General features: G+C 32.2%; 8 protein-coding genes and 2 long non-coding RNA genes across 11 annotated transcripts in view; 4 read left to right on the forward strand and 6 right to left on the reverse strand.

Annotated features, from left to right (window-relative positions):
• Nucleotides 1-5,088: 5,088 nt before the first annotated feature.
• LOC149483044 (uncharacterized) lies at nt 5,089-6,744 on the reverse strand. The gene is made up of 3 exons (XM_089703200.1): nt 6,336-6,744; nt 5,860-6,058; nt 5,089-5,481 (listed from the first exon to the last, which is right to left on the reverse strand). Exons 1-3 carry the CDS (start codon nt 6,534-6,536, stop codon nt 5,111-5,113), a joined length of 771 nt encoding a protein of 256 aa, XP_089559326.1. The 5' UTR covers nt 6,537-6,744; the 3' UTR covers nt 5,089-5,110.
• Nucleotides 6,745-15,111: 8,367 nt separating this feature from the next.
• On the forward strand, nt 15,112-46,413 carry LOC149483045 (uncharacterized). 2 transcript variants are annotated; one of them, XM_089703224.1, is made up of 2 exons: nt 15,112-15,292; nt 46,336-46,413. In XM_089703224.1, exons 1-2 carry the CDS (start codon nt 15,176-15,178, stop codon nt 46,411-46,413), a joined length of 195 nt encoding a protein of 64 aa, XP_089559350.1. In that variant the 5' UTR covers nt 15,112-15,175. The 2 variants fall into 2 exon arrangements, with proteins under 2 accessions (XP_089559350.1, XP_089559349.1); XM_089703223.1 differs by lacking the exon at nt 46,336-46,413 and adding an exon at nt 15,912-16,054.
• Nucleotides 19,304-20,067, reverse strand: LOC149483046 (uncharacterized). The gene is made up of 2 exons (XR_016316580.1): nt 19,909-20,067; nt 19,304-19,439 (listed from the first exon to the last, which is right to left on the reverse strand). It is a non-coding gene; the product is annotated as an uncharacterized LOC149483046 (long non-coding RNA).
• Nucleotides 26,632-28,168, reverse strand: LOC149483047 (moricin-like). The gene is made up of 2 exons (XM_089703222.1): nt 27,993-28,168; nt 26,632-27,151 (listed from the first exon to the last, which is right to left on the reverse strand). The coding sequence occupies exons 1-2, from the start codon at nt 28,110-28,112 to the stop codon at nt 27,074-27,076; spliced, it is 198 nt and encodes a 65-aa protein (XP_089559348.1). The 5' UTR covers nt 28,113-28,168; the 3' UTR covers nt 26,632-27,073.
• Nucleotides 36,855-37,382, reverse strand: LOC149483048 (uncharacterized). Its single transcript, XR_016316570.1, has 2 exons — nt 37,225-37,382; nt 36,855-36,964 (listed from the first exon to the last, which is right to left on the reverse strand). It is a non-coding gene; the product is annotated as an uncharacterized LOC149483048 (long non-coding RNA).
• A 12,047-nt stretch (nt 46,414-58,460) lies between the features above and the next one.
• Nucleotides 58,461-60,736, forward strand: AsnS (asparagine synthetase). The gene is made up of 2 exons (XM_089703127.1): nt 58,461-58,570; nt 59,048-60,736. Exon 2 carries the CDS (start codon nt 59,052-59,054, stop codon nt 60,705-60,707), a length of 1,656 nt encoding a protein of 551 aa, XP_089559253.1. The 5' UTR covers nt 58,461-58,570; nt 59,048-59,051; the 3' UTR covers nt 60,708-60,736.
• Nucleotides 60,737-60,854: 118 nt separating this feature from the next.
• On the reverse strand, nt 60,855-61,403 carry LOC149483050 (uncharacterized). The gene has a single exon (XM_089703702.1). The coding sequence runs from the start codon at nt 61,401-61,403 to the stop codon at nt 60,855-60,857; it is 549 nt and encodes a 182-aa protein (XP_089559828.1).
• A 672-nt stretch (nt 61,404-62,075) lies between these two features.
• LOC149483051 (uncharacterized) lies at nt 62,076-65,316 on the forward strand. Its single transcript, XM_089703221.1, has 2 exons — nt 62,076-62,226; nt 64,916-65,316. The coding sequence occupies exons 1-2, from the start codon at nt 62,182-62,184 to the stop codon at nt 65,222-65,224; spliced, it is 354 nt and encodes a 117-aa protein (XP_089559347.1). The 5' UTR covers nt 62,076-62,181; the 3' UTR covers nt 65,225-65,316.
• Nucleotides 65,317-66,338: 1,022 nt separating this feature from the next.
• Fnta (farnesyl transferase alpha) overlaps nt 66,339-72,089 on the reverse strand; it is a 10,089-nt gene continuing 4,338 nt past the window's right edge. The window contains exons 4-6 of the mRNA XM_089703128.1: nt 68,226-68,316; nt 67,566-67,705; nt 66,339-67,090 (exon numbers count right to left, since the gene is read on the reverse strand). Coding sequence (XP_089559254.1) covers nt 66,580-67,090; nt 67,566-67,705; nt 68,226-68,316 — 742 coding nt within the window. The 3' untranslated portion in view covers nt 66,339-66,579. The remainder of the gene's footprint in view (nt 67,091-67,565; nt 67,706-68,225; nt 68,317-72,089) is intronic.
• LOC149483053 (uncharacterized) lies at nt 68,557-69,504 on the forward strand. The gene has a single exon (XM_089703129.1). The coding sequence runs from the start codon at nt 68,650-68,652 to the stop codon at nt 69,502-69,504; it is 855 nt and encodes a 284-aa protein (XP_089559255.1). The 5' UTR covers nt 68,557-68,649.

Consider the following 72,089-nt stretch of genomic DNA (forward strand, 5'->3'; position numbering starts at 1 on the left):
TCTGGAGTTGCAAATAGGAGTAGTTCTTTAATTATTAGGGTACCATGTGGGTAAAGACGCGGAAAGAAGCTAGTTATTAAAGTTAAAACGAATTTAAATTTATTGAGAAGTGACAACGTAAGTATATTAGTCACTCGCTCTGTCTCCGCTTTGGTTCTATGCAATACAAAAACATTGCATGAGCAGCTTTTCGATCAAAATTAATACAACTTTTTTTTATGACAGAGCAAGCAAAGGAGCAGGAGGGCCACCTGATGTTAAGTGGTCACCTTGAACACTAGTAACACTAGAAGTATTACAGGTGCTTTGCCGGTCTTTTATGGACAAATAAGCTCATTTCTTGAATGTCGTGCCCTAATGTCGTAGTTGTTCGGGAACACCGCAGGTGGCAAATCATTCCAAAGTTTCACCGTACGCGGAAGGAAGTTGCGGGTGAAGCGGACAGTTATAGTGGAGCGCCAACCATCTATGGTAACTGGATGGAACTCAATAACGAACAAAATATATCTTCTTTTCCATATTTGACTTATCTGTACACTGTAAGTCCATAAAACATAGGAAAATGTTTCCACTAACCACTCTGACTCGCCTATAACAAGAACTAAACCAATTTAGTTCAATCGTTGAGATATAGAATTGTAAATTGTATATTCTAAGAACGTTGAACGGTTTGAGTATGTCGTAGGTCGTACCTAGGTAGTCCATGAATATTTTTTTTTTGTATGTATAAATTGTCCATGAAATTAAATGAAAATTTATTTATCATTGTCATTGCGGTTTGCCTCTATAGTTATATTCGTAAAATAATGTTAAAAACTTTTAATAGCTCTTTTAGGTTTTACGATATTTCATTCTGAGAAAGGATCGAGGATGAATTTTTAAATAGATATATATTTTTTTGTCTCTACTAAAATAATACTTTCATTTTCTCTTTTATACGTTTTGAACGAATTGTCAAAATAAGTGCAGTAGTTTCGGTGCTTAATTGATATTTTGTGTATGAAAAAATATTTTCTTAACAATCCCTTCTAATATTATTATTATAAATGCGAAAGTAACTCTGTCTGTCTGTCTGTTACGCTTTCCCTCTCAACCGATTTTGATGAAAATTGGCACAGACAATCTTTAGACCCTGAGAAAGAACATAGGCTGCCTTTTATTGCGAAATATGTACCACGGGCGAAGCCGGGTCGGACCACTAGTATTGAAAATTAAAATATAAACATACATTTACTCAATTTCATTGATTTAGAAAGCCGACAATGAAGTAAAAATCTTCGTTCATCCAAAGCTTCTGACAAAAATCTATATATAAAGATACTTATTTAATATTCATATTCCCAGTACCTTCATAATATATTTCCAAGCACTCAAAGGAAGAATTCTTAAAAGGAACTGGATGCAATAACCCACAAGAGTTTTACAAACCAGTGTATTTCTGAGAAAATGTAGATATAGGCATCATTGATGGTTAATATGGCTTTGTTGTGATATTCAATTTCTCGTAACTATGGGCTATATAAACTTGTAGGTTAGCTTTACCTGGTATGCTTTTCAGTAGTGACCCATCAAAAACGTTAAATTGTTGTTTTTAGTGAATAGAACCTACATAGAGAAAGTAAGGTATTCTAACAATAGATACCCAAAAAGTCCCATTTATTCGAATATTTAGAAGCTGTCTTGTTAATTTATTTTTATTTACAATACATATTAATAACTAACAGTACCAAGACAGTGAAATTAAACAACTATAACCTTTTCATAAAAGTTATAGTAGACAAAGAAACTCTTTCGTACGATAATACGCGCAATGCGTACAAAAATGAACCCTAAAAACATAATATTATTTGAGTAGCCAATAAAATTATCATAACCACTGAATTGGTTCATAATTGAGTATGGCACCGATCCGAATTCATGACAAATATTGTTTACGAACAAACAATATATCGGATTACTAATGAAAATGCTTGTTTTCCTCAATTTCTAACAAATGAACGATTATTTCGTATACAGAAACAAAACAAATATAAAAACGTGTTTCTTAAACCCTTAAACCCCTGCCGAAGGGCATTTTATGATTTTAATGTGTTGGTTTTATCTCCACTTGATCGAACATACTTCAAAATTCAAGTCATTTATATGAAAAAAACACGTTTACGAAATAAAAACACACGTTCAACATTAAAAAGATATTCTATCACTCCCTCTTATGGTCGAAAAGAAGTTTTAAAAAGAAGGTATAATCATTTTAAAGTATGATGTTATGAATTTGTAAATAGAAATTACAAGTCACTGCGCTACCGGATACGTATCTAAAAATGCCTAAAACCCACGATAGAAATTATCAATGACAGAATTCACATTCTACAATCATCTCTACAATTATCGTCACAAAGTGTCCCTTCAAATAAATCTCAGAATGGTCAGTACGTTTCTAGATAATGAAATATATAGTCTTAAGAAAATGTTGTTTTTCGGAACTTATTGGACCCAGCTTACAGTATTATGCTTAAAGGAAATCCTTTGGCTTACGTATTGAAATTTAGAAAAATCAACCATGTTTTATATCTTTGAGGCAAAATATATTTTGTTACTGGCAAGTATAACACCGCCTTTTAGGGATATACCTAGGCTTTTACTCAAGCTCTTATATTATATGCAGATTAAATATCGAAAACCCTGTTCCAAATTCCTAAGATGTCGTATATTAAATCAATGTACTTAAAACTATAAATTTTCAATATTGTGTTTCAAAGACAAGCAGTGCAAATATTACATTAGGTTAACAGTTTGTGGCTCGTTGCCAAATTCATTCTACTGATGCTGCCAGAATATAAGATACACAGCCATTACTTTTAGGCCCAGATTCACAGTCGCGACTTTACTTTACCGCAAAAGAGTCTTCACAAAGTAAACTTTGTATGACCGAAGTTTACTTTCAACATATTTAATTTCAGAGACAATTGCTTGACTTTCCTTAGAAAAGTACGGCCCCAAAGTAAAGTACAGGGTAAAGACGTGTAACTGTTACGTTATACGCATAATTTATGTTTTTGAGAACATATTATTAAAAAAAGTTATATTTAAATAAAAAACATATATAATAATAACATTATTATTTTATATCAAAAATTAAATGTTTAGAAAAAAAAACATTATGTAGGTGGAATGAAACGAAACATCGTTGACGACTGACGTAATGACGTTCTTGTTTTTTCTCGACTTTGACGTTCTGTTTGCTGCTTGCACAATTAAGTTTATAATAATACTTACCTACATCTTTATTTTACTTTCGACCTACGCATTACTTTTGGACTCGATACCTGCTCACCTCTTGTTTACTTTCGACCTACGCATTAATTTTGGACTCCCGATATCGGCTCAACTTGTTGCTTTCTTGCTGCTCGATATGCATAACGTTGAAAGGATTGACCAACTTTTCGATCGAATTGAAAATATTGGAGCTGCGGTAGACGCTGCTGATAATCGTGCACGAAGACTCGCCAAACCCCGAGTGTATTTTAGAAATATGTACAATCAAGATCCCTTTGATTACTATGGAGCTGATGAGTTCAAGGGCAGATATAGGTTCACCAAGCACACCGTGGAAAATGTTATCTTACCTCAAATTGAAAGAGACATCCACACGTCTGTTGGCAACAGAGGACTTCCACTAACAGCTAGAATAAAATTATTGATAGCTTTACGATTTTATGCTACTGGGAGCTTCCAGGTACCTAATTGTTTTATTTTTTATAAAATCTTTTTTATCTATCTTTCATGAAATCCTCTATGATCTTTCCTATTTTACTTGTACCTACTTAGTTCACTGAAAGGATTATCTATTATGTAGGCAATACAAGTTCTTTTCTACCTGGCTTTTTGTCTAACATACAAATACCAAGAGATTTCTGTATAAACATTATATTACTGTAAAAATATAAATGTCTCTCTTTTTCTTGTTTTCAGACTGTGTGTGGAGATATTATAAGCATAAGCCAGCCTACGGTTTGTAGGGTTATAGCCCAAGTATCTTTGGCATTAGCTAAACAGTTACCAAGATACATACACTTCCCAAATAGAGAACAACAACAAATTATAAAAAATCAATTCGAACAACTAGGCAGAAGTCCTACCCGTCGTGGATTGAATAATATTATCGCGGCAATTGACTGCACCCATATTAAAATTAATAGACCTAGAAATGTCAATCACTCGGAGGCCTATAGAAACAGGAAAGGTATATTTTCTATTAACACTCAAGTGATAACAGGCCCAAATATGGAGATTTTTGATATTGTAGTACGATGGCCAGGGAGCTCCCATGACAGTAGAATTTTTAGAAATTCCCGTGCCTTCAGACAATTTTCCAGAGGTGAGATTAATGGCATTATTGTTGGTGATAGTGGATACCCTTCCTTGACATTTATGCTAACACCACTTCTGCAAGCAACTACTAGAGCAGAAATTAATTACAATTATGCTCAAGTAAGGACCAGAAACATAATTGAAAGGTTTTTTGGTGTATGGAAAAGGAAGTTTCCATGTCTACAACTGGGGCTCCGCACCAAGCTGAGGACTACAACAAATATAATAATAGCCTGCGCTGTTCTTCATAACATTGGTATTGCCTATGGGGACAATTATGAGGAAAATGAAAATCTGATTCCACCACAGCAAATGGAAATAAGACCAGTGATCCCTTCTTCTGCTCAAGGTCTCGCCATGAGACAAGCTGTTATAGCTCAATTTAATTAGTTTAAAAAACAAAGAGATTGTGTATTGATTGATAGTTTAAAAAACTAAAAGAGATTGTCTAGAATTGTAATTTTATTGAATAAAATATATTTTCTTGAACAATGTGATGTGTTTTGATTATTCTGTGCAGAATTTCATCTACTTTTTCTTTAAAATTTATGAATACTTTTGTTATATTATTATTTCATATTTTATTGTATTTCATGGGTTTGTAGAATTTTATAACAAAAAAAAAAGAATTCATGTATGTACATGTAAAGTTTACTTGAATGATAGTATCAGAATTTATAAGGTTTAGGTGGTCTATATAAAAAAAACCAAAATAACCATAATTATGAAGAAATAATAATTATTTATTTAATAAATTTAATTCCTTAAGTGCTATAAGCTTTTTTATTTCTAGGATTTCCATTTCCTTTTCATGTTTTTCTAGTAATAATTTTTTCTCCAACTCGAATCTTTCTTCCATATGCTGGAGTTCTCTCTTGTAAATTTTTTTTCTTACTCCATCGAGCGTTTCCACTTCCTCATTATGCTCTTTTCTTTTGCTTGACCCTCTTGTTGTAATAGTTGAAGAAGCAGGCTCTTGACTTGAGGCTGATGGCTGTTCTCCGTTGTCTTGGGACTGTGCTGGGATAACTTCCAGCTCTGTCACCCTGTTTTTAATGGGAAGCCAAGCAGAACTGTCATCATCTGCTTCGGTTTCGTGGTCTTCCACATCTATTAAGCAGAAGATTTGAAATGATTAGGTATTTTACTTTAAATAATAAATAAAGTGTTTCTTCAACCAAGTATGTGTCGAAATGGATTCAATAACTATGTAATTAGGTAGGTAATTGGGTATTAATGAAAAAAGTTTCTTTTAATATTATGTACAGCAAATATTTAATATGATCTGATTGAATGATATTGCTGTAGACTGATGCATTAGTAAGCCACAAACAGTGTGTATGACTGCTGTTCATGAGGTGTTGGGTTCAATTAGGTATTAGGTTTTCTCCAAAGAAATTATTTATCAATAACTCATTCTCTTCTTACAATAACTGTGAATCAATGCTATGAATTTCTAAATTTTTAACAATAACTAAATTTACTTACACATCATGTCGCTATCAATATCCACAGCGATTGTTGGCATCACATTTGGCATAACGGCCAAAACTTGACTTTCTAGTGCCCCTATTTGAGGTGGTTGTGGGCCTCCTCCAGTCTTTTTTGACTGGTTGGCAATTGTTTTTGCATCTCTGGCTTTTGATTTCAGATTTTGCCACATCTTCTTCAGTTGTTTTGAAGTAACCTAAAATAATGCAATTAAACATTTCAGTCATTTAAGTTCTTAGACAGTTTTATGTACAATATTCGAGAAAAATATTTATATATTTATTTATGAATTCCTTACAAAGCATATAGATATTATTTTACATGGCTTATTATTAAATACATGGTCTAATGTACCTTTAATAATAGGAATGTACAGTAGTACATTTAAATTACCTACATACAATATGTCAATTTGCTAAAATTTAAAAAACATACAATACGATAAATCTACATAAATATATTAAACTACTTACCGGATGGTTTATATTTCGAGAGCTATTGAATTCCACTGTTAGTTTCTCCCAAGCCTCATGCTTCTTCTTCACAGTAACGCCGTCAGTCTTTCTACAGTCAAGTGTTGTTACAAGTGGTTGCACCAACTCTATTAAGAGTTGCTTTTCGTATTCGGTGTGCGGAGGCTTTTTTTTTTCCATTCTAGCGTAGTCGGGGTCCATAAACAGGCAAGGGTCGAAAACAAAGGCAGGATCGGTAAACAGGTAGAATTTGCAAAAGGTAATTGTCAGTCAGGTAGCAGTATCAAGTCCGTTATAACAAGCCAGGGTCGGGAAGATTATTGTAGAAATATCAAAAACCGGTAGACACAGCAAATTTCGTCAGAAAAATATAATAATGATAAAAGCCAAACGAAACGATGCAACGATCAACACACAGATCAACACATCAACAAAAAAATGTCACTCAAATCGACATGACGTTTCAATCTATAACCCAACCATATTAAAATGTGTTTCTGTTCTAGGAAATTGGTTTAAAATGAAGGCCTACATGATTTATACGCATAGTCATGTAAAGTTTACTTTGAGACCAAAGTCATGATTATCGGCTCCTTAGCCTTTACTAAGTAAAGTATAGTTTTTGGAAAGTAAAGATGAGCTTGACACGACTAAGAAATATATTTTTGGGGGAAAGTAGATCTTTCCATCAAAGTAAAGATAAAGTGCGATCTATGAATCTCGGCCTTAAAATCGGATTAAGATATTTATTGAGAAATCCATTTAATCAAATTAATTAAGTAACAATAATTGTATGTTTGCAATAGTACTGAAGTAATTTCATTAAAAAATAAAATGGATATCTATAATTAATTATATTATACTTTGTATTGTTAAGGAACTGCATTTTTAGGTTAGATTCCAATTTATCAGCCGTACAAATAAAAACTTGCTTATTCAAACCTTATGCAATGAATAGATATGATTAGAATAAATAAAGAATAAGGATGTCATAATTTCTTACAAATAAATTTGGAATAACGTCGATGTAACTATGCTCACGCTATGCAATAGGCGCGAAGCGGCAACGTAGAAATTCATTCACAAAATTATGAAAAACATTGAAATTGTCTACGGTTATGCCTTGGTGCTGTCATTTTGACGCTCGTTTGACTTCGTCGAATTTGTTGTGAAGTTTCATCATACCATGTTCTGTTTATTTATTTTTTAAATATTTATTGGAAATCATTTAAGTAAAATATATCATTAAATATGCAAGCAAATGAAAGAGAACGCTATCCATTATCTGGAGAACAGAAGATAAACCCACCTTGAGATAGAGAGTTGCCAAATAACTGGTACTTAAAACATACAACTCCAGGCTTAGAAGATTTATATTTTCAACGAAAGTTTATATTATTATTGTGATAAGTTTAGAAATAAGTTTTATGTACCTATGTATGGTTTGGCGCATGCCGTAAATAAATAAATCATTATAAATATCAAAAGGGTTTTTCATAATTTCGTATGTTTTGACATTTCATACAAAATTTTCCATTTCAATATTATTTAGTGAAATTATTAATTTGGTCAACTTTTTCTACTTCTCGTATTACTCTCATTGCCATTATCTTAAATTTAGATTGAAAATTGCTTCTAAAACTTGTAAAACACAGCACAATGTACTAAAAGATAGCTTATTATTTGGTTATGTCAGACTTATACTAGGGTGGTAGCCGGAATAAGGACGAAATAGCATTAGTATGAATACTTATTACGACGTTATACTAGGTTTCATTTATTACGTGTTTATTTGTATGATTTTTCCTTATTCTTAGATTATTATTTTCATAAAATGTTATAACTCGTTTATTTGTACGGCTGATGTTTAGGTATTATAAAAACTATATAATATTTTATAATAAAATTTTTGTGGATAAGCGAATTGAGAGTTAAATCTTAACTATAAATAACGCGTAGTGACAAAATAATATTGAGAAATTGATGCGTTGTATTAAATGTGTAAACAATTATTTTAATTCAATGCTCATTTTAATATAATTTACATCATTATTGTAACTCGTATTTGTCTCAAAAATTAATGAGCGTTACGAAATTTCTAGCAATTAATGCAATTTACAATTATGAAAATATGTCATCCGATATTATTCAATATTATCAATATTCAATTCAACTATTGATCAATGGTCACAATTAATTAGATGTAATTAAATTTGGCTCTAAATAGATGCTTTGGTTTTGTTTATTAACTAGCTTTCTACCCGCGGTTCTACTCGCGAGCTTGGTTAGTATTAACTATAACTAGTCGGGAAATTTATGATCAGCCAAAGTCTAGAAAAAATATTTTCAATCATTTATGGGCACCAGTTGAATCTCTATATAATATAAAAATGAACCCCTATTTCCCTTGGTCACGGCATCACGCATGAACGGGTGGAGCGATTTCGATAAATATTTTTTTTATAATATTCCTTGAAGTACGAGGATGGTTCTTATGGAGAGAAAAAGGAAACATATACCACGGGTGAAGCCGGGGCGGCCGCTAGTATTCCATAAAAAAGTAAAACTTTATATCATAATTATCTTTCGTTTATCGCAAACTTTATCAGAGAAAAAGCTAATAAAGATATTTGGATTTGTGAATTATTAGATACTATAAAATTCTGCAAGTTTTTAAAGTGGCAATTCATACATTCCTTTGACATTTTTAATTCACAAATGACACGAGATTTCAAACAAAAGGTATTCGTCCAATTTATTTTCCATTTCCTTTCCCAAAGACATTTTTTACCAAATTCTAAACCGTATATGTAGTTGCGTATACACGTGAACTCGAATAAATGTGACGAAAACACGATTTTGGAAGTCTTCAGAGTTACAGTTTTTCTGGAAAAATCTGGACTGTATTTAGGTCATAGTAGAGTTTTTTGAAATTCGCTCTTAAGGCTAAAATTCATCTATAAGTATATATAATCATAACAACAAGAGTTTCTTGCCGGTTCTTCTACATATATATCTACTGTTTTCCATATCGGTGGTAAATGTTAAAAAATGTTATAACGATTCAAAAGTGCTTTGATAAGAAGTCTTATTGAATAAATAAATTTTTGAGTTTGTTTGTTGGAAACTATAATTTGATGTACAACAAATCCAATAATCTCTGTTACTGAGAAATCAAATGATCAATTTCAATTACCTTTTAATTGTACCCGTTTTATATATCTCTATATAGGATTATATTATTACTATCAAATTCAATTGGGTTTGCGAATATCAAACGATCTCATAATATGGATAAATAATGATACGCTTTGGCAATTATAAATCAATTTAGTTCAATTACGAACAATATTCGTACCTATAAATAAATTTGTTTATAATTATATTGAATAACATTTACGAGTATGACGATTTATTATTTTATTTTTGTAAACGTAATATTATTGGAAATGCAAATAGGTTATTTAAGATGGTTAGGTAATACATTTGTGAGATTTTTTTTGTACATTTACATTTTATTAAAGTTTAATACAGATATTATCAACAATAACGATCCGGATTTTAGGTACATATTTATAATATTTTCACCAAAATAAAAGGTAAGAAGAAAATCCAGCCAACTGAAAGATTCCAAATACCTATATATTTTTAATAAATATATTATATCCATAATACATACCTACATATACCTAAGTATTATAATATTCGAATACAGTCATTTATATATCGAAGCATTTATGTCAATAACATTCATTTGGAGTTGTAACTCCATTAAAAATCCTTTTAAACCCTGCCTTTACAATTTACCTATATCTCTTCACAGTGAAAATCAAATCTCAAAAGCTTCAATACCAATTCATATTAAAAGCCTCTTAATTAATGCGTAGATTTTATTTATTTCCTTCCTTGAGCTAGGTAAAAATATTTACAATTGAACGTAGGTAATAATTATATTCTAATAAGAAGGGAAAATCGTTTAATTGAGTCGCAATAGAATATTTCAAGGTTGTACTTAGAATAATCACACGTGTGCGATCTAAAATAAGTCACGCTGATTGCTAATATTGTTAATATTATAAATATGTAGTTAAATGTGTTTGGTTGTTTTTCTTTCTATCACTTCTTAACAGAATGATTTTTTAGTATCTAGATATTATTTTTTGTCTGGAGATAGTTAGGAGGCTAGAGAGTGATGTAGGCTACTTATTAAAAAGTGAAGTCCCGTGTCCTCTAGTGGGGTAAGGGGCAGATGATTCATACATCTTTTTCACTGATCGATTTTCTTACCGAACCCAGGACTCCTCGGTTCTGTGATCACGCGTCCACCACTGTACCAAGGAGGCGGTCGAATGCTACTTATTACCACAGTAATATTTCCCATGGAAATGTAAAGTATCATACATTTTCATTGACCACGTGGTCGAAGCATTTTTGTCATAAGCGCTGTAAGCCGCAGCGTTCACTAGTCACCACCACACCGTGTGGCAAATATAAAACAAAATGCTATCATAATGAAAATAACGAAAAATTGTTTTTTTATTTAAACTTTTTCAACTACTTATATTTTGTTTATAAATAACATTTCACAAAATAATTTTTTACTCCATATAAGCCGGTTCTGGAGTATTTGCGATAAATAACACCACGAGCCATCAAATTTTATCGTCTCTTCCGTTTTACTGCTCTCTGATAGAGTAGGTTTCTACAGCACTTAGGACAATGTCAACTGTCTTTGTATCGCTTGAGAAATGTATAAAAACTTATCATTTATAATATTACTAGCTTTCCGCCCGCGGCTTCGTCCGCTTTGTCTAAGACCTAATATATTATATACTAAAACCTTCCTCTTGAATCAATCTATTACAAAAAACCGAATCAAAATCCGTTGCGTTGTTTTAAAGATTTAAATGCTTAAATCTTTAAAACAACGTTTATGTATGCGCATAGGGACATATAGGGACAGAAAAAGCGACTTTGTTTTATACTATGTAGTGAAGTAGTGTTATTATAAACTGAATAGTTTTTTTTTAACAAGATTATCAAGAATTACTTAGAGGATAAAATAATAAATATTATTGTGTAATTTTGAAATAGTGTAGAGTATTACATCATGCTAGAACAAATAGGAGCACATTAATTAAAATCTTTGCATAGATAGACCTAGTTACTTGGAAAAAAATATTTCTTCTAAGAGCAAACGAAATGATATGTTAATAAATTTACTTATATATAAGAAATAAAATCATTAAATATAAAAAAGCTTATTACGAACAAAATGTAAAAAAACTTATAAATAAATGCAAAATTACTCACATGTAAATGAAGTTTTGTTGTCAATAATAGCTCGTATTTTTAAAACACTTTATTATTCTCTAAGTAAACATAACCAGTAGAATATTCTAACAAATAATTCAATTTCTTGCTAAAATTCACTTAACATCCTTGTAAGTTCACTACTTGAACCCGCTAACTTAATTCTTATTCGAATGGACTCGAAAATGTTCTTAAGTGTTACTTTGAAAAATTACTTAAAATGTAGGTCATTGGTACGAAATTTTGCCCTTGATATGACCTATATTATAAGGACTTTTTTTTGTCAATTTGTATTAATAAGTTTCGAAACTACTGGACCTGTTTTGAAAATTATTAATTCTATTACTCTACAAAAAAAAGTTAAAAGTTAATTAATATTTAAAGTAATTTAAAATCCTTGTAATGTTTTCAGCCAACTATTTATAAACCAATATTGTGTCTAATGCCTTAGTTTACCTGAAAATTTACTTTTTTGTAAGTAAGGGTCTGTATTATTTAACCAAGCATTTTGTTATTTTCATTTTTCTTCTATGTTTTTTATACTCTAAGCTAATAAATCGTAATATTAGTAAAAACTAAAAAGTATTGTAGAAATTAATAAATACCAACCAAACTACATTCAATGTAGCATTTTCAAACAAACCATTGAATACGAAAATTACAAAAGTAAGAACTTTTCGACTTAATTAAAATCACGCCTCTAGGAGTTACAAAAAACCAGATGTTACACAAAACGATTTCCATCATTAATAAATTCTCTCAAAGGCTTATCCCGTAGCAATAAAGTTGATATTTTACCTTCAAAAGACAATTTCATTGAATGAGGCTTTAACATCAAACGCGGCATTGTTATAACCAAGTTATAACTTTTTACCTTTGATACAACTTGACGTGATGTCAAGTGCACGGAATGAAATTGTTATCCGCACTTATTTAAATTCTAAAGATTTCGTGTTTATAATACCTCCCGATAGTAGCAATTTGCGGATTATTAGAATTGATTAGGGGTCGATTCAAATAATCGACGGAAGGAAGCTTCTCCATAATAGTAATATATCTGCTCTCCAATTTGTTACCACAAAACCAAATATAAATTACTTTTTATATCACGCTTGGGCTGAATTTGGATAATTGGGGATTCGGACTGACAATCATAAATCAAAATATTTTCTAATTTCTACAAAAAGAGGTCACCTTAATAGGATAATTTAAATATTGATTACAGAGGAAAAAGCATTCTCTTTCTGTATGAAGTCACGTCGATTGCATTCATCATTCAGAATTTTAATAGACTGTTCTAGCGCAAAATCCCTTTATTTAGTTTAGTTTATGTAGTATTTGAAATTTTAACACAGCGTTTTAGGACTTCAAATACCTTTTCATTAAATAATTATAATTTATTTTGCATCAGAAAACTGGTAATAAAATATCATTAAATGTATCCAAGATCGAAAAAGTACGAAATATTTATTATCTGTACTACATATTTTATCTTTCTTAAGAAACCGTTTAACTTACCTTGTTAAACAAAAAACATTCAAGTAATTCCAAGCAAGGAATCGTTAACAATATTCTTTCTACACAACAGCCTTCTGAAAATTAACTTTTAAAACCTACAAAAGGATGACAAGCAAGATTTCTATTCATTTGTATACTATTTTTCCTTCGAAATTATCCAAAGATTTAAGAAGATGACTTGTACTCTTGTATTCTGGCAAATTTCCAATAAATACTGAATAAAAACTGAGTTAACTGAAGCTTCATTTAATAAAATAGACCTAATGAATCTGAAAATTAAGGATATTTTCATAAACTAATTTTCTACTACTTTTTTCTTTACCTAGTTGATAAAATATAACTTAAGTGTAACTTCATGGTATGTAATACTGATATATAGATAATTAATATGAAAATAATAATATATTCTGTTCATTACATTTTTTCATCATCATACGTTTTATGAATTCTGTTCTATGTGAACTATATACGTATATATATCAGTGTTGTTCAAATAGTAGTATAGCTGAAATAATGTGCGCAAGTAGATTATCCATTAAAAGAGCATTAAATCTGCTGTTTTTGTAGTTGGGAAAATTTCGTTGAGAGATTTTGTTTTAAAAGTACATCAATGACACTAATGATGGCTTGATTTTTTTTTCTTCAATTTTTCCTATATCCTAAGGTTGCATGGAAGATATCGCTTCTTAACAATAAGGCCGCCTATTTGTTCCGCTTCATATTACTTTGTTTGTGTATTATTTTTGTTTGGTTTTGTTTTGTGTGTACAAAAAATTGTTTATTATTATTATGGCATAGGCTTAATTTATTTGAAGGTAAAGTAAAGTAGGTAAGTACGTTTTCCCAAAAATCCAATCATAATTTACATCAGCCATTTGAAAAATAAAGTAAAGAGAGCTTTTTCATAATATAGCCTCGAATGCCATAGTTTTCATTTTCATCGCAAACCGAAACCAATCTTGAAATGAACTTTGTAAAACGAACGAACGAAAATATTTTTCAACTTCAAAGAGCAATTTTTTTGAAAATTGAGGAAATTTTAAAATCATTTCCTATCCAATACAAATAACGGAAAACTTTATATAGCTTTACTTTCACTTTCTAAATTCTGTTTTTCTATTTTTCGTCATGTAAATATTGGTCATTATTTTACCAAGTCACTGTTTTTCAAATATGGCCGTCATGAATTCAATACAAGATCGATGAGCAAAATAAAACCCCATGACTTGGCTATTTAATTAAGATAGCTTATAACATAATATTGTTAACATGACCAGTATGCTTTATGGTATTTATGGGTAAAATATTTCGATACAATATTGAATATATGTAACATGTTTTAGTTACTATTTTATACACCTTTGCCGGTGATTCATGGAAAGTATTCCAGAATATAATCATCTTATTATTAAATAAATATATTTAAAAAGGTACAAATCTTAGTCGCACTGTGTCACTTTCAGGAATCTATTAGTGTGAATGAAAGTTCTTATAAATAAAATAGTTTCAAATAGTAGACTAGACTTGAAGTCCCATGTCCCCAAGTGGGGTAAGGGGCAGATGCATTATTTATACATCTGTTTCACTGATCGATTTTCTTTAGGGACAAGTATGTGATCAGCCTTCTGTGTCCTGGCAGACCAAGACATTTTTTTTTCTTCGTCTCCAACAGGAATCGAACCCAGGAACCCTCGGTTCTACGCTCACGCGTCAACCACTGTACCAAGGAGGCGGTCAGGCTCAAATCTGAATCTGAAGACTCAGCATTAGAATAGGTATAAACAAATTATACTTCGTATTATTAAACGCTTTTCCTCAATGCTTTAAATTTTTCTTGATATCAACAAATGATTATACATATGGAAAATCCACTAATAGGAAAATGCGTGGATTCTAACTATATAAATACGAGTTTTGATCTATTAAGACATCACTTAGATCTTAACCAAAGGTACAAGAAGTTTCTATTATAAGTGTATTATTTAAGTCATAACTTTATAAGCTTAATCATGAAACTGTCCGGTTTATTAGTTTTGATTATGGCCGTATTGGCTATTTTTGTAAGTCATGGTGCTGCAGACCCTAAAGTGAACACGGCAGCTTTAAAGAAGGGCGCTAAAATCGGCGTAAGTGATTATTATGTAAAAACTTTGACATATTTGCTATTGTTGTTTTTATATTAAATTGAGAAATCTATTCTTGATGTTGATATGTTATTAATTTATTGCTAGCGTTAAAAAAATACTTGAGTTTTTTTTTTGTTTAGGTAATTGTTTTCGTTTGATATTATTAAGATGCTATTGAATATAATATAAAGTAATTTTAATGAAGATATTAAATGAGTTATGTCTGCAATATTTTGGAATCTATTCAATGAGTGCCTTTAGTTCCACGTAATACAAATGTGCATTAGCTGGAAAAGCCGACAAAGTGGCTCCCACTGTACCACTGTATCCTAGATAGAGATATTGCTTATTTCACAGTAATTAAAACCAAAATTGTTTTTTTTTATTCAACTCCACTAATCTCTAGCATAAAGGTTTTGTCAAGTCCATTCAGTTGGTAATGATCTTTTTATTTTCTATTTTAAGTAAGATAATTATTGAGTAAGTTATGAACTAACTACTCAAATACTAAATATTTTATTTTAATATCACTGGCTCGATAAGTTCATTTAAAGTATATAAAATATATAGGTAACCAAAAATCGCAAAATAATAGATACATAATTTTTATTTCCTACAGGGCAAGCTACTTGGTGCAGCCGGAGCCGCGGGGACAGTCCACGACCTTTACAAGAACAGACATGGTGGAAGCGGTTAATTGAAGAATTAAGTAATGAAGTTATTAAAATTGTAAAAAATGTTAATTAAAGTACTTATGTTATACTTAAGCTTTATCAATTATTTCACCCTTATATAAGTTTACATGAGTCACACTTTGTATTAAAGATAAAAAAAATTATTTGAACAATTTAACTACCTACGTCGTAGTTAAAATACTTACTTAAAATTAAATTTAAAAAATGTTTAATTGCGTTAATACACATAAAAATACATATCACTTCTTACTGATTGAGTACGTGGGTAGTAGGTATTATAAATACCTAAACATATTATGCATAAATATTCATATAATTACAAATATTTATTTATTTATAAATCACATATTTAATATGATAATAATTACATATAACACTTTATCCAATTCAAATAAGACCAAGCAGTTAAATTTTCTTAGATAACAGTCAACTATTTGAGCAAAAATTGTTAATACATATAAATCGAAATTAATTTTTTACAAAACTAACCCAACCTATGACGGTTTTAAACAACATTGTCTTATTTTTGTTAACGACACTGTCAAAACAATGGAAGGCTTCCATAAGGCTTCCAAACGGATCAAAAGCTTACCTATAACTTTCGGAAGTTTATTCCAAAAATTTTAATTGTTTCTATTTCAAAAGCATGATGTTTGATAATATTATCTAATACTAATAGATAGGTACATAATATACTAAGATAAGGAGTACATATTATAGCTATGTCGAAAGCAGTGCTTTCACTTCACTTTCACAAAAACTCTACAAGTTATTTAATAAACTGAGCAAAATATTTGTGTTGCAGTTCCAATAAATTTACATTTATATTTTCGATAATCTCCCTACTTTAAAGCCGTTAATAATACTAATAATTATTATAAAGGAGTGCCAAGTTTTTTTTTTCATTAGGTATAATTAATTTTAAAACAAATTAAATCTGTAAAATCAATTTTTCACAAAAGTAATGTCTTCTTTTGAATTTAATAGACAATTTTATACGTACGATCACAGACATGTATCGTACGATACATAACATAGGTTTTAGTAATACAAACTGTAAAGTAAAACATACTAAAATATTTTAATTTTACATAATAAAACATAAACTTTCTGCCCGCTAAACGAATGTTTATCTATAAGGAGATAGATTAATCCTTGGAGAAGCAGATAGGCGATTTGTCGCAAAAATCACTTGGGATGAAAAAGGGAATTGAATTCGTATAAGAAAACCTTTTAGTCGACAATATTTTATGCAAACTTAGGCGAAATTCAGGAAAACTGCCGAAAGCTGTTTCCTTATTTATATTTTACTAGCTTTCCTCCCGCGGCTTCGCCCGCTTTGCTTAAAACATAATAAATTATACACAAAACCCTTCCTCTTGAATCACTCCATCTATTAAAAAAACCCGCTTCAAAATCCGTTCCGTAGTTATAATAGCGACAGCGACTTTGTTTTATACTATGTAGTGATTAGTCTCCATTTCTAATATGAAGCAGAAGAAGATATTTGTTTATAAACAAGCAAAGCTTGGGAACTATTGATGCGAATATTTTTTTTAAACAATATTCATAACTGTGAACTGAAAATGAATAAGATCAATAACGATTGAATGATCTTCTAATAATTCATATTAAAACTAGGCAGCATTTATTAAAACTAGATATGGTCGAAATTAGACATTCCAACAATTCTCTATTAACCTTTATTTTTTCTCTTATTTTACTTTAAACTTATTGCCATAAAACTATAAAATGTACGAACATAAACAATTATATTCACATGATTTCGACACGTGGGGAACCCTCTATAATACCTCTGAGAAAATATCCAACTGTGTATTAATATAATAATTAAGATTTTAAAATATCAGCAATTCTAATCAACAATAAATAGAACAACCAGGAAAATAATAAAAAATAAACACGTGCATGTAAAATAAAAACCGCATAATCGTGATTAAAATAAAACAATAATTTTCCTTAATAAATCGTCTGGAAAATATCAATTGGATAATCCCATAGAAAAGAATGCTATGAAATAGGTATATGTATATATTGAGAAAAACCTTTATATAAATGTCGTTATTAGAACACTAATAAGTTCATTCAATAGCTACGTTGAATCAGAAGTATCATTTCAACATATTTTCAGCTCTACTTTAAGTTTAATTAATTTAACTTTACTTAATTTATTTATTAATAAGGGAAAAGCTAACTGAGGATATTAAATATGAAGTTACTAAGTTTATTTTTTATGATTATGGCAACATTAGCTCTATTTTTGAGCCAAGGCGCTGCTTATCCTGGGGCAGGCAGTGCTATTAAAGCAGTTGTGAGTACATGATAATTATATCCATAACAAAAATATTTAAATTTTCAATTATTATTTTTTAATGTAGATTAGAATGTTTCTTTATTGTATGCAGTTCTGATGAATTCATATTTTTTAACTCGACATTTCGAAAATTAAGTTCGCGCGCTTTTCATGACGCACCAAAAAGATTTTTTTCATAACCTATTTACCATCTATTTACAATATGACTAATTATATATATAATAATAAAATTGTTCTAATTTATTATTTCAGGGCAAAGGGATTAAAGTACTTGACAGGGTTAGTACCGCACACGATTTGTACAAAAGAGCTAAAAATCATGGCTAAAAACAAAACTACGTAAAACACTAACAACCCTCGCATCTTATCATAGGTTTGAAAAAGAGAAAACAGAAAATATTTTTATTGTATAGGTATATTCAGACGTAATAAAAATGGTGTTATAATGTGCATTTTTGTCTGTTTCATTTCATTGTACTTGCAGCAATAGTAATAAAATTTTATTTAATAAACAAACTGTCTCAAATATTTAAATAGTATTTTTCCTATGTAGTCCTGAATTATTAAACAAAACAAATGCTCCTTGAAAAAAGTCTACTTAATCTAAATAGGTGCCTATCTTTTAAAAAAGCCTTTGAATTGAAAAAAAAAACATACACAGGTTATAGGATATTAGAATTATTTTTAATAATAACAAGCAAGAGACAGGACAGAAAAACAAAACCTCAATTATTAATATAAGAAAATTAATAAACAAGTTTATTTCAACACCGAAACATTTTTTCTTTCTTCAATATAATATGTAAACTCTTACAGCTCAATATTTGTGATATATGTATTTTTTTTTATTTGTCATTATGAAGTAGAAGCAAGTAGATTATTTAGAATTACAAAAATCATGATAATATTATAAAAGGGTATTTTTATATATATTTCTGTTTATTATTATCAAACATAAGTAACCAAAAATGTATAAAATAAAATACATTTTTAACTAAATTATTTATTAATCTTAAAATTAAGTAGGTTTTACAGCAGGGGCAGGGAGGGGTTTCCCTCTACCATGCAGAGATTGCTGTATGATGCTCGCTGCAGCAGCGCCTTGCAGGAATGTCTCCTGAAAATTAGTAATATGTTTCATAAGTTTATTTTAAATAAGATAATACAATATTATCTGTTCTACAATTCTACATATTTATACGTTTATGTTTGTAGTGACTAAATTACTGGTTCATAATGCATACGTGAAGCATTGTTTTAAAACAATGATTTTTTGTATAGTTCAGTTTGTCCCAGTACATCAAATAACATATTATGTATAAATTTATTTGATTTATAGATGGGTGAGCTTTTTCTTATTAAAAAACTGAACATATAATATTATGCTTGTGTGTTACTTTACAGTCTGGTCACGTTTGGTGCACATAAAAAAGTTTTGTTTTCATTTGAGTAGTACATAGTAGTAACACACTAACACAAACGTAGATACAATTTGAAAGTATATTTTTTTTACATGTAGGTATATTATTCAAATTTACACAGATTTTCTATAAAATCTCCTAATAAATAACCAAAAATATACTCACTATGCCATTCTTCACTTTCTTGGTCCACGGCTTACGCGTCGTTGTACTCGGCAGTATCCCGGGCACTAAAAGGGAATCTCCGAGCACATTTCCTATGCACAATACCACAACAATGAATAATATTAATTTCCTCATACTTTACACCTCTGATGCTGAATAGGGAATGACGGTATGCTACTTTGAACACGGCCTTATATGAACTTTTTTTGGAATGCACGGAGGTAATGGTTAGGCTAGTAGCAGACTTATTTTTTGGGTGATTTATGAATAGCTGGTTGAATATTTTCGGGTTATGATCATAGTTCATAATCCGAAATTTATTATGATCAATCGGCTCTATACCCATTTACCTTTTTAAGCTTTTTCTATACCTATTGCATTTGAAGCATTAAATCTACGGCTAAATTTCAAGCTCTTCCTCAAATTTTTATTCAGGTAGACCCTAGACGATTTTATTCTAATACTAGATTTCCGCCCGCGGCTCGCCCGCGTTTTCAAAGGAAAACCCGCATAGTTCCTGTTCCCGTGGGATTTCCGGGATAAAACCTATCCTATGTGTTAATCCAAGTTACCCTCTATATGTGTGCTAAATTTCATTGTAATCGGTTCAGTAGTTTTTACGTGAAAGAGTAACAAACATCCATACATCCATACATCCTTACAAACTTTCGCCTTTATAATATATATTAGATTAGATTCATCAACAACAAAATTTCAAGAGAAAGGCAACAATTAAACTCTTACTCAAAATTTTATTCAGGTAGGCACTACACGAATTTATTCCAATATTTTTATATAAATGTTATAAAAATACTAGTAAAATCATATTTTATTCGTAGACGAGGGTAAAAGCTTTGACCAATCCGTGCCTATTCCTATGTTGTTAACCTTTATTTACCCTTGCTTATAAAGTTCCGACTGAGGTTCCGATTTCAGATATTATTATATCAGTAACATTAAATTCTGCCGTAAAACGCCGCAGAATAAAAAAAATGTGTGCATTTACTAATTTACACACGTAAGAATTGAAACTTCTTTATGACCTTATTTTTCAAAAAATTATTTACTATAAGTACATATATGCAACTTGACAGAAATACATCGAATCACGCGTGATAGGGATAATAACAAGATGGCGCGTAACGGAAAAATGTCACGCGTAACGAAAAAATGTTACACTTCATTTTTTTCCAGCCCCGATAAAGAAGTTTCACTTCAAAAATAGTAATACTACTGAGTCATTTCACTTAAATCTTATTTTTATTCAGGCAAAGTCGGGATAAGCAGGTTGTTCTTATAAAATTACACCTGTATTAAGGAAAAATATTATAAACATCAGATATAAGGAAAGTGTTCTAGCTAAATGTATTTTCCCGCTCGTTTATTGTTTATAAATTATTCATTACACAACCTACAGTTTTTAGAAGCACGTGGCTTCGGTTGTTTTAATCATTTTTAATGACTCTGTTATATAATATCTACGATATTTAGCGCAATTATTATTATAGATAATAATTATTTGTTTGAGATCAAATGACTCACATGATAATATAAAATTATATGATACGGGTTTCGTGGTTCATTTAATATCAACAATGTTATATTATTTTATAATCGACACTAAAAATTAATTTAAGTAGGAATGTCAGTAGGTCATAGTTAATATGATTAAATTAATATCGTTTATCGAAAAAGAAACAAATGAAAACACAAAAACCCTATCATAATTAGTTGACAATTTACTTATTCCATGAACGGCTTTTAAACTTGCGTTCAAAAACTCTAATTACTTCGTTAAAAGATAACGATTAGTCAAATCTCTCAAGTTAAATTGTTGATTTATGTTTATTTTTTTAAATTTTCCCTTTTTTATTATGAAGTGACTTTTTGATTATGTACTTTTAAAGAATTACATACTTTAAACAAGCTATTTAGGAAGTATGACAAAAAAATGATTGAAAGTAAATTTACGCACTCCACGGCGCGGCTCTTTTGAAAATCGGCTCACGTATCAAGCACTGATGAGAATACAGTAATCATAGTAATTTAATTTAGGCTGTATATTAACAGGATAGTAATAAAAGTCATCTTTTTATTATTGAGGTGGCGACTATATTACTAAATATAGTTTAATAGCAATAACAACGAAAATGTGTAAGATAATTCTTATTATGTAGTGGTCTGCATTCGATTTAATTTGAATTAATGAATGAACGAACGAATGAATAATTCGGTTAGTAAGATAGGTAAATAATGAATGAATAATTTTTATGCGTTTTGTAATTTTTGTGTTTTAGTAGGTATAAGTAAAGCCCACTAAGGAAGGTATATATAAAACTAGAGGTCCACCCCGGCTTCGCCCGTGGTACATATTTCGCAATAAAAGGCAGCCTATGTCCTTTCTCGGGTATCAAAATATCTCCATACCAAATTTCATGCAAATTGGTTCAGTAGTTTAGGCGTGATTGAGTAACAGACAGACAGACAGAGTTACTTTCGCATTTATAATATCTATTAGTATGGATTAATATGAAGGTAGTTATTCTAACATCACATACATAATATTTTCAATGATGTAGAATTTAAAGAGGAAGCGACGAACGAAATTCGAAATTAGTCTCTACTCTCTACATGGCACAAGAAACCAAAGAAAGTAGGGATATTAGAAAAAATAGCACGGAATATACAATTCATTTAATGGCACATTAAACATTTATAAATGCAGCTTATAACTAGGGACCTTAATTAATATTATATTTGACTATTTTAATTCATAATTTATTTCAATAAGCAACCCTCTGTTTCTTCCTCTAATTACATAATTAACATGGCGGCTTAAATTTTTATCGATATATAGAAAGGAACAAAAGTGTTATTAAATCTTATATATAAAATTCTCGTGTCACAATGTTAGTCTGCATACTCCTCCGAAACGGGTGGACCGATTCTCATGAAATTTTCTGTGCATATCGGGTAAGTCTGAGAATCGGCCAACATCTATTTTTCATATGTACCACGGGCGAAGCCGGGGCGGACCGCTAGTATATCTATAACTTTCTAATTGAGCTAGGTTTGTTATATGTACTTATAAGAATTTCACTAATATCACTTTTTGTCAATGCTTCCTTCTTTTAGGTTTAAAAAATGTGTAGACATCATGCGCAGTGCTGGCTATGTTTATTGCTCGTAATCCTTTTCCCTGAAACAAACATTTCAAATGAAAAGAGTTATAATGTTAGCAAAATTCATGTGATCATTTCATTTTATTGGTTTTACTACATACAATTTTATAATATAGGTACTAGTAGTTTTACCACAGTTTTACTATGTTGTATAGAATACAATACAGACAAATTAGAGACGGTCCCTTTTTATTATTTCGCTCAAGCGATCAATATGTACATTAATTATGTATTCACACATAGAGAGCCCTTAACGATATAATATGTACCTATTCATATTTTATAAGCATGTCTATTCCGTCGTAACTTTTTAAATATTTCGACGGTTATTATTATCTTAGGGCCGATTTTTCAATGCCCAGATAAACAGCTAGATAGACTTTATTTGTCTGTTAACAAAATATTCAATTTTTCAACGACGAATAGGACTTATCTATCGAATAACTACGTTATTTGAGGAATAAATCTATTTGCCGCTCCAACGGCCAGATAGCGCGCTATTCGACGGTTAGGCGTTTGAGTTGACAACTGACGCGTCAAAGGAGAATGGGCAAATTGGGCCTGAAACTTGGGCTAAGACAAATACACACAAAATATTGTTTTTGTGATATATCATTACACATACCTTAAGAAAAAAATAAAATAAAAAAATAAATCAACCGGGTTCTTGTACAGTCAAGGCAAAAAGTTTTATTTATTTGGCTATTATTTTGCGCACAATAACGGTGTTTTTAATTCGAGTGAAGTAAATATAAATCTAAATGTCACTGGAGAGACTGAGTTTAACCACAAAGAACGTCTAACTACGTTGAATTATAATAAACACGGTACAGGTACCTGTTACAAAACATAATATTAGTGTATTTCGGTTATTAGAAGGCTTAAGATTAGAACGTATTTGTAAGTGAAAGTGAATTGGAGTAACATAAAGATATTGTTTATTGCAAAAAATATTATACACAAAGAAATAAAACTTGATGTGACTGTACAAAAACCCGGTTGATTATTTTTTTATATATATTTTTCCCGTTATGTATGTGTTATGATCTATTATAAAAACAATATCTCATGTGTATTGGTCCAACTCAAGGGTTCAGGCCCAACTTCCATAGTAAAATGCCCATTCTCCTTTGGGATATTTTCGTATGTCATAACATAGAGCGTAGAATTATTAACAATTAAACCTCTTTCTATATAATTATTATCAATTAAAATCATATTGAAATTGATGTTTTTGATAGTACTGATGACCATGCCATTGAAAATTTGCCGAACGCTGCCTTTAAGTATGTCGTTTCTATCGTAAAATATATAAATTGAAACACAAATTTAACCAAACTCTTTACTCGAATCAAAACAACAATCAACAATCATAGAAGACAAGAGCAATACAAGACAAACTAAAATGCACACTGACGTGAGTCATAATGACAGTTGTTGACAAATTGCAAGAGTTGACTCTATCCCGCTCTAACCTGACTAATTTAATATTTTTGTTTCGCCACTCCGAGAGCAGAGCTGCCAATATGGAAATATTTGGTCAGATAGTTATTCATCAAATAAATCACGATTGAAAAATAGGCGAGCCGTTATGAGTTAGATAAATAATTGAATAAATCTATTCGAGGGGTAGTTATTAGACTGTTTATCTCGCGATTGAAAAATCGGCCCTTAGTTGAAGAAATTATGTTAGTAAGTTGAAGATTAAAAGTCTAAAACAGTGTGCCATAAATTATATTTAAATTAGTTAATATTTACTTAAATATTATCAATAACAAGATTTTATCTTGTATGTTGTGTTATTGTTATTGTATTACCTATTTAGGTATATGTTTAGCTCTTACAATAATTTATAATTGGATATTTACGTTGGTAGAAAAATTTAAATTAACTTTATATTGTTTGAATAAATATTAAAATAAATATGTCGTCTATTAAACTTTTAAAAACAAATATTTAAAGTAACCTTACACTTATTATGTCATAATAACTAAGGTTACGGCAAATAAATTAAAAAGGTAATTCGTCAAACAAAGCAAAACAGAAAATTTTAATTATGTATTTTTATTAGTACTCACTACAACTTGCGCGCCTTTTTTGATAGCGTTTATCGGTATTTTCCCCGGCCTTGCTTCATTTGAACTTATTGTTAGGAACACACACAAAAACAAGAAAAAAATCTTCCCGAAATTCATTATTATGTTCTATACGTTTAAAATATGCGTGTAAATGAGATGAATTCATAATTCAGAGTTATTATATACATACTTGTTTTTATCATATTATCGTAATGGGTATTCACCGTGCCCGGAGATCCCGGTACTTCACAAAACTAAACAATGATAAAAATAAACTGGTTATTCATTATGTTTGCTTTTTGGTGAGTGCGTGCTTATTTATGTGTACGTAAAAGGAGTGTTCTAAAATATAATATGTAACTAATCACAATATCTAAGCTAACAAAGAGTTCTTATTTAAATGCAATTTTTAATATTGTTATTTTAAAATAATAGTAGATAATAATATTAAATAGTATGTTTTCAGGATTTATGGATACGGTGAATGATTTTTTATTATATTATCGGATACAAAAAACCTTGTTTCTATCATCGAGATAGTATGTACTATACTATCTCGATGGTTTCTATATTCAATTTTATTATTACTTTAATTTTAAAAAAAAGCTACTATAATCACATACACACACAGTTAACTAATATTGGAAAACAATGACAATATAGTTCTGAAAGTTTTTAAACTAAAATCCCCTACACCCGAGTTGTTACATTTCTCATTATCATGCTGTTGACGTCACAACTACGTGTCCTCACTAACGAGTGTTCACTATTTGTTTATTAATTCTTTATTAATTTATATAACAAACATTTTTATGCGCACTTACATTATAGATTATCTGAAGTATTAATAATAGTTTTGAAATGTAATTTTTAGTTTAGGATCAGTTAAATATAAACAATGTGGAATTTAGCTCGTTATCAAATTATTAGCCACTAGCAAACCGGGCGAACTCCGTTTCGACTTTCGCCACCAGAGACATATTTTCTTTGCTATATAAACCTCACGGAGCCCGAGACCTTTCCAACGAATGCAAAACCGTGGAAATCGGTTAGTGCATTCTGGAGTTATAGCGTCTTGAAGTAAAACCCGACTTATTTTTATAGTATAGTAGATTTATTAATAATCTGGATTTGTTTTATTACTCCCATAAAGTTGAGGCACTATGAATACAATTCATAAAATTACCTTACAATTTAATAACTTGATTAATAGCAAGTTGATTATAGTATTTTACGTTAGTCATTTGATAATATTATTATAAACATAAAACAGCATATTGTCGTTTAGTTAATTTATGAAAATTAACTACAATATATGCGTAGTTTCTATTACAACATTATTTAGGCAAAATAATAATTCATTTTTATTGCATTTTAATGATAGCGTGTTTTATTATATAATCAAATGGAGTCATTAGTTTTAGGTACATAATAATAGGCAGTATTACTAATTTGAAGAATTATGGCGCTTCCGTTAAATATTGATATAGTTAAATCTTGTTGATGTTATATATATTATCTTTCTATCTATACTAATATTATAAAGCTGAAGAGTTTGTTTGTTTGTTTGAACGCGCTAATCTCGGGAACTACTGGTCCGATTTGAAAAATTATTTCGGTGTTAGATAGCTAGTGTAAAATATTTTGCTAAGATTATGGCATAGAATCCAAAACTTACTTATGTTTCACCTCATTTATTATAAATAAAAGTATAAAATTTCAATGTTTTAAATTGTTTATTACATTATTTAATTACAAAATACTGGACGTTTATAATTGGTATAACAAATAACAATAAAGAATTAGGAAAATGAAATACTCGATTAATTTGACTACATACTAAAAATGTTGTACCTAATAATTATAATACTTAAATGGGTTTATTTACTAATTAGTTATTAGATTTTAATGTCTTCTATTTTTTATATGTTCGTATACTTCATGTGCCGTTCCTGCTGCGCCAAGAACACCAAATCCCTTTTTCTGAAAAAAAAAATATTATTAGCATAATTTACTGCATTAAGTATATAATAAGTCCTATTATCTATATCCCTATATCCCTATTCCCTATATCCCTATATCCCTATTCCTCTCCTCAAACTAACTTCCTTTCGTACGTCTGGTTGTCTGGAAGAAATCGCTATTTAGCGATAAGACCGCCATTTGTTTTAATTTATAATTAGATTAAGTTCCCAGTTAAGCTTTGTCAGAGCAATAAAGTATGAATAAATAAATAAATAAATAAATAAATGAGTTTTTTTTCTTCTTTATATCTAAATAATAATACAATAAGTAATATTACAATAGACTCATAATTCAAAAAAATTAAAAGATTCTTTGAAATAGCTAATAGAGTTTCATGGTTTCATGCTATCTCCTCAGAAGAAGCTGTTTTCAAAAATGTTAGGTATAGCTTTATATTAAACTAGCGGTCCGCCCCGGCTTCGCCCGTGGTACTTATTTACGTTTTCTCTACATAAAAACCATCCTCGTACTTCAAGGAATATAATAAAAAAAGAATTATCGAAATCGGTTCAGCCGTTCTCGAGTTATGCGCTTACCAACACATTTTGCGATTCATTTTTATATATAAGAAGAAGAAGATGAATAGATGTTCTATTCTATTAAAATCCCAGTTTCAACAACAAAAAGGCCTTACAACTCTACGCCAATACATAGCTCGCTAAAATATTTTAAGGACTGAAAACGATTCTTACTTTATAAAATAAATAAATGTAAATATATTAAATACATACTAACATATTAGATATAATATTAATTTTGAAAAATATCCTATAGGGATTTTACAAAAAAATATACTTACAAGAACATGGCCGCCTTTTCTAATAGCATTGACGTTAACTTTTGGCGCGCTTTCTGCAGAGCGCGCGAAAAGCGAGAGCACCGCCATTACGACCAACATAAACAGACCTGTCAGCTTCATGTTTACTTTTTAAACTTTTAAAATAGTAAATATACTAAAAGTAGTCGCTGTTCTGACTTACAAGAACTGAGTGACTTTAAAATTACAATGCTGGTTTATATATTGTAAAATTTACATTAGTTATGCATTACCAATACTAATAAGATGGGTTTCCCCACACTAGTTTACATTAGCACCATAATTTGGTTTTCTCCTTTTGAAACATTTGTACAGGATAATGTTTTTTTTTTTTTTTTCTTATTTGATGGGGTAAATTTGATAAGTAACAATTTCCTTAAATTTGGTAGCGATATCTGGAATAAGTATTGTGCTTGTTAAAGTTATGTATTATTTTTGTTGTGTCACTTTATACGAAAATGAGTTTTAGTACCTATATTGATGTAGCTTTTATCATTATATAACCTTAAGCATGGGCATGCAAGCTTTTAGTAGTCAGTAGATAAGGAATTATTTCAATAAAGTTCATGGACTTTGGCGTCGGAACTTATGCAACGAAAATATAGTAGTATAGTATATAGTTATCGAATTATGAACGAAAAACGAAGTGTCGTTTATCTTAATTTATTTAAAAACTGACAATATTTTTATGAACTTTATTTTTAGCAGTTTTTTCAATGTATTGCAATATATAATCTAGTATCATATTCAATTTTATCTTTGGTAATAGGTATATGATGACGATTACGGAATACAGACTAAAACATGCTAAATCCCCGAAACCAAAATATACAATTACTACGCATTATTTAAATGTATAACTATAACAGTTTTACTATCACATAAAAGTTAAAGATTAAATTTAATTTTACACGATAAAAGGTGCACTTTACTTGTCCTATAAAATTACGTTAAAATATCAAATGAAATAGTACCTACAATTGTAGGGCTTTTCGCGCCCTTGAATAGCGTTAGCTACTAGGTACCTATTAAGTATTCTGTGCTTGTATGCTAAAAGTACTTAATTATTTTATGATAGTGGTTCTTTGTATTTTTTAAGAGCTGTTTAATCCAACTTATCATCACTACATAATATAAAACAAAGTCGCTTTCTCTGTCCCTATGTATGCTTAAATCTTTAAAACTACGCAACGGATTTTGATGCGTTTTTTTTAATAGAAAGTGTGATTCAAGAGGAAGGTTTTAGTATATGATTTATTAGGTTTTAGACAAAGCGGGCGAAGCCGCGGGCGGTAAGCTAGTTATCAATAAAAGATAATTTTTTCGATTGTTTAAATTATTTTATTTGACTGCTCTACAATTACATACACAGTGACTCTGGTGTTCATTATACATATATTAAATCTTATAAGATAAACTTTTGTCTTATTATAGCCACACCGAGAGTTATATACTTAAGTTTAGTTTTTTGTTTACAAGTAGGTACTTACATAAATATTATGAAGCTGAATTCTGTTTGTTTATTTGAACGAGCTAATCTCAAGAATTACTGGTCCGATTTTAAAAATTATTTCGCTGTTGGATAGCCCTTTTATCAAGGAAGGCTATAGCCTATAGGCTATAATATTATCACGCTAAGGCCTAAGACTAACAAATGCGGAGCCACGCGGGTGAAACCGCGGAGCACAGCTAGTGTTTAATGTAATTAAAATACATTGGGTAATTTATGACGACAATTAGTAATTATTATTAGCTTTGGAGACACGTGTGCACTGATAACAATATTCTATTTTTGTGTAAGTTATATAACTTAATAAGCACCCATATTTTGTTTTAAGATAGAAAATAAATAAAATAACAATAAATATGGCTCATAAAGCTGTTACGTAGTAACTTACTTAATCTGTGATAAGGGGAGTTTAAAAAATTAAGACAACTTTTGTTAAAAAAATGTTAATAAATATGGTTGAAAATATGAAATAATGCGTAGCAGAATAAAATTATTGACTAAAAAAATTAAACGTGTCATAGTAGCACAAATTATACAATGAACATTATTGAATACGTTGAAAATAAAAGAAAAACATAGTTTTTATAACAAGTTTATTGAGGTAGAAAGAATTATCCAAAAATCTTATTGTGGTTGTTGATTTTACAATAAAACTAGACATTAATATTATCTATATACATTCTGATCATAATATAATTTTAATGATGTCTATTTTTAACATGTTGGTAGACCTCATGGGCTGTGCCGGCTGCGCTGAGTGCTCCGAAGCCTTTTCTCTGTAAGGGAATAAAAAAATATGTTAGCTTTTATCCAAAAACTTTGACAATGATGTTGTTTAAACGCTAAAGTATACACTTAGTAGGTATTGTGGGCTAATGAGTCCACCAGTTATGTAATAAATAAACAAAAAGACAAATTACACATGAATAAATGATTACAGAATTTTATTTTGAATCATCAATCGTAACTCTACTTTTTATTCCAAAAAAGTATACTTAATTCAATTAGGTACTGAAATAATACTCACAATAACATGGCCGCCCTTTTTAAAATAGCGTTGACGTTAAGGGCGCGTATAAAGTCAAATCACCAATCAACTTTTAGTTGATACGTGTAATATTCAAGACCAAATATAAAAAATAAAATATATGTAAAACTTGATGATATTTTCGATTATATTGTCAGATCAAAAACATAAAATATTGAAATTGACTCGATAGAAAAAATTCACGAAGTTACCTCTAAATTTCACACTTTTACGTTTTTTACTGGACATGGTAATACTTATTATGATTTTTTTTTCATAAACAATTATATTAAAACATTTGCAATATATTTGTCAGAGCATTTTGTGTAATTACTTTTAGTTTTGGTTTAATCACGATAAAACACTTTTGGCGCTTACTATATTTTTAATTACGCAAGAAATCATCTTCCATCGCACGTTCCGGGAGCTAAAAACATAATTCTATTTCATACATCAGACGCTATCGCTCCGTTGAGACGAGTAGACCACGCTAAAATTGCTGCGCCGTGTCTTATAATTACGCCGAATATTGATTTATTGAAAATGGTAAACAACAAAATGAAAAGACTTAAGAAACGAGAACTAAAGAAGATTCAAATTGAAAAGATAACTAAATGTCGAAGGTAATAATGTATATAATGTATAATATAATAGTATTGTTATAATATTAATAAATAATAATTATAATATAAAAAGATAAGTCTTGATTTACCTATTTGAGAAAGTTTAGTTTCTGTAAAATAATTTCCGCGGGCTGAGTATTGACGCGATAGCAGCAGCAACTATAGATAGGTAAATAAAATTCATAGTGGTACCTAATTCTTACAGTCGCGGTGCAATCAATCAAGTCAAGAAAGATTTATATTATTATTATTACTATAGGCAGATCCTATGTTCGCTCCAGTAAATAATAATATCAATAATATGTAAACCGGTTGTGAATAGTACATATGTATATATTACAGTGAAACTTGGTTAAGTGGGACCTGGATAAGTGAGAAACCCCCATAACTGGAACTCATGCTGAGGTCCCAACACTTTGGCACTGAATTACCTCTATTAGTGGGACGAGGTTAACCTCTATATCTGGGATTTGTTCTTTCGATTTATCATCATAGTTACCTCTATAACTGAGACAGCGAGTCAATTTTATATGCATAAACCTCTGTAACTGAGATTACATTGTTTTTTTACTCATTCTTATATACATAACACGTTATTTTATTTAATGATCGCACCTGTATAACTGAAATAACCTGTATTCTCACCTCTATTAATGGAACCCTCTGTAAATGAGACAGATATTTATGTATACCTGTATACCTGAGACACTGGGTAAGTGGAATACCTCTATAAGTGAAACGACATTGCAGGTCCCTTGATGTCTCACTTAACCAGGTTTCACTGTATATTTACAATCTGTATTAGATAATCATACATAACATCTATACATAGGTATAACAAATTCGTACGAAAGTCAAAATTGTACTTACATTGAATAGGTATTTTTTTATAATATACATATGTATATGTATATATATAATATATTCATAATCTGTATTACATAGTAATATGTAGTACATATCTATACATAAATATAGTTTTTAGAATTTTTGTATGTGTGTCTGTATGTAGGTATGTCTGGGCTCTAATTTTGGTGCAGATATAGCTTGAGACCTGAGAAAGGTCATAGGATGAGTTTTATCCCGTAAATAAAAAAAACTGTCTGTGTTTGTCTGTTTGTTTGTACACGCTAATCTCCGGAACTACTGGACGGATTTGAATGAAAGTTATTTTGTTGTGTAGGTACTATTATATTATCCGAGAAATATAAAATAATAATTTATTTTGAAAACTGAAACACCTGATGCAGAACCGCAACAGACCACCTAAACTATAGATTCATTTGAGAAAGTTTATCCAGGCGAGTTTGGATATTATTATTTGTGTAAATTCTGTAAATTCGTTTCCGCGAGTTGAGTATTCATGCGACGATATTTATAGATACCTACATTCATAGTGCAACACACTGCCTTGCCTACAATTTACAAAGACACTTTTTATACTTAGTTATGTAGGTACCTAATTCCTACGGTCGCCTTGCAAATGCAATCAATCAAATTGACCCTGTTTGAAAGTAATTTACTAATTTCACAGAACAATTTTAAATTTGGAAAATGTGGACCCTCACTCTCAACCTGTGTCTACTGACTATTGCCACGCAGAAAAAAATACTCCAGAAAGGTACCTGCTAAAGTTACCAGCTCTCGATAAAATAATACGTAAATTTCGAAGAACTTTGTAATATTTTATAAAGGATAATTTTTATTTTTATTTTTAGAATAATTGCTGAGTCGAAAAATGTCGTACAATCTAATAGTCCATTGAATAAAAAGTTCTAGAGTGCGTGAGTTAGTAACGTAAGATGTTTCTTCGGAAACATGTCAAGAGTCCCTAGGTAATAAACATACTAAAACCCCGGGCCACTAGGAGGAGCCCCGGAGTGGGGGGAGGGGGAAAATGGGTCCATTTTTTCATTTTTCGCTTAAATCTCAAAAACGGTACATGTTAGAGAAAAACTTTCAAGGAAAAGTTGAAAGGCCATAAAATTATCTACAAGTTGTACCTGAATCATTTTTTCCTATATCCTACCGTTTCTGAGTTATACGCAGTAAAACATGATTTTGGCTCAAACAATTTCCACATCAATCGATCAAAAAATATTTCTTTCTTCCAAAAAACTCAAAAGTGCTACTTGTGACCGGTACTGATAGATTGCTCTTAATTAGGTCTATAATTGGTAAAATAAACACATTCCTCCATGGAAGCCTTTAGGAGGAATCGATTGTCAAAATATTATATTATGGTAGTTTGAGTTACTGAACTTGATCTTTTTATTTTTTTCTTCCAAAAAACTCATAAGTGCAACTTGTGACCGGTACAGATAGATTGCTCATAATTGGGTCTATCATTGATAAAAATACCAGATTCCACCATGGAGGCCTTTAGGAGGTATTGAATTTTATTAGGGTAGTTACGATACATGAACTTTTTAACTAACTACCCTAATAAAATTCAATTCCCCGTAAACGCCTCCATGGTGGAATCTGGTATTTTTATCAATGATAGACCTAATTATGAGCAATCTATCTGTACCGGTCACAAGTTGCACTTTTGAGCTTTTTGGAAGAAAAAAAATAAAAAGTTCATGTATCGTAACTACCCTGATAAAATTCAATTCCCCGTAAACGCCTCCGTGGTGGAATCTGGTATTTTTAGCAATGATAGACCTAATTATGAGCAATCTATCTGTACCGGTCACAAGTTACACTTTTGAGTTTTTTGGAAGAAAAAAATAAAAAGATCAAGTTCAGTAACTCAAACTACCCTAATATAATATTTTGACAATCGATTCCTCCTAAAGGCTTCCATGGAGGAATGTGTTTATTTTACCAATTATAGACCTAATTAAGAGCAATCTATCAGTACTGGTCACAAGTTGCACATTTGAGTTTTTTGGAAGAAAGAAATATTTTTTGATCGATTGATGTTGAAATTGTTTGAGCCAAAATCATGTTTTACTGCGTATAACTCAGAAACGGTAGGATATAGGAAAAAATGATTCAGGTACAACTTGTAGATAATTTTATGGCCTTTCAATTTTTCCTTGAAAGTTTTTCTCTAACATGTACCGTTTTTGAGATTTAAGCGAAAAATGAAAAAAATGGACCCATTTCCCCCCTCCCCCCACTCCGGGGCTCCTCCTAGTGGCCCGGGGTTTTAGTATGTTTATTACCTAGGGACTCTTGACATGTTTCCGAAGAAACATCTTACGTTACTAACTCACGCACTCTAGACCCCCCTTGGAGGGACTCATTCAATGGACTATAACCAAATTAATCAAAATAAAGTTCTGGAGGAATGTGTGTCGTCGACTGCGTATGTTTATTTAAAAATAGTATCTATACTCGCTATTTCGACAGACTTTTTTTACGGATTCGTGCTCTATACTGTTTCCCTAATATTGTTTTTTTTTTATATATTACATACAGACAGTTTTTACTTTTTTTTATTGTTTTATAATATGTATAGATTATCATTAATAATTATAAACAAATAATAATAAAAAGACATATTACATAATTTGTGATGATTTCAACTTCACTGTTTTATACAATTATTTTAGACAACATACCTACTAACTACCGAAAATACGCGTTGAACGAGCGAAGAATATTGTGTATAATTTAGCGTGCGATGAACTTTACGTACGTTGGATGAGCCGGGTGTATGAGGGTATTGTGAGGGCGCGCGGCATGGCGCGTAATGTGCGGGGCTTAATCGTAGAATTATCTGGCTTTATACGCCCTCGCTTTCTGCAGAGCGCGCGAAAAGTGAGAGCACCGCCATAACGATCAACATAAACAGACCTGTCAGCTTCATGTTTAATAATTAATAATTATTTAGTGTATTGAATAACTTCGACTTCCAAACTGCGAATGATGTCTGCTTAGCTAGTTCGCAGTATATAAGTAGAAAATTTCTACGCATTGGCAATATTAATAAGTTGGGTTTTCCATTATATTGACGAATTGGTAAGTGGCTTCAATCCCTTTTGTAAACTAGAGGGAAAATCAAACATTATTTTTGTTAGTTAAAGAAAAATAGAAATATATGGTAAAACCGATAATCTATTAATGTATGGATAAAATATTTTGTCGTTGCAAGTAAACTGTGAAGAACGGGTTTGGCTGAAATTCAGTATGCAAACATTGAGATAATATTAATATATGGAGACGACACCGCCTACATCACTTATGTTCCACTCAACATACGTCATGTGACGTATGTTGAGCGGTATTTTTTAATGGTTTTAAAGTGAAACGCATCAAACATGCCTTCGTGTGTGTTACGATATTGCACAAATAATACAAATCATACGGAAAAGTGCAAAGGAATAACTTTCATCGGTAAGTACCTAACTAGATAATAATTTTTAAAACTTAGTTAGAGCAAAAAAATGGCGCACAGATTTTGTTCGTGGTGTCTCCTCCATACGTAGTAATATTATCTCAATGTATGCAAATCGATTATTATAATTTTTATGAAGCTCTTGCTAACATAATGAATGTTAAGTTAACACATGTTAAGTTTATGAATTATTGAGGCTTAATAGGCTATTCTTGTGTTACAACGTGTTTATTTTTATATTTTTATGAGATATGTTTGTTTTTCTTAATTTATAAAAGAACTCTGTCGAATTAGGTTAACCTGTAATGATAGTTAGTTCTATGGGTGTGTGTAAATAAATAAATAATGCCAGATACGATAAATAATTATTTAAATTAAGTACCTACATTATTATGTAGTTACTTACCTATCTCTACTACCTACTTTGAATTTTTTTGTCATTTTATTCTATTCAAATGGAAATCGATTCCTACTAATATTATAAATGCGAAAGTTTGTGAGGATGTGTGTGTGTGTGTGTGTTTGTCAAAAAATTCAAATCGTTGGAGTTGTATACGTAGTACATATATTATTATTAGTCTGTGGTTGGAGCTATGTTCGAGCTCTTGCATTTTCAATGTTCCAATTCAATGAAATAAAACCTTTCGGCTTTCTTAATCATTGTAATTTATTTATTTAACTTCACAGTTTACAGATTTATTGACTTAATGTATGTATTAACTATTAATGCTTAACAATACGCCAATTACGAGTTTTATAATTATTATCGTTTACATATTTTAACAGTAACTTAAAGAGTGGTGAGTTGTGTGTGTGTGTGGGTGAGTGCGTGTTCATGATTAAAATGTGTTAGGTACGTTTGATTATATTTTAATCACATTAATTTGAAAAGGAAGGTAAGTAAGTAATTATGATATAATATGTATGAGGTAAACGTTTAGTCTAAATCATCTTCGTAATTAAGTTCCCTCATATTCCCTGTGTGTGACCGCCTCCGTGGTACAGTGCGGTTAACGCGTGAGCGTAGTACCGAGGGGTCCTGGGTTCGATTCGGGTGGAGATGAAGAAAAAAAATGTCTCGGTCTGGCAGGACAAAGAAGGCTGATCACCTACTTGTCCAGAAAATCGATTAGTGAAACAGATGCATAATGCATCTGCCCCTTACCCCACTAGGGGACATGGGACTTCACATGTTCCCTATGAGTTGCGATATTACTACTTACTTAATCACTCATATTTAATTTTTTAAATTTTTATGTAGGTACATAGGTACAAGTACAACGATAAACAAACCACATTTTTTTCATTTTACTTATATTATTTATTTAGTCATGACTCATGACACAATAAATTAATAATTTTTTATATATATGTATTGTTATTATCCCATATCATCTATCCACTGAAAATGTCATGCAGAGCGTCGAAAACGCCGAGACCACGACTCTGTAACAAAAAAATCCATATTATATCAATAATTATTTATAATGGATAAGAGTTAATGAAAACGTTTTGGTGTATACAACAATGAAGAGACATAATTATATATCAACAAAAATTATAGTACAATGATAATGTACTCCAAAATATGAACTTAAGCTCGAGCATTACCTTCAAACACTTATCTGTCTAAAGATATAAATCGATTATTACTACAATGAAAATTAGATATTTTTCTATTTTATAAACTCCAAAAAGCTACTTACAACGCCCTTTGCGCCTTTTGCAATATGTCCCCATTTCAACTTTGGCGCCGCTTCGTTGGATCCCATAAGAGCTGTTAATACCACCACTATCATCACGAATAAAGCTGTCAGTTTCATGTTTATTTTTTAGTAAACTCAAATGTATACAAACTCAACTGTTTCGGATATCGAATGATGCTCTATAATAGTTGACGTGGTATTTAAATACTACGAGCTCATCTCAATTTTCAATTAGGCGTTTAATCAATCTTTTACAAATCTTCAGAGTCGTTAAAACTATATTATATAAGCGATTTAATTGTTTGTGTAGTTCTATTAATTCTAGAACTATACATATAACTAACAAGCAAACGCCTGGCCTTTTATTAAGTTCAGCTGGACTGGGTTGATTGTTTATTTAAGAAATATGACGAGAGCAAAACATCAAATACATATAATAAAAATGAAAAAAAAAACAAGTCAATTCTCAAAAGTTTATTTCAATATTTGTGAAATAAATTTATATTTTAAAACCATTAATGTGAACACAATGAAAATATGCTCAGCCGGGATTGCATTCGTGACTTCATTCATGTCTCATGAACTATTTCACAATTAATTGATTTATACAATTACTAACCACAACAAATAAAAAGTGTGTTATTTATTTACTTGGGTATTAACATGTAATTGGGAGTAAAAATTATTAACGGCTTTATAACGAGCGATGAGAATCCCAAATTCATTATACAGTTATTAATTAATATTATTAAATGACTTAAATACATATTTCATGTTATCAAATGTATCATTGTTTAAATAGTAATCACAGTGATATCACTGGTCATAGAGTTATTTAATTTCATATTGCATTCACAACTCTATATAAATATGAAAGTAATAAATTTATTTGCCGTATTGATGGTGGTGTTAACAGCTCTTATGGGATACAGTGAAGCGGCTCCAGGAATAAATTGGAAATCTATTAAAGAGGGCGGTAAAATTATTGTAAGTAGGTAGTTACCATATGCAATAACTTAATTGTTATTATCCTCATTGAAAAAGCACATTAAAGTGACATTTATTATTTATATGTGCTATTACGGACCCTTTCAATAATTTCATATTTTATCATACCTAATTAAATACTTTTTCATCACTATTATAACATTATGAGCCATTCAAAAGTTATTTATTTGACAATATCACTAACAAAGTCGCCTTCTCTATCCCTATATGCCTATGTATGTAACGAATTTTGTCGCGGTTTTTTTAATAGATACGAGTGATTCAAGAGGAAGGTTTTAGTATATAATTTGTTAGGTTTTTAGACAAAGCAGGCAAAGCCGCAGGCGGAAAGCTAGTTTATTGATAAAATAATACCTTTTTTTTCAGAAAACCGGGTTGGGCATCGCACGCGGAGTGGGATCTGCGCATAACATGTACGAGCAGCACAAACACAAACATAATTAATTCATTATTGTTAATCATGATTATAATTTTAATTCATTATTAATAAATAAATAAATATTTCAATATGTTTTTTTTCCCCTGATAACCAAGACATTGTCAAATATGGACACTTAGGTTTCTATTATTATACCAAGTAGCGATCAAATAGAAACATAATATTATTTTTTATTTTTATTTATATGCCTTCCACCTTCTTTTGAACTCTTCTTGCTAACTTCGATCCCATTTAATAGATACATATAAAGAAAAGACGGGTTGCACTCCGGGAGTGCCGGAAGAAGTGAAAACTTGATTATTTCAAATTCAAATTCAAATTCAAATATTTTTATTCATGAATATGGGTACAATTCAGATCTTATACAAACATAAGTCCCGCCATATCCTGCCTGTTAGGCATATGAAATTACAAATACATATTACAGCTAAACAAATAATAATTTTATCTTTAAAGTCCAAAATTATTTTAAATTTAAGTCAAATACATTAATAAAATAAATATACACTAATAAGTCAATAGTTATGTAACAATTATAAGCAAATCATTATTACACATCAGCAAGTGATTTATCATTAATATAGTCCTTAATACAGTAATAACATTTTTTTATTAAAAGGTCTTTTAATTTACATTTGAATTTAATTATACTTTCTATATCTATTATTGCCTTAGGTAGTCTATTATACAGTGTTGGACCTATACCAAAAATGCTTTTAGAAAAATGCCTAGATTTACTGGGTAACGTATTTAACGTTGAGCAATGAGCATGTTTGATATCCATCCGTCGAGCTAGCGCGCACTAGCAACTTTGTCTCCGCAACTTTTTTGTCTCCGCAACTATTTGTCTCTCCACCCATGGACTAGTATGAAAGTGCGCGCACGTAGCGACGCAACTCGGGCCATACAATTGATGGGAGAGACAAAATAGTTGCGGAGACAAAGTTGCTCGTGCGCGCTAGCTCGGATTTTATACCCAACGCCGCTAAAGAAGTTTTCACTTCAAAAATACTGTAATAATTTGAGTTTAAATAGGGTTTACGCTTTTCACGTCTAAAATCGGTGAAGGGCACAGATTGATTTATGAGTCAATTATTAGAGAAAGAAAACACATTATAGATATAGGTAATGTTCGACATTTCCCGAGTCGAACGTATAGTGATAAAATATAGCTAGGTAGTAAAAAGTATGTAAATCTTAAGAGGCATACTCTTTGTTAAAATTATTTTATATATCTATACTAATATTATAGAAGAAGAGTTTGTTTGTTTGTTTGTTTGAACGCGCTAATCTCGGGAACTACTGGTCCGATTTGAAAAATTATTTCGGTGTTAGATAGCTCATTTATCGAGGAAGGCTATAGGCTATAATATATCATCACGCTACGACCAACAGGAGAGGAGCCACGGGGGTGAAACCGCGCGGAGCGGCTAGTATTTAGATAAAATGAAGATAATACCTACTCACACTAGGTAAACTTTAATAAGTGTGTATATAAATTAAAAATACATAGGTATTTCATAAATAATAGCTCTCATCTGGTTATCAGATGGGTGAAGGTCGATTTACTACTGCCTCCTTTACTATAAATATTCTGAAATGCATCATTCTGAAAATACTTTCTACACTGATATCAACTGATATTTCATTATTTCTTTTATAAAGCATTTACAACTTTATATAAATATGAAAGTAATCAACTTATTCTTCGTACTGATCGTGGTATTATCAGCTCTTATGGGATACAGTGAAGCTGCGCCGGGAATAAAATGGAAAGATGTTAAAAAAGGGGGCAAAATTATTGTAAGTATATGCATTTAATGCATTTAATTGATTAACATAATATTTACCCAAACTTTATTTACTCAATTTCAAGTCACATTAATAAGATCGATCCAACTACCTAAAGGATCGGTTACCTGGAAGAGATGGCTCTGTAGGCATAAGTTGACCTATTGTGCAATTTGTTTGTATCTTATTTTTTGTTATTTCTTTCATTCAGTCACGTGTGTGCAATAAAGTGTTCATTCATTCATTCTAAAAAAACAAAGTCATTTATTAAAATAAAAATACCTAATCATTCCATTGAGATAATTTTACTACGTATGGAGGAGACACCACGAACAAAATCTGTGCGCCATTTTTTTGCTCTAACTAAGTTTTAAAAATTATTATCTAGTTAGTTAGGTATAGAGGTCCGCGCCACGCCGGCGTGCCGCCGCCGAGAGACCCCGGCGCGCCGCCGCCGCCGCCGGGTCACAGAAAAATTGGCGCCGAGTTCAAATTTTGCGCGCGAACCATGTGTCACGCACGCGTTGTTGTCTACAACACGGCTAAAAAGACCCCATTTGTCGTAGAACATCGGTTTAAAAGTACTCCCCTTAGTATATCGCTGAAAATCGGAATCCTCGGAGTTGAAATCTCGAGTGACGTTCAATTCCGTAGTCATTTGGAAGCGAAGGCTAAATTAGCCTCGAAAAAACTTTGTGTGCTCAGTAGATCGAGACAGTACTTCAAGCCGGCCCACCGACTTCAGCTGTACAAGGCTCAGGACCGCGACCGCATATGGAGTACGGTTCTGATCTCTGGGCCGGAGCCCCACAGTATCAACTCCTTCCTCTTGACCGCAGCCAACGTTGAGCAGCTCGAATTGTCGATGACCGTAGGCTTTCCGATAGGCTCGATCCACTGTCAGTGCGAAGAGACGTTGCGTCTCTCTGTATACTGTACAAAATCTACTATGGGGAGTGCTCTGAGGAATTATTCCACCTTTTACCAGCCGCACAGTTCCACCACCGGACCACACGCCGTAAAAACCAGTTCCATCCGCACCATCTGGATGGTTGGCGCTCCACCACTGTCCGCTTCACCCGCAACTTCCTTCCGCGTACGGTGAAACTATGGAACGATTTGCCACATGCGGTGTTTCCGAACAACTACGACATTGGGGCCTTCAAGAAAAGAGCTTATTTGTCCATAAAAGGCCGGCAAAGCACCTGTAACACTTCTAGTGTTACAAGTGTTTATGGGCGGTGGTGACCACTTAACCTCAGGTGGCCCACAACTACTTGATTTTAATAAAAATATTTTTTTATTAAACTTAAAGTGAGATTTTTCTACTGCCCGTCCACCCCCTAATAACTTTAAAAATAACTAGCCCACGCCGGCGACGCCGCGCCGCGCCGGGTGCCGCACCCGGCGCGCCGCCGCTGGGCTTTTGGACTGCGGCGCGGACCTCTAGTTAGGTACTTACCGATGAAAGTTATTCCTTTGCACTTTTCCGTATTATTTGTATTATTTGTGCAATATCGTAACACACACGAAGGCATATTTGATGCGTTTCACTTTAAAACCATTAAAAAAAACCGCTCAACATACCTACGCCATATGGCGTATGTTGAGCGGAACATAAGTGATGCAGGCGGTGTCGTCTCCATATGTATATCTCAATGAATCATTCATGAAATAATTTTAACATAGAGCTTTTTATAAGTATACCGCGTTCGTTCAGCCGTTTTTTGTTGTCTTAAGTTGGGTAACCTCTTCCTTTGCCATGCAATTTCATAACTCTAAACTTTTTACTTACTTTTCTTTATTTATAAGAATATTCCATAATTTGTATATAAAATTTTCAGAAAACTGGGATGGGCGTCGCAAGCGCAGTGGGAACCGCGCATAGCATGTGGCACGAGCATTCCAAACACAAACATGATTAATTATTATTTTTATAAAATATATTATGAATAATAAACGAATAATTATAGAAAAATCCCTTTTCTTTCCTTTCTTTTTCTTTAGACAAAGATATCCTTTTAAAATCTATAATATAAAAATGAATCCCAAAATGTGTTGGTAAGCGCGTAACTTGAGAACGGCTGAACCGATTTCGTTAATTTTTTTTATTATATTCCTTGAAGTACGAGGATGGTTATTACGTAGAGAAAACGTAAATATGTACCACGGGCGAAGCCGGGGCGGACTGCTAGTAACCCAATAAAAAGGGTGTTAATAGAACAGCGTCTCCATCTTTTTCAATTTTCTAGTTATTTATCAAAAAGAATGTTGGGCATTTTTGGAAATGAATAAAGAACAGTAAGTTTCAAAAATATATTTTAAAAACCTGAAATACATAAAGTAAATAAAAAGACAGATAATATTATAAACATTTGAAAATAAGAGGGAATATAATTGCTTTTGCAATTAAATGCTACGGAAATAATTTGGCTGAAATTAAATATAGTTTATAGCTTGCATTCTAGAATAACATAATATGATATCCTCATTAATATTAATAATTTTATCCGTTTTGCATTCAGTAGACCAAAATAAAACAGTGTATTTTTCAATTAATATAATATTTATTTACGTATAAAAAAAAGTATTTTTCAAATTTATTTATTTATAACAAAACTTATATAAGTCGTTATTATCCCTGATTAATTAAGTTGTTAGCAGCATCCCAGGCAGATAGCACTCCCAAACCGCGGCTCTGTAACAATAAAATGAATTAATTGAATGATAATAAACTTAAATTAATATATATAGACATTAAACACATGTGGATAGTTATAGTAACGTAGTTTTTGAAGGGAATAATCCTGTTACATCGCTGTTATTTGGAAGATGAAACGAAAAAGTGACAATAAAAAAAGAGTCGCATAAATTAAGATTATTGTCATATCTTAGAATTTGATATAATAAAATTAAAATCAAAGATAAACAGCTGAATAAAACGGTGTAATCATTAGTTGAAAAAATATATCGTAAGATGGGAAGCTTACAGTATTATAGCATACAATTATTGACATATCATTTTTTTATAAACTTGTAATATACTTACAATGCCTCTCCCGCCTTTTTTAACATGTCCCCAACGAAACTTAGGTGACGCTTCGTTGGATCCAATAAGAGCTGTTAACACCACCACTAACATTACGAATAAAGCTGTTAGTTTCATGATTATTTTTTTTCAATTTTTTTTTTTTTAGTAAACTCAACTACTGTTTCGGATGTCGAATGATGCTCAATAACACTTACTGTAGTATTTAAGCAACACTCTCATCTCAATTAGGCATTTTAGGTTTCTCCAGAGTCATTAAAATTATATTAGTTTTTTAGTTACTTATATTTATGCTATGTTTAATATTCAAATCTTTGGGCTTTTTTCTAAAAGCAGTTCTGGTAGAATATAGATTATTATTATAGGATACAGATTATCACAAATAAAACGGAAAAAAAACAAATTAACAAAATTAATACGAAAAGATTTCTTTAAAGAAAAAAGCCAATAAAATGAAACACTATGATTGGTGCGGAATGCAATATTCGGATCATTACATTTTTATGTGGATGGATTATGGATTCACAACAAAAAAATAAAATAAACGTAGGTACAATAAATTTTCGCATAAACTGTTAAAATAGTTTCATTCAATATGAACATATTAATAATAAATTCAGTTGAAAATGTATTGGAAACATAACAATAAAATCTGAAACAATTTAAAAACTCGTGCGTGTTTTCTGTTATTAAATACACTTCCTAGTATTTAAATTTAAAGAATTTCAGTTACACTTTATATCGAATATCTTTTGAACTTTTAATATTTAAAATATTAACTGATTGCTTTCCGATCATTGTCATTTAAAGCATTGTTTGTCGCTGAAATGATGAAAATACTGGGCACAAATTTTTACACAACCTAGCAGTGAATTTTATTTTTCAATTCGTTATTTGTATCTTTGTACTTGTACTTGTACACTGCTGATAAAAAATAAAACCCTTCACTACAATAGTTGCAAAGGCACGTGCCCTTATAATTTTAATCTATAAATTACTTCATATTCAGTCAGAACCATGACAATAGATTCAATAATATGTTTGGAGTGAGATGAATACGCGAAGTTTTTGAATTGAAACTTCTTTAGACGCGTTGAGAGTAAAATTTCGAGGTCGCGTCATGACAATACCGTCACGCCATAGAATAAGGCAACAATTTTGTGATCTTTGGATCTTGCCAAAGAAGTTTCACTCTTGACACTTGTGCTCGGCACACACGCTCTTTTTTTTCTATGGGTGTACTAATAAGTTCAAATGGTACTACCTAGATGCGAGAATCTTGAGATGGCTATTAAATTAATCTTGATTGAAGAGGGTTAGCGAAAAAATACGCTTAAAATACGTATCTCTATGCGCCTCACACTAATCTTTTAGCAATAACTTAGAATGACAAATACCAGAATCATCATTTAGAAGGCAAGAATGTAAGAATTAATTAAAAGAGCTTTTTTGTCAAACATCTAATTTTTATCATTAACTAGCGATCTGCCCCGGCTTCGCCCGTAGTACATATTATTTACGTTTTCTCTTCATAAGAACCATCCTACTTCAAGGAATATAATAAAAAAATATCGAAATCGATCCACCCGTTCACGCGTGATGCCGTTACCAAGGAAAACGGGTGTATTTTTAAAGTGAAACTTATTACATCGTCCCAAACTTTTTGGTCTGTGTAGCGCATGTCGCGTGACGGTCGGCTGCCGAGTAGGTATACCTACTCGGCAGCCGACCGTCAAGCGACATGCGCTACACAAAGCAGTGTTCGGAACCGTTCGAACAGTTTCACTTTTACCGTGGTTTCATAAAACCACACAACATTTTTTATAAACATATTACATATTATACCTATTATATAGACTATAATTATTAAATTATAAAAAGCATGTAAATAATAAATTATCAACATTACATTACATTACATGCAAAATAAATTAAATAAATAAATAATAAATAAATATTATAGGACATTATTACACAAATCAACCTAGTCCCACAGTAAGCTCAATTAAGGCTTGTGTTGTGGGTACTAGGCGACGATAAATATAATATTTAATAAATACATATATAGATAATAACACCCAGACCCAAGAACAAATAATTGAGTTCATCACACAAATATTTGCCCTGACCGGGAATCGAACCCGGGATCGTCGGCTCAGTAGGCAGTTACTTTACCACTGCGCCAACCGCGTCGTCAAATAAATACAAACAATTAATTAGCCATAATTGCATTGATTATAATTTGGGTATTTTCGAATATTTGAACAGTAAATTATTAACTGCTTTATAACGAGCGATGAGAATCCCAAACTCATTACACGAATATCAAATGCCTTTAAATACTTATTTTATCTTCTCAAATGTATCATTCTGAAAATAGTAATCACAGTGCAGTGATATCAACTTTTATTAAATTATTTATTTTATAAAGCATTAACAACTCTATATAAATATGAAAGTAATAAATTTATTTGCCGTATTGATGGTGGTGTTAACAGCTCTTATGGGATACAGTGAAGCGGCTCCAGGAATAAATTGGAAAGCTATTCAAAAAGGGGGCAAATATCTCGTAAGTAAAACTTTCAGTGCCTATTTTAACATACTAAGTTTTATCAAGATGGTTCCCGCCAAAATATTTTCAGGCACAAGTTCTTTTTCTTTAAAGTAGGTATATTATGTATGTATTGTTTATAAATACCTTTTATTGTCACTTCTAATTAGCATTTTATACTAGGTAATAAATTTCACAAATTAAGGTCTTATTTAATGTGTTTGTAAGGAAATTTATAATTTATGTGATTAATTTAATTTATTTATTTTTCAGAAAACTGGTTTCGGCATCGCAAGCGCAGTAGGAACCGCGCATAACATGTACGAGCATTCCAAACACAAAAATAATTAATTGATTATTATTTATTGTTATTAAATATTATTTATTAGAAATACTCATTTTATTTATAAGTTGGGCCTAGAGTTGTTTTTGCTATTCTTTAAATTTCTCTTTTTTATAAAGCATTGAAAAATTATATAAAAGATTATTATGTACTTTTTTTCTATTTATATTCAGTGCCTCCAATAATGCTTTGTAGCAAAAATCAAATTTTCAAATATTTTCAGGTAACCTTCCAAGAAGGTTATAAATGTTAAAGTATTCATATCTTAGCATTTTCTTCCCTTTTAGAGGTATATTGAATTTTTATTGATCTAGCTTACTCGTGGGTAAAGTAAAATCAATTTCGTTGATGCTTAAATAATTGCTGAGAGCCGAAAGGTAACTTTTAAAGCAAATAAGTATGTCGAAATCTTTGGATAATAAAGTATAGTTCGGATCTATGTTAATCAAACGTTAGATATTTAAAAAAAAAATATTTATATTACCTAAAGGGTAATTTATTTTCTACTTTTCCCCATCGGTCATCTTACTACAGTAGAATACCTACTTATCAGTTTATAATATAATATTATATTATGCACAATTCGGATAATTCGCGGCCAAAATCCCTTATCTCTTGGCTCTTGCAGTAATCGAATTTGTTCTACACTTGGTTTAGTTTGCACTCTACACGGCATAGTTACAGCACAGGTTACAGTATAGTAGAATGGAATCCTTTGTGTATGTTTGACTTGCTCTTGTTACTCAGACTCAAAAATTTACTGTTCAACTAGGCTTCTTTATATATTAATTATCTTATTCCATATAATTTTCATACAATCATGAATTATTTCATTCATCAGTTTTGGATTTTGAAACATATACTATGTACTTAAACTATGTACCTATAGGAAAAGATAGAAATATAAAAAAAAATGAACATTAAATATTAATAAAAATATTATATAATAATCAATTGCTATAAGATTATGTAAAACCGAAAGCGGTAGGTATACTTAAAGCTAATCAGCCTAATAGTAAATCTCTCATACGCATCTTTCGTACCGTTATTATTGGATCTAATACTAGGTACTGTTTAGTAATAATTCGATCTAATACATACTACTATTTATTACTATCTACAGAGGATACCTACATCAAACCAAAAAGAGGCGTACAAATATCTACCGAATGACATCTAGCAATTATTAGAAACGTGGACACGTGTATCACTAATTCACTTCGGTATCGAGGCTACAATACCCGGCTGTTGTTAATAAAGAACCATTGTGCAGAAAACTGCTGAATTTTCCCTGCCCGCATCGATTTGAAAGGCACTCAACTAGCAATTTCAAAGGGCATTCTTTGTAGCAGACTCTTTGACTTTTCAATACGTAACTTCTCGACTATTTTGTTTAATGGTTGATAAGTATTTTGATTGTGTTTCGTACCTAATAGGTAGTCAGTTAAGTAGGTATTGCAATTAGCAAACTGCGATAGAAGCCCAAAAGTAAAACAATTTTTTTATACCTAAGGTAGGTAGGTGTAGTAGCTCTATATCTCCGGAGAAATTCAGATCCTATTAAGTTTATCACTTTTATATTGGATAATGAGAATCCATAGAAATAATTTGGAAAATCCAAAAGTGCACGCCTCATAATTTTTTTTAAATAAATATTTATTAATTATTATTTTTGTTTATTTAATAACAATTAAACCACATCGAATCAGACCCTGAAAAATGAAAGGGTTCTATTCCTGAGCATACTCAAGCGTAAGAGAAAAAAAAAGACTCGATTAGTAAAGTATTTCGGTCGCTATCGTGTTAACAAGAAAAAGGATCCGCACATACAGACACACGGACGTCCAAGACAGAACTTTTTTAAACTGTTTTTTAACTAGTTTAAATAACAAAAATGACATCAAAAATATCATGAACGTTAAAAATAGTGTTTTTTCTTAATATGTGTGTGTATGTATTATCTTACAAGTGCAATGTATGATACATAAAGACATTTTAAGTTTGAAAAATCAGATGTTTTGCGCGAAGTGACAGTAGTACCCACCTCAACGCTTCGCTTATGAGGCGTGCAAAAATAAACAACTTTTAAGATGCTTTTAAGTGACTTTTTGAAACATCCAATTCCAAATACCTAAGCGCTTTATTGAAAACTGGCTTACTGAAACATGATAAAAAGATTTCTTTACTTTCCTCAATTATTATGAAAAGGATTATCCAAATGGGTTAGGTACTTTCAGTCCGATTCTAATATTCGCAATAAGTCAATTTATTTCGTTTCTCAGGTAAAAATTTAAATATTAAATTCCATCTTAAACTTTGAGATGTTTTATTTATACAAAAGCTCGCCCTAATTGAAATGCTTTCGTTATTACATTTAACGAGAAAACTTGTTAAAACCTCAGAAATCTTTAAAGTTCGGTTGATATTATAGGTACCTAATGATAAAAGTTTAGTGGTAAGTAATCTTTCGAATCATAAATCGTAATTTATTTATTTCTTAACGCGTAAACAATTTTGTCCCGAAAGTCGAAACCCATTGATTTTTACGGTTGAAGCCTTCATAAGCATCACCTATGAAAATATGTATAATAGGTATAACTAGATTTCCGCCCGCGGCTTCGCCCGCGTTTTCAACGATAAACCCGCATAGTTCCCGTTCCCGTGGGATTTTCGGGATAAGATCCTATGTGTTAATCCAAGTTACCCTCTATATTTGTGCTAAATTTCATTGTAATCGGTTCAGTAGTATTTACGTGAAAGAGTAACAAACACACACATCCTCACAAACTTACGCATTTATAATACTTTATAGTAGAATGTACCTAAATATATGTACTTATTAATTATTATCATCAACATCCATTGAAATATTCAGACACGAATTTCAAACAATATTTTACGCTATATATTTTTCGTCAATTGACATCATTGTGGTTTTTCCAAGGTTTTTCTAATGTTTTTCTACTCATTTTTTTCTGAACGTTGATTGAAAATTTAATTTTGATTTGCATGTTATAAGAATGGTGTCGGCGAGCTTTTTATATTAGTCCGTTCCGTAGGTACTTAGATATTATTATACTTACGTCATAATATTATATCTTATCTTATCTTATCTTAATATAATATATAAATCTCGTGTCACAATGTTTGTCCTCAATGGACTCCTAAACCACTTAACCGATTATAATAAAATTCGCACACCATGTGCAGTTCGATCCGATCGTTCTAACATGTAAGTACCACGGGCGAAGCCGGGGCGGACCGCTAGTCTTATCTTATATATAAAATTCTCGTGTCACAATGTTAGTCTGCATACTCCTCCGAAACGGGTGGACCGATTCTCATGAAATTTTCTGTGCATATCGGGTAAGTCTGAGAATCGGCCAACATCTATTTTTCATATGTACCACGGGCGAAGCCGGGGCGGACCGCTAGTAATATATAAAAGCCACATACTTCATAATTACCTAGTACGTATAATATTATGGTTGGTAGGTATGGTAAGTGTCAGGTTTAAAAAAATATTAATCAGACTTAACCACACATTATAATAAACAATACCTATACAAATTATAAAACAATTGAACACCTAATTGGTTTGAACTTTTAGTATTTTGGTCTAAATTTAAATGTCTAAAGTAGTTAACAATCCCTTGGTACCGAGTTTATTGTATTCAAAGGTGACATCTGATCGAGCTTGTGGTCAAACTATCAACAATTTACTAAATTCAGAAACAGTAAGTTACTAAATTAGTTTTGTGAATTTCATATTGTTTAATGAACACTGCGTTTTAATGTCTGTCTATTACACTTTTATAAGTGTAGGTATTTAAAAAGAATAATTAATATTATTTGAAATAAGAACTACTAAGCAGTACTTAGGTAAATCTATACATACCTATAATAAATCTGTAGAAGGGTCAATTCTGAACATTGAAAATATTGAAAAAATAAATAGCAGGGGGTGTTACTGGATCGATACCAAACCCAAATATGTGATTAAAAAATTTTTTGTCTGTCTGTCTGTATGTGAAGACATCACGTGAAAACTAACGGTTCGATTTCGATTAAACTCGGTATAATTGTACCTTATTATCCTAGGCGTAAAATAGGATACTTTTTATTCTGGAAAAATACGTAGAAAAAAAATTAATCTTAATTTTTCAGTTTTATTCATAGACGTTGTTCTGTAGAACAGCGAACACACGTTGCGTATTATTATAGGCCTAGCCGTATTTGGGTCCAATAGATATAATTATAAGATGTCATTGTCAGAGTTACTCAAAATGGAGACCATCCACGCGAAGACCGACATCCGCGCGGACGGAGTCGCGGGCGGAAGCTAGTATTCAATAATCTGTGCGTCTTTTTGTTTTCTGTTAGTTTTTTTTCGCTCTTATGATATTAATTAGATACTTTTTATTATATGTAAGTAGTTTTATTAACATTAGAATAAGTACACCTTACAAACAATATATGGGCAATGCTGCCTGACATACCTATATAAAAAAATAAATATATAAATAAAAATATATGAGTAATTAGGTGAAAATATAATGTCGTGATGCTTTTGCAATTATCTAACTGGGAGTCATTCTGGGTGTTTCTCTTTTTAAATTTAATGAATCTCCATGGAATCTCCAAATAATTTATGAATCTGGTTGAATGTTTGTAACGTAAACAACGAAATCTGACAATTTAAGGTCTACGAAAATTCCAAATAATTTAGGCAGTTTAATAAATTATTGATGGAAATAAAATAGCTGTGTTTTACCTGAAAATAAAACACATATTAAATACTTACCTATATTTGAAGCTTACTTCATTGAGAAGGTACCTAGCTTTTTCCGCCTATTTTGCCCTCTCTTTCCGTTGTATATATGCTATCTCTCTCGCACACCTCTCCACCAGGTGGCGGGGCGCACGATAATGTCGGGCGCTGGATGTTTTTTCATTGAGTCGAAATCCACAACAGGTGGACGTTAAGTGTAAGCTTCAAATATAGGTAAGTATTTAATATGTGTTTTATTTTCAGGTAAAACACAGCTATTAAACACTTGACCGTAATTTGAAGCTTACTTCATTGAGACCTGTTTGTTACCCACCTGGTGTACAATGTGACGCCAATGTGAATTTGAATACATAAGTAATTACTTATTTCTTTATTTGAAAGAGTAAGGTGTGCAGATAGTATACCTACTAATAAATCACACAAATTTTTATATTATATAATATATTAACAATCCCAGATGAAAAGTTAATCAAATAAGAACCAAAAAGTTAATCATAATGATTAAAAGTATTAGAACTTATGAGATTGGTTCAAGCGTACCTTAGTTAACCTTTTGGGCTTGAAAAGTTAAAGTTACTACAATTTTCACTATCTTTAGCGTAAATCTGCGAAAGCGCCAGTACCTAACGACTTTCAATTACGCATTTAGATTTTACTTACAAAATGAAGCAACAGCTGATCCCGACGAGGCAAAAATACCTCAAACTCAAACCTTTATTTATTCAATTAGAACTCTGCAGAAGCATCATTGAATCATCTTAACATAGAATTACCAAATGTCTCAACTCACACAGTTTTAACCCAACCTGCTACAAGCGGACAAGAAGAGACCTTGGTCCTTACTTTTGGGGTCAGAAGTAAATTTAAAAGGTCACCCCTTGAATAAGGCAATAAAATAACAAAACAGGTAAATGGTTTAAATTATAATACAGATTTTTAACATCCAACTAAACCGTGCGGTATCTTTTAATGTTTAGAGCCAACGTCGCAATCATAATCTAAACATGGCTGGTACTTTCAGTACAATGCATGAATTATTTATTTAAAACTGATAGGTCATAAACTCTGTACTGGAAACAAATATACTGAACTCAAGAGACTAAAATGATAAAGAGCTTATCTGTGTCCCAAAACTGCAATTACTACAGCTAAGTACGTTACTTTTAATCAATTCAGTTTTAAGATATAATTATGATTTACATCAGAACTTATATACCGAAAGTCTCGGGACTACATAACGTGACTTATTTATAATAGTGTTTGTGCATAACACTAGGCAGTCAACAGCTATACGAACGTCAGATAGGAAAAGAGCCATATTTATCCAGTCAGTAATAAAGGATTTTAACTATACTTATTATAATTCAACCAACTACTACTAGCTACTCCGTACGTCTTTTGGGTAGACGGAGGCAAATAGGATTTTTATTCCAACTATATCATTTGATATTTTGAAAATGTACTCCACATTTTCATACCGTCAGAGTCATTTTGCAGATTATAGTGGTGCAGCACTGAACACTGTCTATTAGGTGACTGGTGCTGCTGACCGGGCCTTCAGTTCCGCTTTCCAGAATACCTTCACCCTTCTAGGTGCTACTACTACTGAAATAGCGGTACTCTATCGCGTCGTTCAGGTCTCTAACTGACAGGATTTCTCATATTATCGTAACAACCTCGCTCGTTCTAATGCTGGGGCCACACTAACGGGAAATGCCATTAATTAACGCGATAATGGACGTTAACTTTAGGTGTAGCCAGTATTATTTAACAACGGCATTAACATTGCCGTTTGGCGAGGCGATAGCTTTATCGCGAGAATTAACGCAATGAAGCGGTCACACTACGTCCATCTTGCTAGAATTTTAGTAAAATTAACGCTGTTTTTATCGCCAACAATCGGCATTCACGTTGACCGTTCAAGTGTAGCCACTCACTTAACGCCTTAAAAATTATCGGAATAATTATCGCGATAAAGGGCATTAGACGTTAGACGTTAGTGTGGCCCCAGCATTACGAGAACAAATTATCGCCAAGGAATTCTGCTGCAGGATAATGGCAAGAGAGATTATAAGCTTAACTATGCATTATTATGCTCGGGAATATGGTGGATTTTGAATACTATCGTCGTCTGAAAGTATCTCCTTTCGATTAACTTCATTAAGGATGCAGATCTGATCCCATCTTTGTTCCGTAGGAATGCTACGACAGTCTAAACGTTACACTGGACAAAGAAAATTGCCCTAAATATAGTCGGTTGTTCCAACATCCGTAATATGGCTAGCCTACCTTGCTAGCCCTTGATTGTAACTGCTACCAATGCAGGCATTGCTCTCGTGTTGTCCACAGTTGTGCGAGTGCAAAAATGAAGAACAGAGCTCGTGGGGAGCTATGTCCAATGAATCTGTGTTAAGATTATGACAGTATAGGACAGTTAGCTGTGGATGCGAAGACAGGACATTACTTTATTCATCCGTAAACACGCGAGGCAGCCACGGACAGCGATATAGCAAGAACTAAACTAGCAAAGTTTAGTTCGCTTACCAGACTTATATTTTAAAAGCCGTATAGTCTGTACCTACTGCATTTCATTTATTGCCCCCCCCCCCCCCTCAAAGCAAAGAAATGAACAGTCATTTGGCAGAGCTTTCTCGTTAGGGTAGGGGTTCCAAGTAATATCTAATAATAAGAGGCTTTTGTTTAGATAGATTGACTTTCCGTTATTTATCCTCTATCCTATGTAACTCAACAGTCAGTATTCTCAGTATTCGTTGAGTACTTAAACGTTTTACGTAAATAGTTGTATATAACTTTATTATACAATAAAATAATCCTGGTGGGATGACAAGAAACTTGTCTAACAAACGATTATCCTAATCCCTCAGCGATTTATTGTTTGAGCCCTGAAGAAAAATCTCATGGGTGCAATAATGAGGTCAAATGGGTTGAAAAACGAGTCAAATAAATTGCCTACAAGACCGGGCAACTAAAATGGGCCTATGAGAGGTCAAATATACGTAATCAATCGTTTGAAATTTGAAATTTGATTTTGAATCAATCGTCATTTGTTACATTCAATCGCTTTGCGATTAAAAAATCTCTTCCGATGTTTTTATATGAAAATTGGTCGGCTAGTGCCATTGAATGACGATACCAAACATACCGTTGACACAAGGCTTGGTGACAATCCTCGAAACCACCGCCACAAATCATCTGCGAGATGATATTTGATCCGACTCGCCTTCCTTTGTTGTGAATAGGCTTTACATTGGTAAATACGATTTGTTCAATTCCAATTTCCATAATTGGTAAACCAATGGTGGTTTCCTGATTCCTGAAGCGTAAACTTTTAGGATACGAAGTATAAATTTCATGCGCCCATTATTTGACGTCTCTAACCTTTATTGTATTTATTAGGTCATATTACTATACTGCCCACTGTGAAGAAGATTTCAAAACCTTTTTCTACCTACCTTAGAAGAGTGAAGATCCGATACGGTCATATCCAAAACTTCTTTCGTGGGTCCTCGTTGACGAAAGCAAATATCTATGATCATTTTAATGATCAATCCTTTGTATATTTGCACCAATCGCCATCAAAGCCCCGCGAGGGCTGATATATATTTGCACCATGTCTCCGTGAGGTACTGTTGTAGTCAAAGCCCCGCGAGGGCTGATATATATTTGCACCATTTCTCCGTGAGGGACGGTTGTAATCAAAGCCCCGCGAGGGCTGATATATATAAAAGATGGTGCAAATGCACCATCTTTTCCGTGAAGGACGGTTGTAATCAAAGCCCCGCGAGGGCCGATATATATTTGCACCATTTCCCTGCGAGCGACAGCTGCGCGAGGGATGTTTGTAACTAGAAATAAGTACGGCCTGCCAAAAAATGCTTAAGAGACACCCTGCGAGGGTGGATTTGACCTGGCTAACCCCTGCGAGGAGTAGTGGCCACATTTATGTATTCTGCTTCGAGCAAGAATACACCTTAGTGCTAATATAAAATTAGCAGTAAATAATCATTTAAATAATATAGCAATTAACAAGGTCCTTTAACTTATTTTCCAATGTTAGCGACAACTGTCCAGGATGAATTAATAAGAATTGATTTGACAATGGTAATTAATTATTATGTTTATATAAAAAAGAACTAACTATTTAATAAATTCATAATTCAAATCAATTCACTAAATTTTAAAATGAACTTCGATTCATATTTATTTTTGTTCATGCAATCGATGTAACATTTAGTTGCTTTATATCCGTTAACATTCCTTACGAACGCAACCATACCGTCGTAGGACGTTATATTTAATTGAACAAAATATTCTCCACTCACCCGCAATTTTTTACTTTTTGTCAAGGTGTACAAGTTTATAATATTATTCTAAAACGTTAGAAGTGAATTGTAAATCCTTTGAAATAAATGTATCTAAATCTAATTTATATTAAGGTATCTCGATAATTATTATACGATAACCCTTTCAGCACAAGTTCAGTAAACCAAAGAATTTAATTGTAAAATTTTGGTACTTACTCGTTTAAACAAAAAAGTTGCATCATTTGAAACATAGGAAACGTAATTTTCAATCAAATTAGCCGTGTGTAATATGTCTATTTTCACATAAAAACGGATCAGAATAATACTCATAAAAGGACACGTATAGACTACGGATAGTTTTGAATGTGTGGTACATTCATGGTACGTATCTACTATACATGAGCGAATCCATCATTATTCAGTTGAGCGGTAACTCCCGTACGATTTATAAAATAATATCACAACATGTTCTGACATGTCGTGACTCGTGACTTCTTGGAGCTGACTCATCTCGTTCGATAATTTTTAGTAATAAACTATTATAGGAATTCCGAACCGTTCCTAGCGATAACGACAATGTAATAAAGTCGTAGCAATGGATTGTATGCCTGTAAAGCTTTGAGTTGGCTCATATCCATACTAAGTAGGTATTAATTGTAATTTTTCCAAGAAAAATTCACTTGTAACCTTGTAATAAAAACACATTATTAAAAATGACATAAATAATTAAAAATATCTATATACAAGAGAGGGTATTTGATATATCTAGTAATATCAAATAATCACAAAAGTAATATTAACGATTCGAGTAAAGCCGAACGGTAACACCGTTAAAATAGCTTTACTCACAGTATTAAAAATTCAAATATTAATTAGTACATATTGCATAATGAAATATTTCAAAAGAAAAGTTACTATTTCAAGTAAAATGTAACGGTTGTATCGTTAATTTTAAATATCTTTATTCATGCTATTAAGTATTTAAGCATATTGAAAAATAAACTATTGCTGAAGGATTCATTAAAAACCTCAGCATTTTAAATAAAGTCCAACGATTATACCGTTGACTTTAAAGATTTTTACTCATTTTTAAGTAAAATATTATTAGAATAGATGTAAAAATAACTCACTGTACCGATCCGACGGGATACACTTTTTAACACTTTTAGCACTTGCTTTAAGCAATACTTAATAGCACCAAGGTTGTAGTCTTGTAGACAACCTTCTCGCGGCGGAAGCTAGACGCCAATGAAAAAACATCCAGCGCCCGACATTATCGTGCGCCCCGCCACCTGGTGGAGAGGTGTGCGAGAGAGATAGCATATATACAACGGAAAGAGAGGGCAAAATAGGCGGAAAAAGCTAGGTACCTTCTCAATGAAGTAAGCTTCAAATTACGGTCAAGTGTTTAATAAAATAATTTGGAAAATCCAAAAGTGCACGCCTCATAATTTTTTTTTAATAAATATTTATTAATTATTATTTTTGTTTATTTAATAACAATTAAACCACATCGAATCAGACCCTGAAAAATGAAAGGGTTCTATTCCTGAGCATACTCAAGCGTAAGAAAAAAAAAAAAAGACTCGATTAGTAAAGTATTTCGGTCGCTATCGTGTTAACAAGAAAAAGGATCCGCACATACAGACACACGGACGTCCAAGACAGAACTTTTTTGAACTATTTTTTAACTAGTTTAAATAACAAAAATGACATCAAAAATATCATGAACGTTAAAAATAGTGTTTTTTCTTAATATGTGTGTGTATGTATTATCTTACAAGTGCAATGTATGATACATAAAGACATTTTAAGTTTGAAAAATCAGATGTTTTGCGCGAAGTGACAGTAGTACCCACCTCAACGCTTCGCTTATGAGGCGTGCAAAAACAGACTAGGTAATTTCTATTGGAATTTACTTACAAATTGCGGACAGAGCCATCTATTAGAAGAAACAATAACTACGTCAGAGCTCATAACACAGACTAATAATAATTATACTACGTATACAACTCATAATAATGTGGAAAATATTTATTGGCGCCTTACAAAATGTTCACACAAAGATTAGGTTGATCAAAATTGATATTTTTTCGAGAGAACTGTAAATATTGTGTATAGCGTTATAATGTACAATTAAAATAGGTACCTTTAAAACACCAAGGAAGTGAATTAAATCACAATATCATTATAAAAAATACAGTAAGCATGTATTCCATAACCTTGACATTTATATAAAACCACTTATTTGTATTAATTTAATAATCCCTAAAACACGAATATTATAATTTTAAAATCTACACAAAATAATGAAATAATTTGCATTTTGCGCCGTATTTTAATTCATAATAAATAAAATATATAATTTATAATAAAACGTAAAATAATTTTGATTGTCCCTATATCAGTTATCTTAATATTTATGCAAACTATAAAAATATTAACTGTACCTCAATGAATCCCGTAAAATGTCTGTATATCGAACTGACAACTACCTACCTACTAAAAAGTCCATCAATTAACCCTTGATGGACTTCAATATTGTGTATAGCTGCTTCTTGGTATAGCTTATCAAAACAAGAAATTTGATTTCATTGTGATTTGTGATTCCCGCTCAAACCGTATAGGTATGTGGTGAGATGATGCAATCTTTCTCAACTATGGCACTACCAATATAATACGCTGAAATAGCACTCTACAAAACAATATCTGTCTCCCTCTATCACCTGTTTAAACATTTTCCTTCTCTTTTTAATTCAGCTGCAAAATGTGTTCACGTGTTCAAAGTAAATAGTTCCTTATTACAAGACGATAGAGTTGAAATTACCGTGTATTTATGTTTAATTTCAGGCACGCGGCCGTATCATGATATTCGATTCATATACTTTGACATTGTAGGCTCATTTGCCGGCAAATCGCAATCTCAGATCTGTCACTCTGTCAGTAAAAACCGAAACGTGGTAGGCGTGTGTTGTGTGAAGCGTTTGTTTGATATAAATAAATAAAAACGTGTCACTAACATACGGTTTATAACAGAAAGTTGCTGAGGTAAGAAATTAATGATTTTTATAAAAAAATAGAGGTCGTTTAGTGTGATTATTACAATTTTTTTAGTTAATTGGTCGTTTATATAGGTGAAGTATTTTAAAAATCTTACTTTTATAAATTCTTTAATCACACCTATAGTGTTATTTGATACATGTTCTTTCTATTTAGATCGGATATGAATTAAATGAATTAAATTCTGTAGATCGTACCTACTGATGAATCTTATGTAGAGTATCAATTCCAAGAAACATATTTCTCAGTTTCTTTTAACCGATCGCGCTTCCAGTATAGGTAACTACAATATTTGTAAAAAAAATAAATTAAAAAATATTTTTATGTTACCTAAGATTAACACATTTCATTTTATGTTATGTTTAATAATTACTAAAAATTTACTAGACAGCGTTATACTTATATCCCTTCGTTGTCCAATAAAAAAAATATATTTTTCATTAATATAATTTTTTCTCATTACAGAAAAATGTGTGGAATCTGGGCTACGTTCGGCGTGGATGGTGGTCTGTCACCAACCTGCATCAAATGCTTCAGTGCAATCGTTCACCGAGGTCCAGACGCCTGGAGAATCGAACAGGACTCGAGAGAACAGCTGGCAATACTCGGCTTTCAGAGGCTGGCCATCGTCGACGGGCTCCATGGCATGCAACCGATGCGGCTCCATCGCTACCCAAGAGTAACTCTTATTTGCAACGGTGAGATATACAACTGCAACCGACTACGCGATGAATTCCAATTTCCGTACGAAACCAACTGCGACGTAGAAGCCATTATCCACTGCTATAAGAACTTTGGAATCGCTGAAACTGTCCGAAAGTTGGATGGCGTATTCTCCTTCTGCCTGGTCGACGGTGATGTTAGGAAAGTATTTATTGCCAGAGACCCATATGGTGTCCGTCCGCTGTATAAAATGAGCGACGAAGAGAACGGTGTGATGGCTATCTGCTCAGAAGCTAAAGGCCTTATCGGTTTGAAACAAAAAGCTTCAGAGAAATCCACTCTGGGACAATTCCCGCCTGGTCATTTCGAAGAATGGGATATCTGTGAGAACAACAAGGTGAAACTTAACTACGCTGAACAATACTTCCAACCAGGCACACCTCCTAGATTTACACCTTTCGTTGCTGAAAGTGATTTAGAGAAACTTAACATGTACGAAAAAACAGCTGCGTTACTGGAAGCGGCGTGTAAGAAGCGTCTGATGTCTGAGAGACGAATCGGTTGCTTGTTAAGTGGAGGTTTGGATTCGTCATTAATTACCGCTTTGGTAGTAAAACTTGCCAAAGAGCACAAGCTACCGTACAAAATACAAACATTTGCAATAGGCATGGGAGATTCGCCAGATCTAATCGCTGCCAGATCTGTTGCTGATTATCTCGGTACAGAGCATCATGAAGTTCTTTTTGACGAAAACGATGTCAGACAAGCATTGGATAACGTTATTTACCATTTAGAATCGTTTGATATAACTACCATTCGAGCTAGCTTACCTATGTATCTGTTATCAAAGTACATCAAAGAAAAAACTGACACTACAGTAATCTTTAGTGGAGAAGGTGCTGATGAACTTGCACAAGGTTACATTTACTTTAGAGATGCTCCCACCGAAAAGGATGGCCACGAAGAAAGTATACGACTATTGTCAGATATTTATTTATACGATGGGTTAAGAGCTGATCGGACAACTAGCGCCTTCAGTTTAGAACTACGTGTGCCATTTTTGGATATACAATTCACTAGTCATTATTTAAGTATAGACCCAAAGTTGAGACAACCACAAGATGGCGTGGAAAAGCATCTTCTAAGGAGCAGTTTTGCTGCAAGTGGTCTCTTACCAGACTCAATATTATGGAGACATAAAGAGGCATTCAGCGATGGTGTCGCATCAGTTAAAAAGTCTTTGTTTACGACAATATCGGAAATCGTAGCAGAGAGGCAGCCTGCAGATGATCAGAAATACGCAGGTGTTCAACCCATAACAGACGAGTCAAAGTACTATAGGTACATCTTTGAAAAATCATTTCCTGGACAACACAACTTCACGCCGTACTATTGGATGCCTAAATGGGTAAAAGTTTCAGATCCCTCAGCGAGATTTATCAAACATTATGCTGCAAAATAATTATTGCATTTATAAATAATAAAAGTTTATGTTATTATACATTTTGTTTCATTTATAAAATAAGACAAGTTATAAAACCAGGGTATTCAAATGAAATATGGAGATAAAATATGATGCATCTAAGTAACTATATTTAAAAAAAACAGGTCAATAATTTAATGGTGGTCTTATAGAATCAATAAAGTTTTCTAAGCAGAGGCAGTTGGCATATGCTACTGGATCATAGATTTTCGGCTTATCATTGCTGAAAGTAACTTTTTCAACATTCCGCTTACAAATCTTTCGTTCCTGAGATGATATATCAGACTCTGAATTCATATTCAAAGTCATTAACGACATCGATGTGGTCTTTTGGATCCCTTTCATAGATTTCTGTACACACTTTTCGGAAGAAAACATCATTGCATTGGTTTCTGTATCTTGATCTTTAAACGTTTTATTATTATTCCGTAACAAGTTATAAGCTACAAAACACCCAGGGCATGTTTCTTTACGATATGACTCTACAATTTTATTGTCTTCAATTTTCACGTTTTCTTCTGCTTTATTTTCTTTATTCTCAACAAAATTGTCTTCTTGAGCTGTCGTCGAGTTGTATTTATCACATATTTTACATTTACAAGATAAATTGGCTAGTTGTCTCTTCAGTTTTGTTAATATTATTTCATCGCCAGTGGCATACGATGTCTTCAACATTTTCAAGTAGTTTCGTAATTACCTAGTTCTAGGATTACGGTGTGTGGTAAGACGGATCCATTACTGGACTTTTGATTATATTATTTTACCATTATTTACCTGGGTATTTCATTAGCCCTTCGTGGCCTGCCGTGCCTTGGTGGAGCCTGGTTCTTGGAATTTTTAATATAAGCACCTACTTAAAATTCTTGAAAATTTTGACTGAAAAATGACAATCCAGAATACAGGCTAAAACACGGCTAAAACCTGAGGCTAAAACATTTCATAAACTTACTTACTTAATAAATTACGTTTGATTATTCCTTGATTTTTCCGTGTTTATAATCCTTTTTCCGTTTTTCTTGTTTAACTGCAGATTCATAATAAATTCTAAAAAAATGATAAATCCCTGAATTCCTTGAAAACTGAAATATGTACTACGTTTCCAAATATCGTATTCTTAAATAAATAAATACACATGTAGTGACATAACAAAAAAAAAATTGTTATTAGGATAATTAATTTATTAATAACTACTAAAACCTACATTATTTATATTATCTGTCGGAATTTATCTCCTGTGTAATTATTTTTTAATTTCGTTATATTATGACATGACGATGACGGCCTCCCGCCACATTTAAAAATAAAAAAAAAATAATGTAGTTTAAAAATAAAGATGTCTAATTTTCTTAAATAAATATCGGATAAAATGAAATTACAATAGTTAGGTTTCACATCTGAAAATGGAAAACAAATTACGATTTTCAAAAGCATCTGTTCATATAAACAAACAGTTATGAAAAAAGCCAAGGGAAAAGCGGCCGTTGGTACCGCATCCAAGGTTAGACTACAAGCCCGCATAGGACAAAAATATGGGTCAAATGAACCACCAGGGGACATATCTAGAACGATAGCAGAGCAAAAAATAATAAGATTCATCACTATGCCGTCACTTGTAAGCTGTCCAACTGAGTGCAGATGAGAATTGAAAAGTACAGGTAGACTCGGTAAATTTTGGTCATATATTTTTGTACGGCATTCTTAACCATCGATAGATCCATTAAAAATAATAAGAAACCGCTCAGTGCCGTACAAAAATGGTGGTCCACCAAGTCGGAATTTTAATTTAATTTCCGAGAGTTACCGGGGGTAAATTTGGTCATTTGACCATATACGGCATCTGTGTCATACTATTGCTATACTGCTTTTAATCCATTATTCCGCAACGCCGTACAAAAATCATGGGGACAAGGGGAAAAAATCGAGAGATGCAATCCCCTCTCTTTCCCCACTCCAGGGGGTCATTTGACTAAGTACGGCTTCGGTTCCAAAACATTATCTAGCACTCAAAAGTACTATTAAAAGCAATGCCGTCAAAAAATAATTGTTCTTTTAAATGTATACCAATAATCATCTTAATTTCATCGAATTCTTGATATAAAGAGCTGTAAGGTCATTTGACCCTGTACGGGAACTTTTTTTTTAACATGATATTGTAAAATTCAATTGTTGTATAGTATTGCCGTTCAAAAGAAACCGTTCTAAAAAAAGTTATAGAGAAATGCAAAACCAGAAATTTTGTTAAAGTTTAAACATCGTAGATTAATGAAATATAATAGTTTTCTACACTTTATCCGTTGTTTTAAATAGTATTAACATAGATAAATTAGGAAAAAACGATGCCGTACATTTTTGTGCAGACCACATCTTTTAGGCTGATGAAAGCTACGAAAGCTACAATTTTAAGAGTGCTTTATGGCCATTTGATACAGTACGGCATTAACATATTTTTACCCAACTACGGCAAAGCAAAAGGAGGGTTATGGTTGTTTACAGGTCATGTATGTATGTTCATCTATTCCCTCGTAACTTCTAAACTACTTATCAGAATTCGACAAATGACATATCATTAGAGGCGTCTGAATTGTTCACTGGATAACCAACGACCAGCTAGCTAAAGGCTATATGGGGTTTCACAAAATCTAATGTGGCGCCCTCTAGCGGACAAAACATACAGAGTAAAAAAATAAAGTTAAGATAAATATGCAGTGTTTGGTATCATTTGAAAGCGCTTTACTTGTACATTTTGAATATGTATATATTACTAGCATTTGCTTGTGACTTTACCTGTATTCATGGACTGATTGCATATAATTCACATCTTTTCGTTCATAGCTTTTTTATTAGTTCATCAATTAAACGGAGTCCATTCCACCTGACTCCGACTTTCCAAGGTGATAATTAACCACCTCGAGCTTCTTAATATTAATGTATATTTATATTTTATTATAAAAATATAAAGCAAACATTTCGTTATATGGATTTTTTTCTTTTTCAGATTTTTCCCCTTTGAACCAACGAAAATGTACGGCACATGAAAAAATATTATCTATGCATAAAATACTTTAAAAATAAATTTATTTCGTGTTGTATCAAATGACCCCCTGGAGTGGGGAAAGAGAGGGGATTACAACTCTCGATTTTTTCCCCTTGTCCCCATGATTTTTGTACGGCGTTGCGGAATAATGGATTAAAAGCAGTATAGCAATAGTATGACGCAGATGCCGTACATGGTCAAATGACCAAATTTACCCCCGGTAACTCTCGGAAATTAAATAAAAATTCCGACTTGGTGGACCACCATTTTTGTACGGCACTGAGCGGTTTCTTATTATTTTTAATGGATCTATCGATGGTTAAGAATGCCGTACAAAAATATATGACCAAAATTTACCGAGTCTACCTGTACTTTTCAATTCTCATCTGCACTCAGTTGGACAGCTTACAAGTGACGGCATAGTGATGAATCTTATTATTTTTTGCTCTGCTATCGTTCTAGATATGTCCCCTGGTGGTTCATTTGACCCATATTTTTGTCCTATGCGGGCTTGTAGTCTAGGTGAATAATGACGTGATTATAGTTATCCAAATATAAGCCAAACATGTATAGGTACAAATTAGTATTATGGTACCTATTACACAGAACTTTGTACTTAATACTTAAGTATCTATATATTTTATAGAGCAATACAATAGGTAGGTTCGTAACTATATAACATACTTAACACAATTATTGAAATTTGAAATCGTCTCATCGTCTGCCTGTCTTAAATTATTGTGGCAGACATACTTACGATTTACAATGAACTCTTTTTGCCTATAAAAAACTATCCCTTATTAGGTGTAACATTAGATATCACAATTTAAAGTTCCTTCAATATTGCTTCAACCGTTGCAAATATTACCCAGATTTAACACTCAAAACAAATGTAGTTAGGTTTTAGTGACCAATTTCAATGAATAAAGCAATTAGTAAAAGAGTCTTGCTAATATTATTACACTCTATATTAACTACCAACACATTTTTAATTATTATTTCTCATATTTATTTATTTATTTATTTATGATGCACCAACAGTAACTCAATTTGTAACATTAAATAAATAATCGTACATTAAGTCTTAATCTAAATTGGCTACTAATTATATGGCTACTAATTATTATATAACAAAGTTTCTCATTTCTTATAGCCTCTATGCGACTGCCCAACATGCAAATGCAAAAAATGTCCAGACGTTGTGAAGCTCCTATCATCATCCCTAACCGATAGCAAGCCTAATGTGTCAAAACTAAAGAAAGGCAAGGAAAAGAAATGCAAACTCAAAATAACAGAGTCAAAACCATCAAATTCTAGTTTATTGGGCATTTTAAAGGATAGAAATGATTGTAACTGCGAAGTCGTTGCTAAAGCTGTACAAGATGATGTGCATATGAACCTTGGAATGTCAAATAAAAGAAAAGAAGTTAACAGGGCAGATAATATTGAGGATACAGATTAAAATAAACTATTAGTAATTAAATTTGAACACTACTTGAATACTCTTTTGGATTGATTTATGAACCTAGTATCTAATTTTCTATTTAAAATACAACTTAACCCATTGAGCCCCGAACGGCCCGATCGGGCCACGACACAATAGATTTTCTATTGTGTCTGTGATTCCGGGGCCTGAGTTAATAATATATCTGACTTCTTAACATTAAAAGCATTTTATTAAATATAAATAAAACTGCAATCTTTATATTACTAAACATTTCTGCCAAGATAATTTGAAATGAAATATATCCTTTAATTTAATATAATACTTCTACAAAAAGCTATTTTTATAAAATCAAAGATCCCAAATATAATTAAAAAGATTTATTTCCATGGTCTGTGTTCGATTTTTACATGTAAATGTATAAAAATGATGCAAGGTGCAAAGACAGGATAATAACTATATTTGTACGCAATTGGACAACAATCCGATACTGTTTATTATAAATAGAGGAAACTATAGAAAAATCTTAGTGTGTTTATAATAGTCACAATTATAAATATTAAACAGATAGGAATAATTTAATGTATAGATTGATGCTACTTATAATTTGAAAAGTTAATTTTTCCATTAGCCTCTTGACTAGATTTCCACAGATAAGTTTAAAGAAAATTTAGGTATTGTTACTTAGGTAGAGTCCGTAATACTGTATTTTTATTTCTATGTTTTACATCATAATAAAAATGTATAGTTAAAAAAATCCAATCGAAACGAACTTGTAGCAAAGTACACACACCAAAACATTTCTATAATTTTCACTATCTATATTTAAAAGGTAAGCCACAAAATTCGCATATTGAGTACCGTTATCTCTTTCCATCACGCAGGCATATCCATAGAGTGAAAAGGATACCAAATCACTTTGAAAAATTGGTTGTCTGTAAAGTCGGTTTAGAGCTAGCGCGCACGAGCAACTTTGTCTCCGCAACTATTTTGTCTCCGCAACTATTTTGTCTCTCCACCCATGGGCTAGTATGAAAGTGCGCGCACGTAGAGACGCAACTCCCCATACAATTGATGGGAGCGACAAAATAGTTGCGGAGACAAAGTTGCTCGTGCGCGCTAGCTCTTACTGACGATAGTTGAACGTGACAACGTCCGATTGTGCTTCTTTGTCGCTCGTTCCGCGCTCTCGCTTGCACTTCAAACCTAACGGAACGCCTCAGAGCGAGGTAACGCCGCATGAGTCATGTTTTTTCGTGCGTGCAGCCGGCTCTATCGAATTATAAGACGTTGTCACGACAAAAAAGAACAGGCAATATATTTCACTCTAGCAAACACAATTTCTTCACAATAGAAAGAGACAGCTTTATAATTTAATGCTCCACATTATTCGCACCGTTAGCCTCCACTTTCTGTTCCTTATACTTATGGAACTTATCACTCAAATAATTCCAATATTTCGACCGTATTTTATCATATTTATTCGCTAGCGCATCACACATTTCTATAGCCCTTTCTGCATTATGAAAACAATTAGTTTCTTGTTTCTTAATGGCTTCTTCACTTGCATCTATGATAAATGCCAATAAATATGGCGACCTGCATCTATTCTTGTATAATTCCTCACAGAATGACGTCACAACCGCGTTTCCATTAATTCCTCTTTTATCATGTAATAGTACTCCTCGGAGATAATTCCAGGCGCTTTCGTTGTTTTTGACAAATTTAATTTTTTCCAATGTATAGCATATTTCTCTTTGAACGTTGAGATCGGACCAGCCTTGGTGGTTATTCATGACAAAGTAACGTTGATTCCATGCTGAGTTATTACGGACATCGTCTGTTATAAGTTTGTCTACAAACGCCATTTCTGTGTCGAACAATCTGCAATGTAGATTTATTGAGATTAAATATAAGTGAGAGAAAAATGAAAAATGGAGAACCTATTGAAACATAAAAAAATACATAGTTTTTAAGCCATTATAAAATTAAGTCAGGTAACCCATTGAAACGTAAATTCGTAGAATTTATGACTATCTGACTTACTATTTTAACAAACCATTACTGTTTGCTACTGTCAAGTGTAATAATATCCTGTGATCAAAAAAAGTGCAAAAAAAGCTTGCTTGAAAAGTATGCAAAATGTCAGGTTGCAATGTAAGCATTTAAATTTATTAAAATACTAGCGGTCCGCCCCGGCTTCGCCCGTGGTACATGTTTACGTTTTCTCTCCATAAGAACCATCCTCGTACTTCAAGGAATATAATAAAAAAAGAATTATCGAAATCGGTTCAGCCGTTCTCGAGTTATGCGCTTACCAACACATTTTGGGATTCATTTTTATACTATAGAAGATTACCCAAAAGTCTTCATAGCCCATTGCCTGTGTTGCCACGCGTGATAATTCTTCGGGTCCTGCGCAAGCGCATCGCCGGTTAGATCTAATTCCATCGATGGATCTTGTAACCATTCCACTAGGACTCGCCTGTGATGCCATACCTGAAAAATTAAAAAATATTTTTGAAGTGAAAACTTCTTTAGCGGCGTTGGGTATAAAATCTTAAACTCGCGTCAGGACACGTGACCTGATCGAAAAAGTGTAAGACGGATGGATATCAAACATGCTCAACGTTAATAATCAAGTTTTCACTTCTGCTGGCACTCCCGGAGTGCAACCCGTCTTTTTTTTTGGTTGCCTGGGAGAGATTGCACTTAAATGATAAGACCGCCTTGTGCTGGTTTACATTTCAATTATCTTTTGTTAGTTTTTTGTATGCAAACACAATTAATAAATGAAATAGATAACGATATAAAAATGTATAAAAACTATATTATGACCTTAAATATTGAGAAATATTTAGCAGTATAGCGAGGTTATATTTTTTTAGTTGAAGTACATTTGATACAATGAAAAGATGTAATTAAATTTTAATGAAGAAATAGCATCTTTTGTAATTATTTTTAAACATGGATTAAACTTCACTAGTATTCCAACAAAATAAATAAATAATCAACTTACTTGATAATTCTTAGGCGAATGTTTGATCACATACTCAACATAGTCCAATTCTGATCTAAGATCTGTTCCCAGCGCTTTTAATAGATCTCGCCTGAAAAATTTAAAAACCTTATATGGTGTAGGGACACACATATGCAATTCGCTGACCGAGCTTTTGTATATGTGTGCGTCCACATTGTTTCCCCGACGCTTTCTACATTTTATTAGATTTATTAGTTAGTAGTGCTTGACGGCTAGTTCTAACAACACATATATTGTGAAGAGTAATAAAGTGATTAAAGGAAAGGCATTATTATTTTGGCAACCTTGGGTACAGAAGCACTACTCAACATTGGTGACCCCGACAAAGAACAACAAGAAATTATAATAAAATAAAATATTATTTTGAAGACGAAGATTTATTAGAAGAATTTAAATTTTAAATATGACGATGCCTACATCAAACCTTGGAGCGATGCCGTCGTCGGAAGTTTTCGCCGTTACAGTTTCGTCCCGGATACCAGATTTTTGGGTGGACCAGCCGCGTGTGTGGTTTTATCGTGTGGAAGCAATTTTGGCCCCGCAGAAATTAGGTGACGAAAGCAAATTCGACTTAGTCATATCTAAGTTACCGAAAGACGTAATAGTTCAAATCACAGATTTTTTAGAAAAACCGCCGGACACAGACAAATTCCAAAAATTAAAAAATAAACTTTTAACATTATTCGAGGATTCCAAAAACCGTCAAATAGAAAAACTAATTGGAGAAATGGAATTGGGAGACCAGAAACCCTCCCAACTATTGCACCGGATGCGTGACCTGGCCAGGGACAAAATTCCAGATGATACACTTCGAGTTTTGTGGCAGGGTCATCTGCCACCTACAATTAAGGCCGTCCTAGTGGTCGCTGAAACGAAAGACCTTAACAGCCTAGCAGTGATCGCCGATAACGTCGCAGAAGCCACACGTTCCAATCAGGTGGCGGAAGTGAGACACAGGAGTTCCAGTCACGAAGACGTTGAAGTAGCCACCCTTTCAGCGGAATTGGCAAAAATAAACGTGCGCCTTGCTAACATCGAGCGCTCACGATCACGAGCAATACATCGGCGACCCAGAACACCGTCACGCAATCTTCGAGAGTCGTCAAGGTCATCTTCGAAGCGACGTCGTCCCGGCGGACCCGACTGGTTGTGCAGCTACCACTTCAGGTTCCGGCAGCGCGCTCACAGGTGCATCCAGCCGTGCGCGTGGAAGAGGAGCCACAGCCCCAGCGCAGCAGCCGCCCAGCCGGAAAACTAGACAGGCAGGTGCAGACTACGGCGGAGGTCTGTACCATCACGCCGTGCAGCCGTCTCATGGTAATAGATTTAAACACTAATTTAAAATTTTTAGTAGATACCGGTGCCAATGTTTCCGTTTTGCCCGTATCTAAAAATCCATTTAAATATCATAAATTATGTCGATCAGATCTTAAATTATACGCTGCTAACGGTACAGAAATTGCAACTTATGGCATTAAATCAATTGTTTTAAACCTTAATTTAAGAAGACCGTACCGTTGGGATTTCATTTTAGCAGACGTCAAACAGCCAATATTGGGAGCTGATTTTTTAACACATCATAAATTATTAGTTGATTTGTATCGAAAAAAGTTAATTGATCAAACTACCGATTTACATGTATTAGCCTCCTTAGTTTCGTGTACGCAACAATCGCTAAATTCTGTGTGCAAAAGTCATCCGTATTACGATTTATTAAATATGTTTCCTGACATTACTAAACCGATGTCGTTTAAAGAAACTACATCGCATAACGTTTTACATTATATAGAGACGAGCGGCCCACCTATTCATGCTAGAGCTAGACCGTTACCCCCGGATAGATACAAAAAGGTGAAGGAAGAGTTCAGGGTTATGCAAGAATTAGGTATCTGTAGGCCTTCTAAAAGTGCTTGGGCTAGTCCGCTTCATATTGTAGTTAAAAAGAATGGCGAGTTAAGGCCGTGCGGAGATTATCGACAGCTCAACGCAATAACAAAGCCCGACAGATATCCAGTTCCGCGATTACACGACTTTACTTTTATATTGGCTAATAAGAAAATATATTCAAAAGTGGACATAAATAGAGCCTATCACTGCATAAAAGTTGCCCCATGCGATATAGAAAAAACTGCTATTATTACTCCTTTCGGACTTTTCGAATTTCCCCGTATGAGTTTTGGCCTAAGGAACGCCGCACAAACGTTTCAACGTTTTATGAACAATACCGTTTTACAAGGTCTCGATTTTTTATTTTGTTATTTAGATGACGTAATAATTGCCAGCGAAAATGAGACTTTACATCAAGAACATTCGAAGTTAGTATTCGAACGTTTCAATACATACGGCATATCTATAAACTTAAGCAAGTGTAGCTTCGGACAGTCGCGTATAGAATTCTTAGGTCACGAAGTGAGCGTAGATGGAATTAAACCGCTCAAAGATAAAGTCGAAGCCATAGTTAATTTTCCTAAACCCGTTACAGTATCGGATTTAAGACGATTTTTAGGAATGATCAATTTTTATAGACCACATTTACCTCATTTAGCGTCACATCAATGCGAACTTAATAAATATTTAGTGAATTCTAAGAAAAATGATAAATCGAAAATTATTTGGAACAATGTTAGTGAAAATGCTTTTGTGCAATGTAAGATAGGTTTACAGAATGCCGTCACATTGTCACATCCCCTTTTAGATGTTCCCTTAGCCTTGATGACCGACGCTTCCAATACCTGTATGGGTGCGGTATTGCAACAGCGAGTAAAAGGTAAGTGGATACCCCTAGGATATTTTTCCAAAAAATTTTCGCCTACCGAACAAAAGTATTCTACTTATGATAGGGAATTGCTAGCGATTTTTCAAGCTATAAAATATTTTAGGAAATTGTTTGAAGGCCGTCCTTTAACTATATATACAGATCATAAGCCTTTATGTCATGCATTTTCTAAAATAGGTAATGACAGTAAAGAAACGCCTAGAAGGACGCGACAATTACTTTTTATAAGTGAATTTACGGTCGACATACAGCATATTAGCGGTAAAGATAATATTGTAGCCGATACTTTATCGCGCGTAGAAACAATTGTTTGCCCGACTGTACTCGACTTCAACGAACTTGCTGACTCGCAAGCGAAAGACGAGTACTTGATTAATATGACACGAAGTGGGCATAGCGATAATAATGTAAAGTTTAAGAAAATGTATTTACCGACTTGTAAAAAAGGAGTATATTGCGAAGTTTCAAATAATATTATTAGACCATATTTAACAGAATATTTTAGAAAAATTGCTTTCGATAGTGTTCACAATTTAAGTCATCCCGGTATACGTACGACTCGGAAGATGGTCACTAAACAATTTTTTTGGCCTAGTATGAATAAAGATATAGGGAAATGGACCAAAGCGTGTGTATCATGTCAAAGGTCGAAGATTTCGCGTCACGTTGTTTCAGATATAGGAAAATTCCCGGAAGTTTCGCGATTCGAGCATATCCATGTGGATTTAGTTGGTCCATTGCCGACATCTCCACAGGGATTTAGATATTTATTAACAATTATAGATAGATGTACGCGTTGGCCTGAAGCATTTCCCGTTAAAGAAATTACTGCAGACGTCGTTGCTAAGCATATTTATGAAGGATGGATAGTTAGATATGGTTGTCCCGTCCGTATTACTAGTGATCAAGGACGTCAATTTGAGTCGAGTCTATTTTTAAAATTAATGTCATTTTTGGGTATTCATAAAATTCGTACTACGCCTTACCATCCACAAAGTAATGGCGCGGTGGAGAGGTGGCATAGGTCGTTGAAAGCAGCCCTTATGGCGAGACTGCTCAGTAGTAAT

This window comes from Colias philodice, chromosome 14 (assembly GCF_061535455.1).
Source record: "Colias philodice isolate Cphi_HAF_F1 chromosome 14, ilColPhil1 Martin Lab GWU primary, whole genome shotgun sequence".
Classification (NCBI taxonomy): Eukaryota; Metazoa; Arthropoda; class Insecta; order Lepidoptera; family Pieridae; genus Colias; species Colias philodice.

Bases quoted from the DNA above. Each gene is read 5' to 3' on its own strand.
- LOC149483051 (XM_089703221.1), top strand. From the start codon at position 62,182: ATGAAAAAAGCCAAGGGAAAAGCGGCCGTTGGTACCGCATCCAAG. The intron at 62,227-64,915 runs GTTAGACTACAA...CATTTCTTATAG, and splicing joins CCGTTGGTACCGCATCCAAG to CCTCTATGCGACTGCCCAAC.
- LOC149483044 (XM_089703200.1), bottom strand. From the start codon at position 6,536: ATGGACCCCGACTACGCTAGAATGGAAAAAAAAAAGCCTCCGCACACC. The intron at 6,059-6,335 runs GTAAGTAGTTTA...GCATTATTTTAG, and splicing joins CTCGAAATATAAACCATCCG to GTTACTTCAAAACAACTGAA. The intron at 5,482-5,859 runs GTAAGTAAATTT...TCTGCTTAATAG, and splicing joins TATTGATAGCGACATGATGT to ATGTGGAAGACCACGAAACC.
- LOC149483047 (XM_089703222.1), bottom strand. From the start codon at position 28,112: ATGAAGCTGACAGGTCTGTTTATGTTGGTCGTAATGGCGGTGCTCTCG. The intron at 27,152-27,992 runs GTAAGTATATTT...TTTTTTTTTCAG, and splicing joins GAAAAGGCGGCCATGTTCTT to AAAAAGGGATTTGGTGTTCT.
- LOC149483050 (XM_089703702.1), bottom strand. From the start codon at position 61,403: ATGTTGAAGACATCGTATGCCACTGGCGATGAAATAATATTAACAAAA.
- AsnS (XM_089703127.1), top strand. From the start codon at position 59,052: ATGTGTGGAATCTGGGCTACGTTCGGCGTGGATGGTGGTCTGTCACCA.
- LOC149483045 (XM_089703224.1), top strand. From the start codon at position 15,176: ATGAAACTGTCCGGTTTATTAGTTTTGATTATGGCCGTATTGGCTATT. The intron at 15,293-46,335 runs GTAAGTGATTAT...TTTATTTTTCAG, and splicing joins AGAAGGGCGCTAAAATCGGC to AAAACTGGTTTCGGCATCGC.
- LOC149483053 (XM_089703129.1), top strand. From the start codon at position 68,650: ATGACGATGCCTACATCAAACCTTGGAGCGATGCCGTCGTCGGAAGTT.